Here is a 72,089-nt window from a genome sequence, read left to right as displayed (position 1 = left end):
GGGGTACACGCTGAACTGGTTGCCAGCCAATCGCAGGGCACATACAAACAAACAACCATTCGCACGCACATTCACACCTACGTGCAATTTAGAGTCTCCAATTCGTGCATGTTTTTGGGATGTGGGAGGAAACCGGAGTGCCCGGAGAAAACCCACGCAGGCACGGGGAGAACATACAAACTCCACACAGGCTGGGCCGGGAATTGAACCCCGGTCCTCAGAACTGTGAGGCTGATGCTCTAACCAGTCGACCACCATGCCGCCACATGTTTAATTATTGTGCTGTATTCTATTGTGCACTAATAGATTACTTGCCCTTATATTTTGTTTCGTTCGTTAATTCTTTTTAAACTTACTTTCACAATATGATCCATCCATACATTTTCTGAGCCGCTTATCCTCACTAGGGTCGTGGGAGTGCTGGAGACTATCCCAACCATCTTCGGGGAGGAGGCGGGGTACACCCTGAACTGGTTGCCAGCCAATCGCAGGGCACACATAAACAAACAACCATTCACACTCACATTCACACTTACGGGGAATTTAGAGTCTTCAATCAACCTACCACACATTTCTTGGGATGTGGGAGGAAACCGGAGAGCCTGGAGAAATCCCACGCAGGCACGGGGAGAACATGCAAACTCCACATAGGCGGGGCCGGGGATTGAACCCCGGTCCTCAGAACTGTGAGGCTGACGCTCTAACCAGTCGCCCACCGTGCCGCCACATGTTTAATTATTGTGCTGTATTCTATTGTGCACTAATAGATTACTTGCCCTTATATTTTGTTTCGTTTGTTAATTCTTTTTAAACTTACTTTCACAATATGATCCATCCATACATTTTCTGAGCCGCTTATCCTCACTAGGGTCGTGGGAGTGCTGGAGATTATCCCAACCATCTTCGGGGAGGAGGCGGGGTATACCCTGAACTGGTTGCCAGCCAATCGCAGGGCACACATAAACAAACAACCATTCACACTCACATTCACACTTACGGGCAATTTAGAGTCTTCAATCAACCTACCACACATGTTTTTGGGATGTGGGAGGAAACCGGAGAGCCCGGAGAAATCCCACGCAGGCACGGGGAGAACATGCAAACTCCACATTGGCGGGGCCGGGGATTGAACCCCGGTCCTCAGAATTGTGAGGTAGACACTCTAACCAGTCGTCCACGTACTTGGAAGCATTTTAATGAAATATAAAAACATAATTCTAGCAGTCAAGGCATATTTTGCTCGACCATTATTGGACATCACTAAGATTTTATTTGTTAAGATTTTGTTTATTCATTGTAATTGACATTTGTTGGTAAAGTAAATATTAATTTAATATTCAACACATCTTTATTTAACAATTTTATATACATATTTGTGTCATTAATTTGTAGACCAAAATGTAACAGTCTATATGAATATAAATATATGTTTAAAAAAAAAAACATTTGATTTGTACACAGCCAACAGAAAGACATGTTGTGCAGGAGCAGGTATGGAATATGCATGTGTCCCATCCACATTAAATTTGGAAGCTAAAATGACATCCAATCAGACTGCAGTGGGTGAACAAACGTTTTGTACTCTAGAGTTACATTGGATGGACAGATGGCATTTGTAGATGAGCTAAAAGAAGTAGTTAAAGTGGCACGAGTTTTGTTTTTAAATGCATTAAATATGTGCTGAAAACATATGCAAATACTATATCATGCTGAATTGTTTAGATATACATCGCTTAAGCATCTTTTTCAGTGTTTGAATTTTCCTGATTTTGTGGGCGGGGTTTAAACACAGCCCTGTGATGTCACGGGGCTGTGTTTAAACCCCCCACGCATTTTACAAGGGATTGGCTATGCTGCTCAGTTGTGGGTTAGCTGTGCTTAGCTTCCATAACAAGGCCCATTTACCACTACAGCGTGCAGCAAGCTAACGATGGCTACACTTCGAAAATGCGTCTTCGCTGGATGCCTCAATTTACAGAACAGCTCGGTGACGTTTTTTCAAGCTCTCAAAAAATGAGGAAATAAATAAAGCAATGGATTGACTTTTTAAAAACACACACAGATGGCGAGCTAGACATCAACACCACCAGCCGACTCTGCAATCCGCATTTTACAAGGGATTTTTGGGAAACTTTCACCAGAGACAACATGGCTTCGTGGGTAACTTGATACTAGTGAATGGGGCAGTGCCGACTGTCTAACTACCTTGGCTTGTTCCTACCATCCTGTGTTCAGGCGCCGTGTTCGGCTGTGACATTATGTCACCAACAACCAGGGTAAATTGACTTGTGTGCGTATTTTTATGATTATAATCCACAATAACCATTCCATTTTGAAGTGGAACCTCCCAGCGTGATTTCACATCGTATAAGCTATCACCCCCTCAGTATGTTTGATTCCCTTTGGCGCGTCCATTTGACACGCCCAAAGTCCGATTTTGCATACATAAATGAATAAGTAAATAAAAATGAATAGAAATGTAAAATAGTTTATTTTAAGTGCTAAAATAATTCATTATCATTTAAAAATGTAGTTATTTAGAATTAAACTAAGGAGTTATTTAATAGCATAAACAAAGCATTGTTAAATTTCCATGTATTTCATTTGATTAAAATTCAATCAATCATCCAATTATAAGACAAATGATTACAAAATAGGTACCAAAAAAAACATTTTATTGACCCATTTTAGAAAATTAGCTAAATTAATGCAAAATATATTTGTGACTGTTGATGTAAATACTCACCAGATTGAATAACGGAGGGTGCCACTGTACTTAGTCCACCTGTGAATTAGACTGGTCCCAGACTGAGCTGCAGCATGTCTATCTATCTTAATTTTGTAAATAAAATCTTAGTTTAGTAAATGATTTCTACATCAATAATTTACAATGCTGTGGAATTTGTTTTTCTTACAGCACTACAGTAAACAGACGTTTAACTGCGAGGGAGACTTTTCTCACCAGCGGACATACAATTGCTTTTCTGCATTATGCTCTGAATCGACACAAAACTCCCATTAGCAATATATGAATAAATAAGTAAAAAATGTTGTACCAATGTCAATGCAAGTCGGGTGAGATTAGATATAAAGTATATGGCCGGAGAATATTAGAAGATACTGTACATGACTGAGTTTGTTGAAAAGCAATACTACTCGATCATAAATTAGACTGGGAATTCCAGCATATTATTTAAGGTTTAGTTGTGCCTCAATGTCATTGGGATTGCAGGGAAACAGGCAAGCCGTGTTTGCTTCAGGTGGGGGGAGACTGGTAGAAAGTCAGGATTCAGACCTAACCTTCCCCTCTTACAATAGCACCCAGAACCTCGCCCCCAGGAGTCTGTAAAGAGAAAGCAAAACAGAGCAGGACAACAACAAAACAGAAACGTTATGCACTGAAAAGGAAGTGGCATTAGAAGGCAAAATCAAACAAGGGCAAAAGCCATTAGAATTCCATCACTTCACAGGGAAATTAAACTCGACAACTGAAACAGTAAAAATAAAAAAATAAAAAAATCACTAATATCAAATGCCTCATTCATATAAGAATGAACAAACTCAACGATGAACCATGGAAGTCATTATACTTATTCAGTTAAAGAAGTAATACAGTATAGTCATTGAATATCTTTACTGAAAACCAAAACAATTGAACATGTATAGAAGCCAATGAATGTTGAAAGTTATGATATCCTTTAATGACCACGAATGTCAAAACAGGTTTTATTACCATTGAATTCACATGAAAGGTCAGCTTTCTAAATAGAACTTGTGTGTGTGTGTGTGTGTGTGTGTGTGTGTGTGCGCGCGCAGTACACACGTTAAGTTGTGTGAGGTGAAAGTCACATGTGAGGAGATACTTGGAGTTATTTGGATGGTTTGGTCAATGAATATTTCATCAGAGCCGGATGCCTCGGTAAACAGAACAGCAGCTACAGTTGATGATGTGAAGAATAATTCCCAGAACCCCTTGATCTAACGCAGTAAATGCGTAAGCATATGTAATCAGACATTTGAATGGCACAGGCGGATTTACGCTAAGACAGCCATTGCAACTCTGAAATCATGTTTCATGATACTACTCCATCTTCTACTATTTGCTTTATCCTTATTTTGTATTTTTTCCAGGGCAGATGCTGAGGCCGATGGATCCAAATACAGACGAGGCAAGCCAGAAGGGCATGTACGAATCTTTTAAAAAAAAAAGGCTTTATTAAAGAACTAAAGATAAAATAAAAATACAGAGAGCCAGGATGTCAACAAATGTCATTTCAAGTATAATGAAAATCCATCATATCATTTCTAGTTTGCTTGTAGTTATTATCGAGATTTTTTTTTCTAAACTAAAAAGTTTTTGTATATGCACTGCATATATATATATATATATATATATATATATATACACACACACATATATATATCCATCCATCCATTTTCTGAGCCGCTTGTCCTCACTAGGGTCGCGGGCGTGCTGGAGCCTATCCCAGCTGTCATCAGGCAGGAGGCGGGGTACACCCTGAACTGGTTGCCAGCCAATCGCAGGGTACATAGAAACAAACAACCATTCGCACTCACAGTCATGCCTACGGGCAATTTAGAGTCTCCAATGTTTTTGGGATGTGGGAGGAAACCGGAGTGCCCGGAGAAAACCCACGCAGGCACGGGGAGAACATGCAAACTCCACACAGGCGGGGCCGGGGATTGAACCCGGGTCCTCAGAACTGTGAGGCTGACGCTCTATAAACGTGATATATATATATATATATATATATATATATATATATATATATATATATATATATATATATATATATATATATATATATATATATATATATATATATATATACACACACACTCACACAAACACACACAAAATGTGCATAAGAACAGGATTCAGGATTTAAGCTTGTGGACTCCTGCTGTATTTTTGCTCCAATGAGAGTGTTTAATCACATGAAAGTCAATTAGAATACATGACGTATGGAATAATTATAATCTGAAATTACTTGCTAAATTTCTTAATAATTTCGGGTCTTTCAGTTTCTGTCTAAAAACAACTCTTCTTTTTTTTCATTCACAGAGACAATAAAGCAAGACTTTTATTGTCTATAAAATTTACATAAAATGTGAGTTGTGGAGTCTTGGGTACATAAAGATCAATTACAGTTATTGTGATAAACATTCATTTATCCTCTAAAGTTTATTTATGTGTGCACCTACGTAAAAATAAATTATGCTACAAATCAGCTCACGCCGCAATGAGTCTTGAATTGTCGTTTTATTGCAATATCAAGAATGAAAACCAAACACATATTTTTCGCAAAATATCTTGTTATTGCTGTTTGCTAACGAGTCAGGTACAAACCAAGAGGTCAAAGGGATAACAGCTCTGTATAACTTGTATGTATAGCAATGTTAAAAATTAGATGCTGATGAAGAGTAAACCTGCCGCACGTCATTCTTTTAAAATCCATTCATATATTGTCTTAATGTTTTCTAAGTGTTGTTTGAACGCATTCTAGCGTGAAGAGGTTCTTCAATAAATGGATTTCATTTCAAAGACCTCTTATGATGATGACAAACTATGGACTCAGTTTTCCCTTGCCCGGACGCGGGTCATCGGGGCCCTCCTCTGGGGCCAGGCCTAGAGCTGGGGCTCGAAGGCGAGCGCCTGGTGGCCGGGCCTGGTTGGGCACAGCCTTAAAGGGTAACATGCGTCCCCCTTCCCATGGGCTCACAACCTGTGGGAGGGGTCATAGGGGTCGGGTGCAGTGCGAGAAGGCAGGGACCTTGGCTATCCGATCACCGGCTACAGAAGCTGGCTCTAGGGACGTGGAATGTCACCTCTCTGGCAGGGAAGGAGCCCGAGCTGGTGTGTGAGGTTGAGAAGTTCTGACTAGATATGGTCGGACTCGCCTCCACACACAGCTTGGGCTCTGGTACCAGTCCTCAGCCTCCCTGGTGAAGTCTATTCAGGAGTGCTGGAGAGGAGGGTCCGTCGGGAAGTTGAATCTCAGATTCAGGAGGAGCAGTGTGGTTTTCGTCCTGGCCGTGGAACAGTGGACCAGCTCTACACCCTCGGCAGGGTCCTCGAAGGTGCATGGGAGTTCGCCCAACCAGTCTACATGTGTTTTGTGGACTTGGAGAAGGCGTTCGATCGTGTCCCTCGGAGAGTCCTGTGGGGGGGTGCTTCGGGAGTATGGGGTACCGAACCTCCTGATACGGGCTATTCGGTCCCTGTACGACCGGCGTCAGAGTTTTTTTCCCGCATATGCGGCAGTAAGTTGGACTCGTTCCCGGTGAGGGTTGACTCCGCCAAGGCTGTCCTTTGTCACCGATTCTGTTCATAACTTTTATGGAAAGAATTTCAAGGCGCAGCCGAGGCCTAGAGGGGGTCCGGTTTGGTGGCCTCGGTATTGCATCGCTGCTTTTTGCAGATGATGTGGTTCTGTTGGCTTCATCAAGTCGTGATCTCCAACTCTCACAGACAACCCAGGACACGCTGGAGAGACTACATCTTTCGGCTGGCCTGGGAACGCCTCTGGATCCTCCCCGGAATAACTGGATGAAGTGGCTGGGTAGAGGGAAGTCTGGGCGTCCCCGCTAAAGCTACTGCCCCCACGACCCGACCTCGGAGAACCGGTAGAAAATGGATGGATGGATGGAGGGATTTCATTTGTTGTAAGATCACGAAAGGGTCCGACAGCAGTACCTCTCGTGACCACTACTCAGACAAAGTGAATCTAAGTGTTGATATTACCTAGTATACAAACTTAAAAGGGGCATCATGTTACTTTGTTTGTTAGGAACAGGTCCTAGCAACAACAAAACTTCTAATATTTGATTCAAGAAACACAAAGAGCAAAGTACACGTATTTTGTCAGGTTTAATTTCCACTACAAGTACAATACAGTAAAATACAATTATAGAGAAAAGGGGAGGAAAATCTATATTCTACTTCAAGAAAGGTGAGGCAAATAGCGAGGGATGACACAGGCTGACCTGCCTTAGGTGAACAGCTACTTAGTACTTTCATGGGCCAAGAGTGGGATTTGTGAGACTTTCCCTTTCGTAATATCAATCCCAATATGTGATGCACCAATTTGTACTTAATTTGGTAAATAGCAAAGTTTGACTCACGGTTTGAAGCAGCGGCCAAGGATGCTGCGTGCCATGATGAGGAGGTTTGCCCTGAGCGCCGACTTGAAGGAAGAAGGAAGTTCAGCTTTGCCAAAAATCGATTTTCTTGGACCAATTGTGCCAAGGTCTGGCTGGCTAGGCGGGGCACCGCCATGGCTCTGTTTGGGAGCAGGCGGCTGCTTTGCTGAAACATCTCGTCATGTGGGTAGCTTGTGCTTTGGCCTTAAGGCCAAACCACACCCCACCCTAGTTTATGATGGGCATGAAAGTTTATTTGTGTGCTAATTTTCTTGAAAAAGAATTTGGGGTGGCTAAACCTTCTCTCGTATTTTTACCTGCACTTGATGTACGTAAAATAACTTTTTTGAATCTAAACATGACTTATTGTGTCATTTAAAATTTATCAGCTTCATCGCCACCCTAATACTATTCTTTCCTGTATAGGTTCATAAAAGAGGAAAGGAATGCCAGGGAACAAGTAGCACAGTTGAACACACATTAGTAATAAAATTACATTTTGTCATCCGCAATATAGGAAAAAACAAAACAAAACACGGGCTTAAACTCCTCATCAACAGTTTGTACGTCCCAAGATTCTCGTCTTTTAGGTACTGTTGCTTCATTGTTCACCAACTCTTTGTCGTCACAGGGGTCCTCTTGTTGTAGACAACAGAACCTTCAAAAGGAACAAATTCTCTTTGATCGACCAGTTTGTGGCTTTGCAGATCCGACTTATCAAGCTATTGCTAATTAAGTTAGTCCAGACCTTCTGTCTTTTGATCGTTGTACCTTGTGGGGGGTCTTGCATTACCTCTCTTTGTTTTTAGAATGAAGGATGAGGTCTGGTTTGGGCGGTCTCTTGTACTTTGGTTTGGAGTTCTGTCTTTTTTGAGTCGTCGATATTTGTTATAGCATTCTTGAATAAATCAGATTATATAGACAGAACACTCCAGGGGTCTTACGACCCAGTTCTGTTGCAATGACACTAATGTAACCCAATTTTGTCAGAAGTTGGAATGTACATAGGGCCCTACTTTTGTGACCTGCATAACTCCAACCCACTGGGTGCCGCAAGTGTGTGCCAGGGGCGGTTTGTGTTGGTAATTTCATTGACCAGTGAAACCCGGCGGATTCGATAATGGGCAGGCTGCACTACTGTGTGTGTGTTTACAACCGACTTCATTGTCCGCCAATCAAAGCGGTCTCTCTCATTCCATTCCCCATGTGGTGCAATGACAGCCTCGACTTAGTTGAAGCAATGATTGCACACTTGAATAGATAATATATATGTTATGATTTTGACTGGTTAGCACATCTGCCTCACAGTTATGAGGACCCGGGATCAAATCCAGCCTCGCCTGTGTGGTGTTTGCATGTTCTTCCCGTGCCTGTGTGGGTTTTCTCCAGGTCCTCCCACATCCCAAAAAAACATGCATGGTAGGTTAATTGAAGACTCTAAATTGCCCGTAGGTGTGAATGTAAATGGTTGTTTGTTTATCTGTGCCCTGCGATTGGCTGGCGACCAGTTCAGGGTGTACCCCGCCTCTCGCCCGAAGATAGCTGGGGTAGGCTCCAGCACCCCCACGACCCTAGTGAGGATAAGTGGTATGGAAAATGTATGAATGAATTAACATGAAAGTATGATATGAAAGTACATATGGTAAAAGAAAGATCTGAAAAAAAGTAATTCTGATCCACCTGACCATTTTTCTTTTAAACCATTTCTTCTCCGCAAAGTAAATGGAGTAAGAGAAGATGAATGGATGGAGATAATGCGGAAAGAGATGGGACAAAAAAAAACAGAGCGCAGAAAAAAAATACTGAAGGAAAATTTGAAGGACAGATTATGAAGATACAGTATGCAAAGGAGGAATGAACACAGGGGGAGGAAAAGAACAGAAAGAGAATGAAGGTTATACTAATGAGTGGTTAGACAGCAAGGAGAGAAGAAAGCAGAGGAGAAAACGTGTGTGTGTGTGCGTGTGTGTGAGAGAGAGAGAGCATATGTGTGTTGGAGGGTTTGAGACCTTGAGCAGTGTAGTTCCATGCCTTTGTACTGTGTGTTTCAGACACACACTTTGAGAAAAGATGATCTAAGAGATGATCTTAACTGCAGTAAATTGTCTACAAGACACATTTGTGGAGTTGTTCAGAACACCAATTAGTTGTGTGCATTTCAACACTGCTTTTCATGGAGAGTGTTTCAATGCACATTTGGTTTAACTGTGTGTTTGCATGCATGTGTGTAACATGTTTGTGTGACTTTATTATGTACAGTATGACTACCAGTGGCGATGTCTGATATGGGCTATATGAGTAGCCGCCCAGGGCGGCATTCTGTGGGGGCAATCCGTTCCCCACCTCGCCTTGATGGGCATTGCCTATAGCAAATAGATTATGAGCATTATTTCCCCCCCTTTCCCAGATTGCAAGGGGGGCAATTGTTGGTCGTCGCACAGGGTGCCATATAGTCCAGGACCACCTCTACTCTCTCTCCTCTGACTACTGTATAGCCTTATCACCCCAGCTGTGACCTAACCTTTCCTCTAATTGACTTTAATCAATTGAGCTCTGTCATCTCTATTATAGCCTCTAAAGAGAGATTATCAGTCATAGCATGTCTCAATTAGACTGTCATCTTCATCAAAAATACACGCTGTTCTTCAAAACATGAATGCTGAATGCAGCATGTTTACCACACAGTGTATAATGTATAATTCCACCCGAAAATGCATTTAGATGCAAGGAAAACGTAATAATAGTTGATGAAGAGAACAATATAATCAGGCTGTTCTCTTATTAGCATTAAAGTTGTGTTATTCATCCATACATTGTCAACACCGCTTATCCTGGTTAGGGTCACGGGGCGCCAGAGCCTATCCCAGCTGACTTCGGGCAAAGGGCGGACGATACCCTGAACTGGTCGCCAGTCAGTCGCAGGGCACATATAGACACAGACAACCATTTGCACTCACATTCACACAGTCACTGAGTGGGAACTGATCCCACGCTGCCCACACCAAAGTCAGGCGAGTGTACCACTACACCATCTTGTGTAGTGGTAACAATTTCACTGTTTTGCACAACTCTTCTATATCTCCATTTCTTCTTTTTCGGGTTATGTTAAAGGTTCCATGCCACACCAATTTTTTTTATTTATATAATCTTTGATGTATTTTTATCGGGTTTGCAAGATAATTTAGAAATGCCCAGGATGCCCTTTTTCAAGCTAGTCTAGTTGGTGTTAAATGCCTAGCAGATTAGACAGCTGGATATTTCATGAATATTTGCTATGTTAATGAGCTTTGCTGCTGTTGCTTGCTGTTCTCCTTAATATGAATATGGAAAACAGCTTTGCTCTGATTGGTTGTTGGCAATATCTTGGTATCTTGTGGTGGCCAAATGTTCATAGCAACGTCGCGTTTTTATCCTTCAAAGTTGGGTCTTACAATCACTGTGAAGCAGTATTCACCAAATGTTGGATTGTTCACACACTAATAAACGTGAACTGAAAAGACAGTTGGCGATTCACACCTGCACAATAAGATGCACATACAGTATATTGTACTTTATCACTTTTCTAAACCATACAAGGATAGAGTAACAAACGAGGAAGAAGCAGATTGCTACAGAGAAAGGACCTGGGCAAAAATCAAAAGAGAGTGGCGATATATTGAAAGGTTCAGCTCTCTCCTATTCACTTGAATGTAACTGGCGCGGTATGTACATTGCTCGTCTACATTTTGGCAATAATGACTGCAAGCTTTGCTATTTCATCCACAGGTACATAGTTATACATATACTTAAATATTGTTGTAAAACACAATATGTGTATACTTTATATCCTGTATTTGTATTGCTTGGCGACGGCTCATAGCAGATGACTGTGTGTACAAAAATGTATTATTAGTGTGCGTGAAAGTCATCCCCCACGAAATGTGGTTGAACACAGCACAATTCTGGTTCTGAAATGGTCATCATTCAAGGAAAGAGGTAAGCCAAGAAGAAATGGGATACTGAGAGGACTGAGGAGAGGAGAAAGGAATAAATTTAGATGCGACGTAGGGCAAAGGTAGAGGTGGCAAAGGGCAAACAAGAGCCATGTGATGACATGTATGCGAGGTTGGACACTAAAGAAGGAGAAAAAGATCCATACAAGTTGGCCAGACAGAGGGATAGAGATGGGAAGGATGTGCAGCAGGTTAGGGTGATTAAGGATAGAATGTTGACTGGTGCCAGTAGTGTACTGGATAGATGGAAAGAATACTTCGAGGAGTTGATGAATGAGGAAAATGAGAGAGAAGGGAGAGTAGAAGAGGCAATGTGGTGAATTAGGAAGTGGCAATGATTACTATGGGGGAAGTTAGTCCTGATGACATACCTCTGGAGGTATGGAAGCATCTAGGAGAGGCGGCTGTGGAGAGGAATCAGCGTTTTACAGAGCATTTGGTTCCGTTCATTACTCTTTTTCATGCCGTCTCCTTTTATTTCCTTTTCACCAGTGTCGTGTGATGTTACCTTTCATGCCAAAATGCTGAGTTCCAGTGCGTACCCCTCAAAATAAAATGGTACATGCTTGAAACAGGAAGTCAAGTTAAAACTGGTACATATAAACCATTTGATGTGATAAAACAGCCAATCATTTTAACAATGCTGTATTTAACTTTTAGCTGAAACATTAATTAATGTAGTCACTGATGGTGTAGTGGTACACTCGCCTGACTTTGGTGCAGGCAGCGTGGGTTCAGTTCCCACTCAGTGACGGTGTGAATGTGAGTGCGAATGGTTGTCCGTGTCTATATGTGCCCTGCGACTGACTGACGACCAGTTCAGGGTGTAGTCCGCCTTTTGCCCGAAGTCAGCTGGGATAGGCTCCAGCGTCCCGTGACCCTAACCAGGATAAGCGGTGTTGAAAATGGATGGATGGATTAATTAATGTATATTAAGTCAATTGGGTTAGTTCCGCACACATTGCCTTTAGTTCGTAGGTTTGATATTGACACTGGTTATGAAGAACCCTGACTGTTGTTCATTTTAGTCTGCTGCGGCCTGCTAAGAAAATGGATGTTCATAATTTGGACACCCCTGATTTTAAATCATGCAAAGTTTTTTGACCCAGCCCCCTAAAAGAATCGTAATTGAGAATGGTTTAGAACCGGAATCCAAATGATGAACTGGAAACAGGACCGGAATCGCTCAAAGTCAAACGATGCCCAACCCTCATTGCGTTCCATGTTTAATTGTTCAAATTCATTCATCTGATGCTTCTCATTCATTGCAAAATATAGACTCCAAAGATAAGCCTTTTAGACCTGTCTCAAGGTTGCTCAGAATAGCAAGGGTTGTTTAGATGAAGAAAATATTGAACTGCGTTTTTTAAATGTACACAGAGACAAAAAAAAAAAGACACAGATATGCAAAAATGACACTACACTCTAAGTAACTAATGAGACTCGGCTGGACAAGTAGCGACACAACAGAAACGCTACTATCCCTCGATTACTGTTTTGATTGTGACGTAGTAATGAATGGTTGTATTGTATGTTGTTTAGTTCTCAGCCCCGGTAAATGTACAACTTTTTTGCAATGTATTATTTACCAACATCACCTTCTAGCAATCGTAAAAGAGCAATCTAAATATTCATTGCAATTATTTTAATCACTGCGATTGGCTGGAGTGGCGACCAGTTCGGGGTGTACTCCGCCTCTCACCCGCAGTTAATTTTGTAGACAAGGATAGCTCAGTGGATTCAATAGTTGCACCACTGTGGTTGTGTTTACAGCCAACTTCAATCACCGTTAATCAAAGCGGCTCCTTTAATTCCCTTTTAACGTGGCTCATCTGACTTTCTCGACATCTCTGTGTGGAAGAGGACGATGCGTATATAAGTGAAGCATTGTCAGAATGAGCTAGTGATAACCGCTGGCAACTTAAATATGTCCACGGAGTTCAGTATATGTCTGTGCACCAAAACCACATTGAACCAGCGGTCTAGCTTGCATGCGTACATTTAGACCAACTTGTCACTCCGCCAGGTGCATATCCAAGGACACACCCTCGCTGCTTGGTTTAACAAAGCTAAACTCAACCACGAACTCCCTAAATACAAGCAGCACATCGACTGTCCTACCAGGTAAAATAACATTTTAGACCACTGCTATACTACGCTAAATAACGCATACCGTGCTATACCTCGTGCAGCCTTGGGCTCGTCTGATCACTGTTTAATTCACTTAATACCGACGTACAGGCAATAACTTAAATGCGCGAAGCCTACAGTGAAAACATTGAAAAAGTGGACCAATGAAGCAAAGATACAACTTCAAAGCTGTTTAGACTGCACAGACTGGAGAGTCTTTGAAAATTCAGCTGGCAGCCAGGATGAATATACTGACATTGTCACATCCTATATCAGTTTCTGTGAAGATGTGTGTGTACCAACAAAGTCATTTCGCACATTCAACAACAACAAGCCGTGGTTCACTGCCAAACTTAAGCAGCTTCGCCAAGCTAAGGAGGACGCATATCAGAGCGGGAACAGGGCCGTGTATAATCGCGCTAGAACCCTGCTGACTAAAGAAATTAACATTGCAAAGAGGAACTATGTAGCAAAGTTGGAAAAACAGTTTAGTGCTAACGACTCTAAATCAGTCTGGCATGCATTCCAATCGCTGACCAATTACAAGCAACGATCCCCCCAAGCTGAGAACAATAGCATATTAGCCAACGACTTGAATACCTTCTATTGCAGATTTGAAAAGGACACTTTCACACACTTTGAACATCTCGTGCTGGACCACCTCAAAAGTGTCACAGGTCCCCTGCTGTACCCCCTGCAGTTTTCCTACCAAGCGAACAGGTCTGCGGATGATGCAGTCAACATAGGACTGCACTTCATCCTAGAACACCTCGACAGTGCAGGGACCTAAGCGAGGATCCTGTTCATGGACTTCAGCTCAGCGTTCAATACCATCATCCCTGAACTCCTTTCATCCAAGCTTCTCCAGCTCAGCGTCTCACCTGCCATCTGCCAGTGGATTTACAGCTTCCTGACGGGCAGGACACAGCAGGTGAGGCTGGGGGAGGCCACCTCATCCACACGCAGCATCAGCACTGGGGCGCCCCAAGGTTGTGTCCTCTCTCCGCTGCTCTTCTCTCTGTACACGAACGACTGCACCTCAGCGCACCCGGCTGTCAAACAAGTTTGCAGATGACACCACTGTCATCGGCCTCATTAAGGACGGTGACAAGTCCGCATATCAACAGGAAGTGGAGCGGCTGGAGCTGTGGTGCGGCCGACACAACCTGCAGCTGAACACGCTCAAGACTGTAGAGATGATCGTGGACTTCAGGAGGCATCCTTCGCCACAACTGCCCCTCACGTTGTCCAGCTGCCTTGTGTCAACCGTCGAGACCTTCAAGTTCCTGGGAATTACAGTCTCTCAGGACCTGAAGTGGGCGACCAACATCAACGCCGTCCTCAAAAAGGCCCAGCAGAGGATGTACTTCCTGCGGCTTCTGAGAAACCACAGGAGGTGCTGAGGCAGTTCTACACAGCGGTCATCGAATCAGTCCTGTGTTCTTCCATCACAGTCTGGTTTGGTGCTGCTACAAAAAAGGACAAACTCCGACTGCAACAGACAATCAAAACTGCTGAAAGGATTGTCGGTACCCCCCTACCCACCCTTGAGGACTTGCACGCTACCAGAACTAAGACAAGAGCGTGCAAAATCCTCTCGGACCCTCCACATCCCGGTCACCAGCTCTTCCAGCTCCTTCCCTCAGGTAGGCGCTACCGATCAATGCAAACTAGAACTAGCTAGCTAGATTCCAACAGCTTCTGCCCTCTTGCAATCAACTTCTTAAACACCTAACCTACAATTCCATTACAACATGCTGGCAATTTTTTGACTTGAGTTTGTTGTCACATTTCTGTGGGGCCAATTATACATTACTCGTGCACTCACTGTAGTAGTCTCGCCACGCTGCACTATTTGCATATCTGTTGTTGACCAATACTGGCCACTCATGCCAGAGTAGCATCTGCTCCATTTGCACACTGATTGAGGAGTATCTGCAACATTTGCACCATCAACATTGTCCCAGATTATCGCACGACTCGCTTGAAGTCTCGACGCCCTTTGCACAATGTACAAAAATGTACCGGCATTACCAAATAACTAGCAACCCTTTATTGATCAGTGACTGTTTTTTTGTCAATGTCTTTATGTCTCAAAAGTGTTCTCTGTCAATTGACTGTCTGTTGTCGTACTAGAGCAGCTCCAACTACCGGAGACAAATTCCTTGTGTGTTTTTTGGACATACTTGGCAAATAAAGATGATTCTGATTCTGATTCTGATTGTTGCAGACCAGTCTGGCAAATTGGCAAACGCGCATAGTGAGCCTTGCGCTTGCACAAGAATCTGAATCCGCCGGCATTTGCGCCCCTCCACAGATGCGCTGTCTATGAAAATAGAGCCCTTAAAAACAGAACCTTGATTTCCCCAAATTGGAATTAGGGATAGTTTAAAAGTAGACTTATGTTGCTTGATGTAGTAACAGCTGGCCATTAAACCTTACTACAAGTAATAATTGCATTTTGACTTTAATACGATTGATGATTGTGTTATGACCTTGGTGGCTATCAATTCTTACTCTCTAATCATCATTGTAAAAGCTGACAAACAATTTATAATATAGTAATTAGTAATTATAGTATAGTAATTCTCAAGTGAACCTAAAAGTGTGTCGCTGAATCGTTTTGTGTGGGTCGCGGACATCTAGTAAAAAAAAATTCCCTTATCTTATTTAGATTTTTCTGGTACAGTACAGAGGCACACCATATTCCCACATGGAACATATTAGGTATAAGCGACAGGAAGCGCTTTAGCCACTAGTTTATTCCATAAACAAATACAGGGCAGCTCAGCCTCTGGCTAGTATATGTCATGGCGAGCAATATGCTCTTGGCAGTACATTAAAATAATTTAAAACGGTGTATGAAAATGAACTAAGCATTTGTTTTATTGTTGTTGACTTCTATAAAAGTGGGTCACAACTTTGCAACAATAGGAAACGTGGGTCCCAGGGTGACAACAGTTGAGAACCACTGCTATACCCTAAGCATCATATACCATATTAGTCTGACATACAGTATCCTGCTATAAAAATTACCACGATAAGAAAAATTAAGGAAAATCACACATCTCTGTACTTTATTTTTGTATGTTATTAAAGCGATTTTAACATTTCAGGCTGTCATTAACCAAATTCTAAACTTTCTATCATTTTTTTTCTTATTGCATGTAATTGCTGCCCTGTAATTGGATGCCGACCAGTTCCGGGTGTACTCCGCCCCTCGCCCAGTTAGCTGCGATAGGCGCCAGCACACCCGCGGACCTAGTGAGGATAAGCGGTACAGAATGGATGGGTGGAGGTAATTGCAAGTATCTCACTTCATCATCAACTACTTGTGTTTTTTTTTTTTGTTTCAGCATTACATCTTTAAAAAGTTGAGGACTATGAATGTGACTTAATCTCAGCAGACACGTTGGACACGCACAGGCGTGCACCTTAAACTAGTGCGTCCCAGCTCTCCTCTAGTGCACTCAGGAAACCACTAAATTACTATTCAATACTCTCCCTAGTTACACACACACACACACACACACACACACACACACACACAGAAAAGCACACCACACAAACAGCAGTGCAGTCCAGTCACTGCAGCTAATGTTTGTGTTAATTCTTGGTCAAGTATAAAACAATACAAACTGTGTGTAAGACAGTGGAGCTTTCGGAAAAATATAGTACTGTATGCGTGTGTGTGTGTGTGTGTGCCTTTTGGGTTAGAATAAGGTGACTGTGAATAATTTCCCTCTGCAGCCCTGGCTCTAATTCCCGGAAGGGGTGGGAATGGTCCCTGAAAGCGTCCCTGTGGAAATCACAGGAGGCAGGAAGGCAGCAGCTATGAGAAACACTGATGAATTATCTATAGCTGGCGATCGAGAGGCATGGAATGGTAGAAAGAGAGAGACGGGGCTGTAAATAGTGGAGTTGATAGAAAAGAAGGAGGAATATTAGCAAAAAAGATTAAGGAATGGAGGGTGATCCATAAGATAAGAAATCAGAGAAAGAAGAAAGAGAATTGAGAGGAGGTAAAAGCCACATCACCTCTGTTGCTTTACACATTTTCTTATTTCATCAGTTTTACTGTAGTTTACATTTGCCGAAAACAACAACAACAATATTGTTAATTCAGGCAAAACAGTAATTGTGTGTGTGTTCTGGTTGTTGTCTTCCCCCTGTCTGCACCTGCTCCTGAGAGCATCTTCCCCACCTGTGCCTAGTTTACTCTAACTACCACATGCATTTAACCTCATGTCTCATTCCTTCTGGTCGCCAGTTCGTTGTACATTGTTGTCATGTTCCAGCATTCCTTGTTTCCACGTCACCGACTCATAGTAAGACTAGACCCTGTTCTGATTATTGACCTTGCCTCTTTGCCTCACGTTTTTGGATACTGTTGCCTTTTTGGATTGCCTGCTTGTGGACCGACCTCTGCTCGTTTATTAAACCTCTCTTTTTTGAAACTCTCAATTTGTATTGGAATTGTGCATTTTTGGGTCCTGTCCTCTGTTCCATTCATGACAGTATCAACGCCTCTCGAAGCAGGATGAGCAGCTTGGTGCCATCCACCTTCATCTAAAGGGACTGTCAGAGCATCAGGCTATGTCTGCCCATAGCTCTCTCGACCGGAGAGGTTCTCCAGAGATTCTGGGAATATTAAGCCGTTCATCACTCAGTGCGAACTCCACTTTGAGCTGCAGGCAGCTGCCTTCCCCACCGAGCGGGCAAATATCGATTTTGTCATTTCCCACCTGACTGGTCGTGCGGAGGCGTGGGCTACTGCTGAATGGATCCGCAATTCCGCGGCGTGGCATTCTTGGGCTTCTTTCGTAAAGACTATGGAGCAAGTTTTTCAGTATTCCACACCAGATCGTGAAGCAGCTTGCTCCCTTGTCACCTTACAACAAGGCAAGCGCAGGGTGTCAGATTACACGATTGAGTTTTGCATGCTAGCAGCTGAGAGTCATTGGAACAACAGGGCACTGCTCGATGCATTTTTTCAAGGACTATCCCCTGCCGTCAAGGATCGTTTGGTCCCGCTAGACCGGCCGACCGACTTGGACACTCTCATCGCTCTCGCCGTGAAGATCGACAAAAGGCTTTTGGATCACGAGCTGAACGAAGATAGGCGGAAGGATGCGTCACCGCCCACTTGGAGGACGAGCCTCGGTGACCAGCCAAACCACAGCAGATTCCCTATTGCCAGTCTCAATCCACTGGCTAGTGTCACCACGGATGAACCCATGCAACTGGGCAGAGATCATTGTGTGTTTTTCAAATGCACAAATACATCCGCGATTTACACGTGTTTTTCAAATCCACAAATATATCCGCGATTTACACGTGTTTTTCAAATCCACTAATTTTTTTACACGTTTTTCAAATTCACAAAAATATCTCCAATTTACTGTACACATGTTTTTTTAATGTTGTGTGTGCATTTCTCATGACTTATAATTTGTAAATTTTAAATTTTGCTTGTGAATTGTTGGAGGTGCGTTTGTGGATCAGCGGGCACGTGCATTTATTTTTGAGAAAAACAAAACGCAGTTTCGAGTTAAAAAAAAAAACACGTGTGGGGAGGTCCTCCTTCCATCCGCTAGGCGACAGTGTTGCTGTCTCCTTTGAGAGTATATATATATATATATATATATATATATATATATATATATATATATATATATATATATATATATATATATATATATATAATGTTTATCCCGCGACCCTTGTGAGGATAAGCGGCTCAGAAAATGGATTGAAGGATATAATGTTTAGAGCGAGCCAGTTATTTAAACACTGTAATAATAAGCTGTTTTTTTTTTGTATCTTGCTGACAGATGAGGAAGGTGATTTCTTTATATTTTACTTACGAATGACTGAGCTGTTGGTTGTCCACCTTGTTCAGCCATTGTCAATTTATTGAGGATTTCAGCAGGGTCGGACCATAGACTGTTAGATTCCTATAAAAATGACTTGCAGTCAAGTCATCAATGGAGACAACAACACTGCCGCCTAGCAGATGGAGGGAGGGCCTTCCTACATGTGTAAATGTTAAAACTGTGTTATGTTTGTCTCAAAAATAAATGGACGTGCCCGCTGAGCCATAAAAACACTTTCAACAATTCACAAGCAAAGTTTAATATTTACAAATAAGTCATGATAAATGCACACGCAACATTAAAAAACATGTGTAAATGGCAGATATAGTTGTGAATTTGAAAAACACGTGTAAATTGCAGATATATTTGTGGATTTGAAAAACACATGCAAATCGCGGATATATTTGTGGATTTGAAAAATACGTGCAAATAATTTGTGGATTTGAAAAACACGTTTAAATTGCAGATATATTTGTGGATTTAAAAAACACGTGTCAATCGCAGATATATTTGTGGATTTAAAAAATGCATGCAAATAATTTGTGGATTTGAAAAACGTGTAAATCGCAGATATATTTGTGGATTTGAAAAACACGTGCAAATAATTTTGAGACATACAGTATCTCTCACCGTATTGAACAGCAATGACTCGTGACTTCACTTGGACTTGAACCGATTGAATTGAAAAGAAAGAAAGAAGAAAGAAACCAAAACTACAGCTTTATGTGTTACTTATTGTTATACTACAAGAAAATATGAAAAGTGACAACATAATGCTGCCAATCTTACTGATTATTTGTTAGGTCAAAGTGTACCACACTATCATTGCTATAGTTAGTTCTTATTATCTTTACACAGTTAACGCCCTAATGGGCAAGCTCTTGTAAAGGAATTGACCAAGAGGTTATTCTTTCCCACACTACCGAAAGTAATGATTTCATGAAAAAAAAAAAATAAAATAAGTACAACATAACTTGGCACAGTTAAATATAGTTAGATTCCAAGAACCACTGTTAACATGCACAGAAATGACAACGGCAATTAACGTAACAATAAGGATGTTAATTATTGAAAAAGAAACAAAAATCCACATTACATTGTGGGAATCACGCAGCTTGATGTCATGTTTCGTTAGCATTAGCAGCTAGCTTTGTGAGTGATCGCGCAAATAGTTACACGGCGAGCTGGCTGTGTGCTGCATTAATGCCTCATGTTTTTGATACTCACAAGAAATGCCAAGTTTAAACTGATATCTATTCATATTTGTGTTTGAAATTGCCCCACTAGAAATGTTTGTAGACAAGAAAATGCAGTTTCCTGCTATATGTACAATGTGAATTTAAGAAAAATACTGTTGATTATCTAAAAGAGGAAACCCATTGGTCGTTCATTCTGAAGTGCAATGTCTCATTTCCACTTGTGTATTCATAATTGCTCTTTACCCTAGCAAAATTATATTTTATCCATACACTTGATTATTCTGACAGAATTGTCAGTGGAATACTCTGACTAATTGCAGCACTACTGGATGCAAATTTTTATTTGTGACAGGTCTGTTTAATGTAACCAGAAATAAAGTGAGAAAAAGTAAGTCATAGCGTAACATTTTCATAGAACACTGGTTTTTAACTTGAACTCCTCCACTTGGGGCAGGATTTCATCCCCGACCTGGAGAGGGCATGCCACCCTTTTCCGACTGAAGACCATGGTCTCAGATTTGGAGGTGCTGATTCTCATCCCAGCCGCTTCACACTCGGCTGCGAACTGTTCCAGTGAGAGTTGGAGGTCACAGCTTGATGAAGCCAACAGAACCACATCATCTGCAAAAAGCGGAAATGCAATACTGAGGCCAACAAACCGGACCCCCTCTACGCCTCGGATGCGCCTTGAAATTCTCTCCATAAAAGTTATGAACCGAATCGGTGACAAAGGGCAGTCCGACTTACTGCCGGATATGCAGACCAAACTCTGACTCGTACAGGGAGCGAACAGCCTGTATCAGGGGTTTCGGCACCCCATACTCCCGAAGCACCCCCCACATGACCCCCCGAGAGACACGGTCGAACGCCTTCTCCAAGTCCACAAAACACATGTAGACTGGTTGGGCGAACTCCCATGCACCCTCGAGTACCGTGCCAAGGGTGTAGAGCTGGTCCACTGTTCCACGGCCAGGACGAAAACCACACTGCTCCTCCTGAATCTGAGATTCAACTTCCCGACAGACTCTCCTCTTCAGCACCCCTGAATGGACCTTACCAGGGAGGCTGAGGAGTGTGATCCCCTTGTAGTTGGAACACTTCTTAAAAAGGGGGACCACCACCCCAGTCGGCCAATCCAGAGGCACTGTCCCCGATGTCCATGCGATGTTGCAGAGGCGTGACAACCAGGACAGCCCTACAACATCCAGAGCCTTGAGGAACTCCGGGCGAATCTCATCCACCCACGGGGCCTTGCCACCGAGGAGCTTTTTAACCACCTCGGTGACCTCAACCCCAGAGATAGGAGAGCCCGCCTCAGAGAACCCAGACTCTGCTCCCTCATGGGAAGGCATGTCGGTGGAATTGAGGAGGTCCCCATCCCCACTATACACAGTGTTGATGGTGCACTGTTTCCCTCTCCTGAGATGCCGGATGGTGGACAAGAATTTCCTCGAAGCCGTCCGGAAGTCTTTCTCCATGGCCTCACCAAACTCCTCACATGCCCGAGTTTTTGCTTCAGCGACCACCAAAGCTGCATTCTGCTTGGTACCCATCAGCTGCCTCAGGAGTCCTAAAAAGGCCCAATAGGACTCCTTCTTCAGCTTGACGGCATCCCTCACCGTTAGTCTCCACCAACGGGTTCGGGGATTGCCGCCATGACAGGCACCAACCACGTTACGGCCACAGCTCCGGTCGGCCACCTCAGCAATGGAGGCGCGGAACATGGTCCACTCGGACTCGATGTCCCCCGCCTCCCCCGGAAAATGAGCAAAGTTCTGTCGGAGGTGGGAGTTGAAACTCCATCTGACAGGGGATTCCACCAGACGTTCCCAGCAGACCCTCACAATACGTTTGGGCCTGCCAGGTCGGAACGGCATCTTTCCCCACCATCGGAGCCAACTCACCACCAGGTGGTGATCAGTTGACAGCTCCGCCCCTCTCTTTACCCGAGTGTCAAAGACATGCGGCCGCAAGTCCGATGACACGACCACAAAGTCGATCATCGAACTGCGACCTAGGGTGTCCTGGTGCCAATTGCACGTGTGGACACCCTTATGCTTGAACATGGTGTTCGTTATGGACAATCCATGATGAGCACAGAAGTCCAATAACAAAACACCACTCGGGTTCTGATCGGGGGGGCCGTTCCTCCCAATCACGCCCTTCCAGGTCTCACTGTCATTGCCCACGAGAGCATTGAAGTCCCCCAGCAGAACGATGGAGTCCCCAGCGGGAGGGCTCTCCAGCACCCCCTCCAAGGACTCCAAAAAGGGTGGATACTCTGAACTGCTGTTTGCTGCATAGGCACAAAAAACAGTCAGGACCCATCCCCCCACCCGAAGGCGGAGGGAGGCTACCCTCTCGTCCACTGGGGTGAACCCCAATGTACAGGCGCCGAGCCGGGGAGCAATAAGTATACCCACACCTGATTGGCGCCTCTCACCGTGGGCAACTCCAGAATGGAAGAGAGTCGAACACCTCTCGAGAGGACTGGTACCCGAGCCCAAGCTGTGCGTGGAGGTGAGTCAGACTATATCTCGTCCGAACTTCTCGACCTCACACACCAGCTCGGGCTCCTTCCCTGCCATAGAGGTGACATTCCACGTCCCTAGAGCCAGCTTCTGTAGCCGAGGATCGGATCGCCAATGTCCCCGCCATCGGCCACCGCCCAGCTCGCACTGCACCCGACCCATATGGCCCCTCCCACAGTTGGTGAGCCCATGGGAACGGGGACCCACGTTACCCTTTCGGGCTGTGCCCAGCCGGGCCCCATGGGTGCAGGCCCGGCCACCAGGCGCTCGCCTTCGAGCCCCACCTCCAGGCCTGGCTCAAGAGGGGGGGCCCCGGTGACCCGCGTCCGGGCAAGGGAAACCTGAATCCATTAATTGTATTCGTCATAGGGGTTTTTGGAGCCGTGCTTTGTCTGGTCCCTCACCTAGGACCTGTTTGCCATGGGTGACCCTGCCAGGGGCATAAAGCCCCAGACAACTTAGCTCCTAGGATCATTGGGACACACAAACCCCTCCACCACAATGAGGTGACGGCTCAAGCAGGATCAATGCACTTGTTTATCAAATTTGTTTTGATAAATAAATATGGATTTTAAAATATATTAAATATATAAATGCAGTATATAATATCCATCCATATTGTGGGAGGAAACTGGAGTGCCTGGAGAAAACCCACGCAGGCACAGGGAGAACATGCAAACTCCACACAGGCGGGGCCGGGGATTGAACCCAGGTCCTCAGAACTGTGAGGCTGACGCTCTAACCAGTCGGCTACTGTGCCGCCAGATTATCCATCCATCCATTTTCTGAGCCGCTTCTCCTCACTAGGGTCGCGGGTGTGCTGGAGCCTATCCCAGCTGTCATCGGGCAGGAGGCGGGGTACACCCTGAACTGGTTGCCAGCCAATCGCAGGGTACATAGAAACAAACAACCATTCGCACTCACAGTCATGCCTAGGGGCAATTTAGAGTCTCCAATTAATGCATGTTTTTGGGATGTGGGAGGAAACCGGAGTGCCCGGAGAAAACCCACGCAGGCACGGGGAGAACATGCAAACTCCACACAGGCGGGGCCGGGGATTGAACCCGGGTCCTCAGAACTGTGAGGCTGACGCTCTAACCAGTCGTCCACCGTGCCACCCCATCTATTTTATTTACCACTTAATAAATTTTATTTGTAATCGTCTTTCGAGAACCTCAAGGACACTGAAAAAAAAAAAAAAAAAAAGAAACTTGTTTCTCATTCGAACGAGAAAGTTTCTCGTTCGAATGAGAAACGTCTACCTGTGAGTGCTAGCTTATTTACATGCTAGCTTCCTGCGTTTGGGGAGTTGTACAGTAGCTTATTTACAACTTGCTTCCAGCGCTTGTCAGCCGAGAGAATGGCAACAGGAGAGGACTTGCTGTCTTTCCTCAAAACAAGGAATATACCTGATAGTGTCATCGACCAACTAAAAGAGGATAAGGTGAGTATAAATGTAAACTTTCATCACACGAATATAGCAGCATAGGCTATAGAATAGCTGAGCCATATTTGCTAGTGTGCGTGTGTTCATGCGTGTGTGTGCGTGTGTGTGTGTGTGTGTGTGTGTGTGTGTGTGTGTAAATAAGCTACCACTCACAGGTAGACAGACAGGTAGACGTTTCTCATTCTAACGAGAAACTTTCTCATTAGAATGAGAAACTTTCTCGTTAGAATGAGAAACACGTTTCATTTTTTATTTTTTTTTCACGTCCCTTTAGGGGCTCCGTACACTGCACATCCAATACGCTTATCCTATTTAGAGTCACAGAAACCTGGAATTTATCCCATCTGATCTACGGGGAGAGGTAAGGTCCAGCCTAAGTCACCTGTCAATTACAGTAGGATTGTGAATGGGTTATTGAGTTGTAATGTATTCCATGCCAGGTGGGAGGTGGGACCAAGTCATTGCTTTGCAAGTCACAAGTAAGTCTCAAGTCTTTACCCTTAAGTCACGAGTCAAGTCCCAAGTCAAGACGAGCACGTGCCAAGTCAAGTGGCAAGTCCCTCACTTGGAGTTCCAAGTCCTTTCGAGTCATTTTAACAACAAAGTAATAATACATTTAAATATATATAATATTTATTTTATTAATATATTATATACTTATATATTTAATATATATATTTATATTTATAAAAATTTAAAATCCATATTCATTTATTAAAACAAATTTGATAAGTGCATTGAACCAGGTGTGAATGTGAGTGCGAGTGGTTGTTCGTTTATATGTGCCCTGCCGTTGGCTGGCGACCAGTTCAGGGTGTACCCCGCTTCTCGCCCAAAGATAGCTGGGATAGGCTCCAGTAGGCCCGTGACATGCATGAGGATAAAGCGGTACAGAAAATGGATGGATGGATGGATGGATGGATGGATGGATGGATAGTGTTGCAATTATAGTTATCGAGTATCCTCCTGACAATTCTATTGAATAATCAATCAAGTAATCGGATAAAATGTATTTTTGTTTGGTTTAAGAGCAATAATGAATACACAAGTGGAAATGACACTAACTGGTTTCCTCTTTTGGCTAATCAACAGTATTTTTCTTAAATTCACATTGTGCATATACAGGTAGCAGGCAACTGCATTTTCATGTCTACAAATGTTTCTCGTGAGGCAATTTCAAACACAAACACAAATAAATACAACACAAATACAAATAGATTTTAGTTTAATTATGACATTTGTAGCGAGTATCAAAAACAGAAGGGATTAATAAAAAGAAGAAAGGAAAAAAGTTTGGCATCTTGTCATTAAGGTACAACCTTAATTACGTCAAAAAGAGGCAAAAGGACACGAAGAAGAATGTAGCTTCATGTCGAATAGATGCTCGCGGTGTGCTGATCGGTAAATAAAGTGAATAAAAAAAGAAATACAAGACTGAATTTTGAGAACACTTCATTGACTAAATCAGACTGTAATGAAAAGGAAGCCCAGACAGCACATGGCCGGCCCGCCGTGCGACTGATTGCCTGATCACTCACAAAGCTAGCTCCTAATGCTAACGAAAACAAGCATACGTGACATAAAGCCGCACGATTCCCGCAATGCAATGTGGATTTTTTTTTTGCAATAATTAACGTACTTAAGTTAACGTGTTACGTTAATTGTCATTGTCGTTTCTGTGTTATGTTACCAGTACTTCGTGGAACGTAACTTATGTAACTGCCACATTTATTGTTAATTTAGGTTGCACTTTGTTTCTTTTTTAATAAAAAAAACATTACTTTAGATTGTGTCTGAAAGATTGACTTGCTGGTCAATTCCTCTTCTTGAACGTGCCCAACAGGGCGTTCACTGTCAACAGAAATAAGCTCTAATTATGTTTCAGCATGGTGGGACACTTCCACCTGAGTGATATTTGTTGAGAACATCAACTTTATTGTTGCATCAATCTGAAATTCTGGTAATAAAAATAAACACTGGCATGTCGAACTATTGAGAGGGAGCTGTAGAGTGTTCGTTTTTCAATACTTTGGTGAAAGTGGAAAGCCTTTTCATGTCAATGAGCTCGAGTCCGTGTCGAGTCATTGCTGTTCAAGTCCAAGTCGAGTTGCAAGTCTTATGATATTTTGTAAAGTCGAGTCTAAAGTCCTGCGATTGGCTGGCAACAAGTTCAGGGTGTATCCCGCCTCCTGCCCGATGATAGCTGGGATGGGCTCCAGCACTCCCGCGGCCCTTGTGAGGATAAAAATCTCAGAAAATGGATGGATGGATGGATGGATGGATGGAGTCTAAAGTCATCAAATTCATGACTTGAGTCTGACTCAACTCTAAGTTACGTGACTCGACTCCACACCTCTGAAAATCAGAGATTTTAGATCCAGTCCAATCCGATACTCATTTATTTGCTGACACCGGACCAATTTCCGATCTCAAAAATCAGATCGGGACTGTTCTGTATATGAATAATGACACCACAAACAGCGATGTGACTCATCAATCCTGTAGCAAAATCAACCTAATGAACCCATTTGCAAGCAACATTCCCTTAGCAACTTCAGAAATTACATGAACATATCTCTTCACATTTAAATATGTCCCAAGGTGCATTGTATATATATTCACATGTAAAACAAACATTCAACCTGTCTTCATAATCATGAGATTGGTGTTCTCTAGAATATGTACAGTATGCATGAAGTAGAGATTACTTGAAGTGAATGTATAGCATGTTTGTTTGGTGGGTGTAATGTGAGAAGCATTTGCGTAATGAAGTCATTTAACAGTCATTAACATATCCCTGACCTGCAGTGTATCAATTCAACAGTACCCCAATTGTGTAGCTTACTGTATGGTGTGTGCTGGCTGGTCTTTGGGTACTTTTGTATGACCTTAACACCTTGAGTATTTACTGGTTGTCATGTATTACTAATGCCACATTTGTTTACACATTATGTCTTCTGGTTGCATTACTCACACAGTTCCTCAGAAGGTCTTTAATCACCAGAGGTTTTAGACATTAGGAAAATTGTTCAGATGATTGGAATATTGTGATATCATGTGTAATTAACACATAAGATTGTTTTAAATATTTAAAGGAAAATGGGCATAGGCTTCTTGAAATACAGAACACAAGAATACGCCCTTATATTAGAATTTGAGAGGGGTAACAGCTTTACTTTTTTTCTTCTTCTTTCAATTAGCCTAGAAGTCTGGTGAGTATAGGTATGTCCATGGTTCATATCTGGGCCTCCTTCTTCCGCACAAGACTATACCCCTGACACCTACTTAGTTTGGACAGTATCTGCTTCAGAGGATGCCTTCATAGCTGTCATACTTACATACCACAAATCCTGTGCTCCCTTGGTAATGTCAATAGGAATATGGTCCTAAGGCAATATCATCCAAATTGGATTTATCTTGGTTTTCTATCCCTCTTGTCAGTCTCAGCTGCTAGTGCGCTGAGCATAAGCATTCGTGCCACGTATGTCTCCCCAAGCTATGATGAGCCATACAATGTAAACAGTCCTTGGAGAATTGCACATAGATTCCAGTTCAAATGTTAAATTGAGGCTGATTTCTCTGCTGGTAATACACTGGCCTATATAGTTTTTGAAGTAATCCTGGTTGTTCAAATTGTCTCAACTGGGATGAACCATGTATTTTTGATGGAAATTAACAAGGTCGCTGTTGTAAAGCTAATTTTTTCTGTTATTGAAGTGATAGCCTGCAATTTCTGTTGAACGTTTTATTTCCGAATGGTTATTTGGATCATCCATACCATTTTATGAACAACTTCAATCCCAGTTGTTGTATAAGGAAGCAAAAATCCATCTTTCCATTCATTTTCTATACTGCTGATCCAGTTCAGTGTTGCTGGAGCCTACCCTTGCTGACAGATAACCTTTCACATTCACATTTACGCTATCACCTAGGGGGAACTGAACCCATGCTGCCTGCACAGGGCAAAGTCAGACACTTGAACCACTTTACCATCAGTGACAGTAATAAAAGTAAAACAGCAGCAATTGTTTTACACAGCAAGTTGGTGATTATCATAAACATTGTGACATTTAGACTCACTGCAATGTTCTATGGCTATGGCATGAAATACAAATCTGTCAGCATGAGTTGAAAAGTCAAACCCCCATTCGAAATTCTCAGACAGCATTAGGTAACTTGCACATCTGTCAAAGCACCATTAATGTAAGATACACATGATTATGTAAAAATGATGACTTTGCAAGGAGACTTTATCTTTATCAAGGACATTCCAGATCATTTCAACAAGACGATGGCTGAACATGTTACTTCAGTCAACTAAACTTTTCTGTGTGCAGTAGTCTGAAGCCAACCATGAAATCCCCGGAGTACAGACCCCGGTAAACATTCCCTTCCTTACTGACATTTGCATTGTGTCTGTGTATAAAAAGACAGATGCACATTGCGACAAACCAATGGAATATCTTATAGAAAAATTATGAATACCGCCATGCAACTATGAGAGGTATTGTTTTTAAGATGTTTGTTTTTTTAATTTAAAAAGGAAGATTAGGGGCGGCACGGTGGCCGACTGGTTAGAGCGTCAGCCTCACAGTTCTGAGGTGCGGGGTTCAATCCCCGTCCCCGCCTGTGTGGAGTTTGCATGTTCTCCCCGTGCCTGCGTGGGTTTTCTCCGGGCACTCCGGTTTCCTCCCACATCCCAAAAACATGCATTAATTGGAGACTCTAAATTGCCCGTAGGCATGACTGTGAGTGCGAATGGTTGTTTGTTTCTATGTGTCCTGCGATTGGCTGGCAACCAGTTCAGGGTGTACCCCGCCCCTTGCCCGATGACAGCTGGGATAGGCTCCAGCACGCCCGCGACCCTAGTGAGGAGAAGCGGCTCAGAAAATGGATGGATGGATGGAAGGAAGATTAGTATTATTCAAAAAAATCATTACCTGATTTCCACAAAACTTTGCTTGACCCACCTACCGGGTACAACCGGGTACAACTGGGTACAACTGCGCATGCGAAACTAGATATTGTCAGTCACATCAATATTTTCAAAAAATGAGACATGACAAGTTTATGATTATTCTGCATTGGCAGAAGTCTTTGCTGTACTGTTCTTAGTGTCATTCGAATTTAAGCTAAACGTAATGTACCATATTCTCTGAATAACTGTATTCTCGTGGTAAATATATGTAATTAACATTGTTTGGTTCATCGCAGAGATAATCTTAACTTCATTCATCAAAAATTTAATTGGTTTTACTCAACACCAAAATGTAAAGCTATTTATCGTACTCCAAATATTTGTAAGGTGGCAAACAATGTTAAAAAAAAAAAAAAAAAGAAAGCATTGGTTCACTAGTGAAAACAAAATAATTTCATCCATTTAACTCATGTCAGGAAATTCCAAGAATAATACTGGGACTGTTTTCTCAATAAATTGGTAAGGATTTACTTAAATTAGTTTTAAAAATAAAGAAAATGAATGAAAATAAAATAAGAAAAGAAATACGTGGGATTGCTTAAGATTTATTAAACTTAAAAAGAGTAATTCAACAATTTATATATAATGGTATTTAATTGACTCATTTATCCATTTTCTAGGCGGCACGGTGACCGACTGGTTAGAGCGTCAGCCTCACAGTTCTGAAGACCCCGGGTTCAATCCCCGGCCCCGCCTGTGTGGAGTTTGCATGTTCTCCCCGTGCCTGCGTGGGTTTTCTCCGGGCACTCCGGTTTCCTCCCACATCCCAAAAACATGCATTAATTGGAGACTCTAAAATTGCCCGTAGGTGTGACTGTGAGTGCGAATGGTTGTTTGTTTGTATGTGTCCTGCGATTGGCTGGCAACCAGTTCAGGGTGTACCCCGCCTCCTGCCCGATGACAGCTGGGATTGGCTCCAGCACGCCCTCGAACCTAGTGAGGAGAAGCGGCTCAGAAAATGGATGGATGGATGGATCCATTTTCTACACCACTTGTCCTAATTAGGCTGATGGCTAAGCTGGAGCCGATCCGAGCTGACTGTTGTTTGCAACCAATTGCAGCGCACAAAAATAAAAACAATCATTGACACTTACAGTGACAGCTATGGAAAATTTAGAGCAGGGGTGTCAAACAAATTTTTGTCACGGGCCACATCGTAGTTATGACTTCCCTCGGAGGGCTGCTACAACTGTGAACCCATATAAATGAAAGATTACCTCCTATACTGTAATTACATACAATATACACAACACATTGATGAATAGCCAGTTTTGAAATCAGAAGCCTATAAAAACATGTTTTTCAACTCTTACATTTCTTTTCAAAGGGGGATTGGTTCTGGTATTACACCAGAACACAATGAGCAATTTTGATTTGCTTTCGCGGGCCACATAAAAGGATGTGGTGGGCCGGATCTGACCCCCAGGCCACCATTTGCTCTTATGAACGGTGTGTAAATGCAGTCCATTGTGTCGACATTATTATTAAAAATTTCATACACGTTTCTACATCAAATGTGACTGATTAAAAGAGAGTTCATGGATGAGCTTGAACATAGTTAAACTTGGGTGAGAGGCAGGATATCACCTGAACTAGTTGCCAGCGAATCGCAAGGATAAAAAGATTATTATTATTATTTAAGAATTTACTTCTTTGGTCACTCTGATGAAACACGACTGTTCCTTTCTGAGATGATTATTCAAAGGTACACTATCTGCGGTGCACCAAGGCAATTTCATTCTCAGAGATTCAAGATACATATGATACAAGATTGTGCTCTGGGAGTTTCCTTTCCTCAGTTGTCTATATATACATCTCCAGTGCTACACGGCTATCACTCATACTATGCGATAGATTTAAAATTATTTTTTTTTGCGGTGTTCTCACTATACATGGTTCCTCGTCATTTCTGTTCATTGGTCTACTTCTTCATTAATTCCTTCTATACATGCCTCCATCAATGTCCCCAGCGGCCATAACTAGTCATTGGCTCCTCAGGTGTCCAGTAAAATCAAGAATCAATGACAAGATTGGGCAGATTACTTACACGACATTACATGACCTCGCCCCTTGCCATGACAGACCACTGTGTTTCCCTGCTCAGATAAACTGTCTCCTGCACATGCTCGAAAAACAAAGATGAATTCTGTTCAACACTATCTTTCCTCTTCTTTAGGATTATAATTCAGTTTTGTCTCTTAGATTAATTTTAATCTCATTTATCTGCTTTTGTGTTTGTTTGCAAAGCACTTTCCCTTCTTCTCCAACCTGTCTAAGGCTCACTAGTCTATATTAGATTTCACTTTGTTCCCTAATCCTTTTCCTGTTCTTACATTTGTTTTAATTGTGCTTGTTTATCTGTCTGTGGAGTGATTTGCAAGTTTAAAAAGTACAACAAGTAAAGCTTTTGTGCACTTACTTGCTGATACCTGAAAGTAACATTGTTCAGGCACAGTGATGGACGTGATCTCAGCAATTATAAAGGTTCTACTGTAGATACCATGTGGTGTTTTAATAACAGGAGTACAACACAGGACAAAAATCCACATTTTGAAGAATGCACAGCGCTCAATCCCAGCACCCTTTGATTGTTGGAGTTTGTTAAGCAAATAGTGAAGCTTCTCCTACAAATAAAAAAAAAACAATCTCAAAAGTTTATAAATTAATCTCATATACGATATCAATGCACTTACCATCACTAAATGGGAAGAAGACCTTTCTATGTCTGCTGACCGTACTTACTGGATACAGATATGTAACAATACGTTTAGGTTGACATAAAAAAAAAGAATACTAATTTAAAGTTTATACAATATAAAGTGTTCCATACAACACACTTTACTCAATACAGTATGCATAACATGTGCTTCTCTTCATCTAATATATGCACGCAATGCACTGAAAATACCCCAGACACCTATTGTAGTGTTACATGGGAATGCATATTAATTCAATGCTTTTGGACTTCGGTTATGCAGAAGGTCTCGAATATTTTGAACTCCAGGATTCCACTTTTCCAAAGATTGTGCATACTCGATGACTTAAGCATAATCGACCTCTCAAACAAATATTCACATTCAATACTCGTTACGTTAGTTATCGCTAAGAAAATAATTTTACTAAACTGGAAAAATAAACAATATAAATATTAATCACTGGTTAAGTCTCATCATCGAATATTTGCATAGAAAAAATATCTGTGGAATGAAAAAATGTATTACATAATTAGACAGCTCGCTGGTCACCCTTCTTCAACATGCTGAACCTACATCTTTGATTCCTCTGCCTCGGTAGAGTGCCATCTGACAATAACAATATTATATTGTAAATGTAAAAGTAAAATTTTGCCTTCTGTATTATTTGTTGTTGTTAATGCAGCCCTATGGTGGGCACAAGCCAGTGCAAACTGTAGGCCGGTCCCAAGCCCGGATAAATGCAGAGGGTTGCGTCAGGAAGGGCATCCGTCTTAAAACTTTGCCAAACAAATATGAGCGTTCATCCAGAGAATTCCATAACGAATCGGTCGTGGCCCGGGTTAACAACGTCCGCCACCGGCGCCGTCAACCTGCAGGGCGCCGTTGGAAATTCAGCTACTGTGGGTCAAAGAAGAAGGAGGTGGAAAGCGGGTTCTTTGGCAGAAAGAGAAGAGGAAAACACAAAGCCTAGAACTGAATGTGGGGAAGGTTGATGGACGTCGTGAGGGAATACAGGAGGGCAGTTGGTGTTCAAGAGGAGGAAGCAAGAGAGAGGCTTACATGGAAAAGGATGACGCGCTAAAATTTACAAAGCCACTCCCACCATGTACAGCCGGGTCCACGACCTCTGTCCTACATGCTGTCCTTGTCCTGTCCTATATTGTCCTGTCCTTCCTTCACATGGTGTAGCACTACTGCCGCATACAACACTGAAATTTAATGTGTCATCGAACTAGGCATATAATGATTTACTTTCCTCATCAGCGAGTGTCCTGTCTTTTGTTGTCTTCTCTTCCTATATTATTAAGTTATCTTTTCACTGTCTCTTGCTTTCATGTTTTTCTGTCACTCTCCTTTAAAACTTTGTTCTGACCGACAGAAATTTTCAAAAAATATCCATTGGAATACAAAGAACCTCAGTGGCAGCTTAAAAACTCCACTGTGGAACAGTGAAACTGTTCCGGCAAATTTGTTCTATTTGCTAAGCTGTAATGACCATAACTCATGTAACATGGATGAGTTAGGGGAATGGCGACCACGACCCACTGGACCAGTGGTTCTCAAAGTTTTACACCAAGTACCACCTCAAAAATACTCCTCTCGCCAAGCACCCCCATCATGACCAACATTAAAATACAATAGCATAGCTGACCTGTATTAATAAAAAGGCAGAGGTTTTATTCCTAAAAGCACATATCCATCCATCCATCCATTTTCTCCCGCTTATCCGAGGTCGGGTCGCGGGGGCAGTAGCTTTAGCAGGGATGCCCAGACTTCCCTCTCCCCACCCACTTCCTCCAGTTCTTCCGGGGGGATCCTGAGGCGTTCCCAGGCCAGTCGAAGGATGTAGTCTCTCCAGCGTGTCCTGGGTCGTCCCCGGGGTCTCCTCCCGGGGACATATATATAGTATTATTGTAAGCCACTGTAACATTATGCATAGTTTGAATGTTAAAGACTGCGCTTAAAAATAGGGGAAAAAAATGTACTTAAATAATCCATCCATCCATTTTCTGAGCCGCTTCTCCTCACTAGGGTCGTGGGCGTGCTGGAGCATATTCCAGCTAACATCGGGCAGGAGGCAGGGTACACCCTTAACTGGTTGTACTTAAATAATTATTACATTAAAATCAATTGCACATAAGTTAAATAAAAATTGTGCCAAAATAAATGTTTCAAAGAGTTCTAAAAGATGAAATGCAAATGTAAGTAAATGAAAAGTTAAATAAAACTGAACCATTCTTAACAAATGTACTGTACTGTACTATGTTTAAAAAAAAGGTTTAATCCACTGTACCAATATGCACAGTTTGAACATTAAATTCAGACACAAACATTGCGCATGGGACGACGAAAATGCAAAAACAATTTCGGAGTTACATTTTTATGCTGATTAAAACTAAAATTGGCATGCTGATTCCAAAATTGCAGTCAGGTTTTTTCTAGCACGTCGAGTTTTTTTCTCCACAGCTTCCCCTCCGGATAAGGACAATTCCACTGATTAGCTGGAGTAGGACTTGCCAGCTGATTACGATTGGACTCATCTACAGCTATGTGGCAAATTGTTTGTGCAGTCACAATTGAAACAGTGCGGTGAGAGGTGTGTGCAGCTCCCAATAAGTCAGTACTATCAATATCTGCAAACAGAAAGCTAGCATAGTAGGAATTAAGAAGATTTGTGCCATATCCTTTGTAAAACATCCATCCATTTTCTGTACCGCTTATTCTCACTAGGGTCGCGCGTGTGCTGGAGCCTATCCCAGCTATCTTCGGGCGAGAGGCGGGGTACACCCTGAACTGGTCGCCAGCCAATCCCAGGGCACATACAAGATAACAACCATTGGCACTCACATTCACACCTATGGGAAATTTAGACTCACAGAGGACAATTAACCTACCACGCATGTTTTTGGGATGTGGGAGTACCCAGAGAAAACCCACGCAGACACGGGGAGAACATGCAAACTCCACACCGGGATTTGAACCCCGGTCCTCAGAACTGCGAGGCAGATGTGCTAACCGGCCGCACACCGTGCTGCCTTTGTAAAACATCCATCCATCCATCTATTTTCTGAGCCGCTTCTCCTCACTAGGGTCGCGGGCGTGCTGGAGCCTATACCAGCTATCATCGGGCAGGAGGCGGGGTACACCCTGAACTGGTTGCCAGCCAATCGCAGGGCACATACAAACAAACAACCACTCGCACTCACATACACACCTACGGGCAATTTAGAGTCGTCAATTAACCTACCACACATGTTTTTGGGATGTGTTAGGAAACCGGAGTGCCTGGAGAAAACCCACGCAGACACGGGGAGAACATGCAAACTCCACACAGGCGGGGCCGGGGATTGAACCCCGGTCCTCAGAACTGTGAGGCAGACGCTCTAACCAGTCGGCCAATAAACATTGCAGTCATGCCTGTTTCTCATATTTCATTGTATGTCGATATTTGAAAAGTTTTATAAAACAAGCACATACAGTATCTGTTAAGTACAGCATTTTTCACATTTTTTAAGAAAACATGGCTCTATAGTGTGAGTGCGAATGGTTGTCCGTGTCTATATGTGCCCTGCGACTGACTGGCGACCATTTCAGGGTGTAGTCCGCCTTTTGCCCAAAGTCAGCTGGGATAGGCTTCAGCACCGCGCGACCCTAACCAGGATAAGCGGTGTTGAAAATGAATGAATGAATGGCTCTGTAGGTCAAAAAACTTGACGTGATAGTGAAAAACTGAGATCAGTTTTGGATTCCGCACCCTAAAATTAGTTAAAAACAGCTGTCAGACCTAACTCAACAAAAATTGTGTTCTCGAATGATTCATCATACAACACACAGTCCTGGTTTCACAAAGGAAAAACACCCATGAAACTATTGTTACAATGTGGGCAGAAACAAATTGATGAAAAAAAGCAACCTTTAGCTAATAACTATAGTTGCAGCTAAAGGTTACTTTTTTTACATTTGTAAATATATTTACAAATTGGCACCGCAAATCTAAAAAAATTTGAAATGTTAAAATTACACTTTGGGAGGAAAAATCACCTCCCAAAGATTTAACCCTGAAATTTTAACCCTCCAAGTTTTGCTGTGGCGGCACGGTGGACGACTGGTTAGAGCGTCAGCCTCACAGTTCTGAGGACTGGGGTTCAAACCCCGGCCCCGCCTGTGTGGTGTTTGCATGTTCTCCCCGTGACTGCGTGGGCTTTCTCCGGGCACTCTGGTTTCCTCCCACATCCCAAAAACATGCATGGTAGGTTAATTGAAAACTCTAAATTGCCCGTAGGTGTGAATGTGAGTGCGAATGGTTGTTCGTTTGTATGTGCCCTGCGATTGGCTGGCAACCAGTTCAGGGTGTGCCCCACCTCCTGCCCGATGATAGGTGGGATAGGCTCGAGCACGCCCGTGACCCTAGTGAGGAGAAGCGGCTCAGAAAATGGATGGATGGAAGTTTTACTGTGTGACTTTTTCTGTGAAACAAGCATGGTGTCTCTAATAGGTTTTTGGGGAAGTCAGTTGTGACCCTAAATTGTATATGTCCTACGATTTACAATTTTATCTGTGTCAAAATGACTGCTGTGAAAAGTTATACCAAACTTTTTTTTTTTTTTTTGCACAGCACTGTAAAAAGGTAAAAGCCGAATGTGGAATGTGAGCCCTTGCTGTGTTGAGGTCAATTGAAAGTCAGACAGAGAGATAGAGTCCCAGACCAATTTTAATATATAGGATCGGGAGACACTGCACCTGCTGACATAAATGGAAAAATCTCTCTAATGAGCAAACAATACTCCCATGTCTATGATATGAAAGCCTTGCCTGAGCTTGTATTTGTTACCATCAGCATACTGTATTTTATGAAATTTTTATCTCCTGTGGTGTCTGAGTAGTAGTCACACAATAGTCCCCTTAGGAAAGACGTGCCAGTAGTAATCAATAGTGTGTCTTCTGTTTCTGTTTGGAAAGACACTGAGAAGTAGTGGAGTAGAGTCTGAGTGGCTTTGTGATGCTCCTCAAGGAGACTTTGTTATATTTTATTTCTTTTTTAAATGACAGAGAGAGAGAGAGAGAGAGAAAGAGACAGAGAGAGAGAGAGAGAGACACGTGGCACACCTTTGTTCCCAAAACTTTAGAGTTGTGTGATTACACTTTAAAAGAGTAAAGTGTTCGTAGCAATTTCAATTTTATAACAAGATATGACAAGATTATAATTTAAGACGTGATAAAAGAATGTTTTCCCAGCCAGCCCCTGCTCCCCCTCCCTATATCTCTGTCTGATGCTCACCATCTGTCATCATCACTCCCCACCCCCTGTCCACCCCACATTTTCACTGCCTCAATCCAATCCAACGAGGTTTATTGGCATTAAAATGTGATTTTACCCACTCTCTGGCTCTCCTTCTGGTAAAATTGTCCTGTTAATAATTCTCAGCCGTCAGTGCTTCTCCATGGAAGCCTGAGCGTCCTACTGTAGGGGGCTGCACAAGCCACGGTCAGCCTTAATTAAGTAAGGCCAGTGCACTTTCTCACATCAATATTCAGTTCATGGCCATGTATTCTTTATTACCTTTTCATTGCTCACGAACAAGCAGGGTGGGCTGAACGCTAAGTGAAAGCAGGTTGTTACAATCATAGTGGAATGTGAAGGCCTACACTATCTGATAAATAAAACTGACCAAAAAGTCAGCCATGGAATCGACTTTTAACTGTCTAGTGACATCATGTGGACAAAACCTGTGACTTATTCGTGACTAATAGCCTACTCTGCATGGGTTTTCTCCAGGTACTTCCTCCCACACTCCAAAAACATGCATGGTAGGTTAATTGAAAATTTAATTTGCCCACATTTTATTTTGGATGTATTTAATAAAGATTAGTTTCACCAACTCAATTATATAATATTACACGGAAGTATGAACTTTGAGTTGGCACTGCATAAATAAAATGGATGGAAAACCTGTTCAAAATGTATTTGTGTTCCTGCATGAGTCATTTGAGTGAATCATAGAATAGAATAGAATAGAATAAATAGAATAGAATAGAAAAAGGGATTTACAGTCTTCCACTGTTGGTTTGCTAGTCAGCAGTGATTATGCAAGAACTACACAACTTTGTGGCGGCACGGTGGCCGACTGGTTAGAGCGTCAGCCTCACAGTTCTGAGGTGCGGGGTTCAATCCCCGTCCCCGCCTGTGTGGAGTTTGCATGTTCTCCCCGTGCCTGCGTGGGTTTTCTCCGGGCACTCCGGTTTCCTCCCACATCCCAAAAACATGCATTAATTGGAGACTCTAAATTGCCCGTAGGCATGACTGTGAGTGCGAATGGTTGTTAGTTTCTATGTGCCCTGCGATTGGCTGGCAACCAGTTCAGGGTGTACCCCGCCTCCTGCCCGATGACAGCTGGGATAGGCTCCAGCACGCCCGCGACCCTAGTGAGGAGAAGCGGCTCAGAAAATGGATGGATGGATGGACACAACTTTGTGCAAGGGCTGACACGTTCCAAACAAAACCGACAAATATGTATCTTATGTTTTCACATTTACAGTTCACTTGGTTTGGGGCCAAGTGGGACAGTGACCAACCAGATCCAGTATGGCACTGCACCGACACTCATCTACAGTAGTCATGATCATAAACAAATGTTTTGCCGGAAACTACTGACATAACAAAACCAGGCCTTTTCATCATTTTTGGGGAAGTTAATCTTTGTTTTCATTGGTCCATATTTATTTATTTATTTATTTTATCTAGCCTCTGAGGTTTTTGGGGATATCCCAGTCTGACCTTCCTATTCTTGTTGCTGCTTTCCCTTTTCTTGTATAGCCTCTTTACTTTTATGTCTTCCGCAAATAGTTGATTATGATGCAGTCACTACTGCCCTCTCAAGGTTGTTCATGTCACTAAGAGTTCTTTAATGGTCTTTCTTTACGGCTTAAATTTTCGGTCATCAACTGCTGCTGTTTTCCTTGATCTACCCATTCGACATCTAACTAGATACACCTGTGGTTTCTTTGTGCAATGGCTCTGATTGATTTTTCACCTTCTCTCATTTTCACAATTACTTGTTTTTCATCCATAGACAGTTTTTTTTATATAGGTTACACCACTGTTACATTTTCAGTCACCCGTACCTGTATCTTTTTGCTCACATGAAAAAATTAACTCATACAAAAAGTGATGTCTTCTGTTGTGTATTAGATGCAGATTCAAATACTATAATAATATAGAATCAAAACTAACTATTTGTCTCATATTCATTGATCCATCTATACTGCACATCTTCACTAGGGTCACGGACAGTGTGCTGGAGTCTATTCCAGCTGACTGCGCGAGAGCCAGGGTACATATGGTATAGACAAACAAACATTCACACTTTCAGACAATTTAGAGTCTTCAATTAACCTACCATGGATGATTTTGGAATGTGGAAGGAAACCAGAGTACCTGGCGAAAACCAATACAGGCAAAAGAACATTCAAACTCCACACAGGAAGGCCGGAGCCCAGCTTTGAACCCACGTCTTTGAAGCTTGGAGGAGAGTATAATGTACTGTACATCAAGATGAAAGCAAATGTAGGCTACGTCTCCCTGTTCTGACAGGCCCCTTTTATAGTGTTGTAACACGAGACAAGACCAAGACCTTCAAAATGTGGTCTCGAGGTCTTGTCTCGGACTCGACTCCCAAAAGTCTTGGTCTTGTCTTGTATTTGGACCACACAATTTTCCCTTGAGAGTGATCGAGACTAGCACTGATATGCTATTCTTCAACTTCATTAGTGTGATAATTTACACACTGATTGAGTGTGTCTGTAACATTTGCACAACCAACATTGTCCCAGATTATCGCACTATTCGTCACTTTAAACCGCATACACTCCTTGAAGTGTATGCGGTTTGCACAATGGTCATTGCACCGGACTATTGCAATATTAGTCATTCGAACTGCTCTAAGTGCTAGAGGACTCTGCATCTTTTTGCACAATTGTTTTTTGTCAATGTCTTTATGTCTCCAAAGTGTTCTGTAAATTGACTGTCTGTTGTACTAGAGCGGCTCCAACTACCGGAGACAAATTCCTTGTGTGTTTTGGACATACTTGGCAAATAAAGATGATTCTGATTCTGATAAGGAGAAGTGCTTAGCAAAAACTATAAATACATTGAAATAGAATGAATGTGATAATAATCCACCCCGTCATGTCTACACCATTCATGGTGTAGTGACTGACGTGAAAAGGAACTGCTTTTTATCCGGTTCTTCAAAATAAAACATCACAGCCACCGAACCAGAAGTGTTGACTTGAGTCACAACTTGGACTCGAGTCAGACTCAAGTCATGTATTTGATGACTTCAGACTCGACTTGACAATATGTGAAAAGACTTGCAACTCGACTTGGACTTGCATAGCAACGACTGGTGACTTTATTTGGATTTGAATCTATTGACTTGAAAAGACTTGCTACTTTGACCAAAACACTGAGAAACCAACACGTTGTAGCTTCCTCTTTCAATAGCTATAAGTGACACTTACTAATTTACTACAGAAAAAAGATAAGTGATCACATAATGCTGAAGGTACGAACTATTGTTTATTAGGTCAAAATGTCTGGTACCATTATTGCTAACGTGTAGTTAGGACCAAAAGGTCCTTTCCCACACTACCTAAAGTAATGGTTTCATTTGAAAAAAACAAAACAAAACAAAAAACAAAAACAAAACGGAAAAAAAACTGTAAAACATAAATCAACAATAAATGTGACAGCTAAAGTGTCATAAGGTATATATATATATATATATTCCAAGACCCACTTTTAACATACACAGAAACGACATTTAACGTAACAATAAGGACGTTAATTATTGCAAAAAAATATATATAAATAATAATAATCCACATTGCATTGTGGGAATCGCACGGCTTGACGTCACGTATGCTTGTTTTCGTTAGCATTAAGCAAAGCAAAGCTAAACAAATTTATTTATATAGCGCATTTCATACGCAAGGTAACTCAATGTGCTTTACATGATTAAAAGCATTAAAAAAACAGCTTATAAACATTTAAAACAGAGAGAAAGGAAATACAATTAAAACAGCGTACAGTGCAAGAAATACCATTTAAAAGTGGAAATGCTCTAAAAAGCATGGGAAAAAAGTAGAGTTTTTAACCTGAACTTAAAAACATGCACACTTGGGGCTGACGTCACTTCTGTTGGCAACTTATTCCATTTGTGTGCAGCATAATAGCTAAATGGTGCTTCACCATGTTTGCTTTGGACTCTGTGCTCCACGATTTGACCTGAGTCTGCCGATCTCAGAGCCCTACTGGGTTTATATTTTATGAGCATTTCATTCATGTATTCAGGATCTAAACCGTTTAGTGATTTATAGACCAGTAGCAGAACTTTAAAATATATTCTAAAGTTGACTGGAAGCCAGTGTAAAGACTTTAGAATTGGAGTAATATGCTCTAACCTCTTGGTTCTGTTCAGAAGGCGACCATCCATCCACCATCCATCCATTTTCTTTACTGCTTATCCTCAGTAGGGTCGCGGGCAGCTTTGTGAGCGATCACGCAAATAGTTACATGGCAGGCCAGCCGTGCGCTGTTTGGGCTTCCTGAACATTACAGTCTGGTTTAGTCAGTATAGTGTTCTCAAGAATCAGTCTTGTACCGTATTTCTTTTTTTATTCACTTTATTTACCGATCGATCAGCACACAGCTGGCATCTATTCGACATGAAACTACATTCTTATTCGTGTCTTTTCTTCGCCTCTTTTTGACGAAATATTTTTACATAGTGCCTCCTTATGTTCCGACTTAGATACCACAGTTGGATAAAATTGTACGATTAGAGCAAGATCACCAACTTGTGTTTGTCTTTTTTTAAATTAATGCCTTATGTTTTTGATACTCACAAGAAATGCCAAGTTTAAACTGGTCTATTTTTATTTGTGCTTGAAATTGCCTCACTAGAAATGCTTGCAGAAAAGAAAATGCAGTTTCCTGCTATATGCACAATGTGAATTTAAGAAAATTACTGTTGATTATGTAAAAGAGGAAACCAATTAGGCGTTCATTATTAACCAAAATGTCTAATTTTCACATGTATTCCTAATTGCTCTTTACCTAAGCAAACATATATATTTTCCTTATACTTGATTATTCTGAAAGAATTGTCATTAGAATACTCGATTACTAATTGCAGCACCACTGGATGCAAATTTTTATTTGTAACAGGTCTGTTTAATATCACTTCAGAAATAAAGTGAGAAAAGCAAGTCATAGGATAGGATTTTCATAGAATAACGGAAAACCTATTACCAATCGGCTTTGAAGGGGCAATAAAGAAGCCCCCTTTGTTGATTGGCTTTGAAATTTTGAGTCGCCCCCTAAGTTTTCTTGTAAAGGTTCAAAGCACTTCCATCCATCCATCCATTTTCTGAGCCGCTTCTCCTCACTAGGGTCGCGGGCGTGCTGGAGCCTATCCCAGCTGTCATCGGGCAGGAGGCGGGGTACACCCTGAACTGGTTGCCAGCCAATCGGAGGGCACATAGAAACAAACAACCATTCGCACTCACAGTCATGCCTACGGGCAATTTAGAGTCTCCAATTAATGCATGTTTTTGGGATGTGGGAGGAAACCGGAGTGCCGGAGAAAACCCACGCAGGCACGGGGAGAACATGCAAACTCCACACAGGCGGGGCCGGGGAATGAACCCGGGTCCTCAGAACTGTGAGGCTGACGCTCTAACCAGTCGGCCACCGTGCCGCGGTTCAAAGGACTTCTTTATCAAATTTTGTTTTGATAAATAAACATGGATTTTAAAACATTAAATATATAAAGGCAGTATATAATATACACATATTAATTAAATATAAATATTATCCATCCATCCATTTATTTTCTACACCGCTTATCCTCACTATGGTCGCAGGTATGCTGGTGCTTATCCCAGCTTCATAACTGTATTCTTTGCATTTTTGGTGTGTTTGGGTGGTGATTTAATGTGGTTTCGCACAACGTAAATGAATAAAGAGGAAGATTTAAAGAGCGACCTCTTCATTTGAATGAAAAGTTGTTTTCTTGTTTTATTTAGTATGAAAGGCCAATAAAATTTTGTAAAACATGTTTGTGTGTTCATTTCCGGTTGTGACAGTGTAAGATATCTAATATGAATGTCCTGTGTGAATAAAAAATTTGGTTTAAACTTGAATTCCAATCCCTCCATCCATCCATTTTCTGAGCTGCTTCTCCTCACTAGGGTCGCGGGCGTGCTGGAACCTATCCCAGCTGTCATCGGGCAGGAGGCGGGGTACACTCTGAACTGGTTGCCAGCCAATCGCAGGGCACATAGAAACAAGCAACCATTCGCACTCACAATCATGCCTACGGGCAATTTAGAGTCTCCAATTAATGCATGTTTTTGGGATGTGGGATGAAACCGGAGTGCCCGGAGAAAACCCACGCAGGCACGGGGGAAAACCCACGCATGCGAACTCCACACAGGTGGGGCCGGGGATTGAACCCGGGTCCTCAGAACTGTGAGGCTGACGCTCTAACCAGTCGTGCACCGTGCCGCCTCAATCCCTCCGTGTTTTTTTTTTTTTTTTCCAGCAACCATCCATCCATGGAGCCTATCCCATCTCTGGGCAAGAGGGCGGAGTACACCCTAAACTGGTTGCCAGACAATCGCAGGGCACATAGAAACAAACAACCATGCGCCCTCAAATTCATACCTACGGACAATTTAGAGTTCAATTAACCTACCGTGCATGTTTTTGGCAAGTGGAAGGTAACTGGAGTACTCAGAGAAAACCCACGCAGGCACGGTGAGAACATACAAACTCCACACAGCCGAGACCGGATTTGAATCCGGGTCCTCAGAACTGTCAGGCGGACGTGCTAACCAGTCAGGCACGTGCCGCCTATATTATATATATTAAAATATATTTTTATTTTGTTGTTAAAATGACTCGAAAGGACTCGAAACTCAAAGTGTAGGACCTGTGACTTGAGTCGGGATTTGCATGTCTCGACTTGACACTTGAGACCACCGTGCATGTTTAGGTGCCTAAATGTCTCTTCTCCAAGCTCTTCTTCATATTTATTTATTCTTCAGATTTATTTATTTTTTGCAAGAATTAAGCATATATTTGAGATTTTGCATGTAATGGCACAATGGACGACTGGTTAGCATGTCTGCCTCACAGTTCTGAGGACCCGGGTTCAAGTGTTCTCCCTGTCCCTGCATGGGCTTTCTCTGTGTACTCCGGTTTCCACCCACACCCCATAAACATGTATGGTAGGTTAAATGAAGACTCTAAATTGCCCATAGGTGTGAATCTGAGTGTGAATTGTTGTTTGTTTGTATGTGGCCTGCGATTGGCTGGCGACCAGTTCAGGGTTTACCGCGCCTCTCGCCCAGAGTTAGCTGGGATAGGCTCCAGCACGCCATGCATGTTGTGCTTTGAATGAATTGAAGACACCTGTGTTTTTGGCTGTCAAATGTATTAAGAAGAAAATAATACCAATGCACTTTAACTGTTCAACCTTATCATGGTTTTTAAAATTGATTTTTATGGTTTTGGTCTTGTCACCGTCTTGGCTTGTCTCGGTCTCGGTCTTGGTCTTGACTCGGTTTCGGTAGGCTCTGGTCTCAGACAAGTCTTGGTCTCGGATAGTGTGGTCTCGAGCACAACACTACCCTTTAAATACAGTAATATTAAATTTAAATGTGTTAAATACACAGTATATTATATTAAAACTGCCACATAAGGGGCTTTTTCACCAACCAGCCCAGGAACTTAGAATTCCTCGTAGCAAAAGGTGGTTCATGTGGTTTGTGTTTCCATCGCACCTATTAGTTCAGGGTAGGGTGATGAGGCTGATGTTGCTCATTACTGACACCTACTGGATCTAAAAAAAAATGCTGGTAATTCAAGCTTTCAATGTTTTATTTTATATCTTATTCTAAATTTAAAATATTTTTGATAGCTTTAAAACCTAAGCCTTTATCCAGGCTGGTAGTTCTCGGAAGACCCTATCCGCCAGGAGGAACAAAATAAACCAGGGGGAACCTTCCGTACCCTGGTAAGTTTTTTTTCCGGTGAGGACACAAGGGGAACTCGATCTACCAGGGCAGCTAGGGAAGTTCCTGCAAAGGTTCCTGCGGTTGGAAAGCCCCTGTATTCCCTTTTCACACATTGTAAGACCTACAGTCAGGATTACAGCAAGGTCTTTGTGACGGGGTTTGTGCTAAATTAAAATGTGAAACATGACTACGAAAAAGTGAACCTCCTCATGTATGTACTGAATTAAGGTGGTTGGTTGAGCGCGTACCGGGGGTGGTACAATGGAGCTCATTGGGACCCCCACCACATAAGGGAATAATAAAAATTGTTGTTATTAGTTCCATATCGTTCAGATTTGACTCAGATGCTGAGGAGATCTGGGAATGAACTGCAACATCATCAATAGATTATGTTAGTTGGTGTTAATTGAGGCTGGCTCTTATCAGACATGGGTCACATAAAAGTCAATCTGCACCAACTTGGAACTTTGATGTGAGGAGGATGACTTGCCTCTCGGATTTCTAGTACTTTTCCAAGCCAGAAGTCAGCACTTTTGGCAAACTTCCCCCTGTATCCAGGAAGTGACGGAGATGACTTAGCGGGGTCGAGACAGCCCGAGGGAGGTCGTCACGTCTCTACAAAAGAAGTTAGGAGGAAGAGGATCCCCGTCAGGCTAGCGATGATAGTCAACACGGAAATTGAGTGATTTGCCTTCAAAGTCAAAGTGAGCACGGTGAGCAGCTTTTCTTGTGCCACCAGGTTGCTAACATGAAATGAGTGTATGCATATAGACCAGTGATTTCCAACCTTTATGGAGCCAAGGCACATATTTTACAATCGAAAACTCTCACGGCACACCAACAAACAAAAACGTCACAAAAAGTGGATACAATAATTACTGTATGTTCTTCCTGCCATCTAATAGAAGACAATTCATTTGTTCTGACTGTCACTATGCCTCACTGGCACAAATAGATGAGCAAACATACATTATTTCTTGTAAATAAATAATTTTCTGAGCAATTATGTAAAATTGGATAATTTCCAACGGCACACCTGAAGCGCGATCACGGCACACTATTGTGCCCCGGCACACTGGTTGAGAATCACTGATATAGACTAAACAGTTGTATGGAGACCTGTCTTGTATAGGTGTGTGAGTCTGTCTTGTCCTGACTTATACACAGGGGCGGAGCCAGAACGTTTTTGTGGGATGGCCGAAACAAATTTTCACCGGGGGAGGGGGGATGCCGATCGAAGATTTTCGCCGAGAAAAACACTAAATTGGGTGCATCTGCGGTGTGGCTGCGCCCACCGACGGGGTGGCCACGGAATTGTCAGGCAGATGTGCTAACCACTACCGCAATGTGCTGCCCTCCATGCAAATGCTGCTTATTGAAAATTCTCATGACTCTGCCAGTCACGGGCCCTTACAATTGTCATCACTCCTCCCACCCCACCGATGTTGTTATTTAGTTATTAGTTATTTGCATTTTATGCTATTTAATCTCATTAGTACCTCTCTTCTGGCCTAATTTTGTTAAGATTTTGTAAAGATTAAAGAGAGATTAAGTGGATGCAACACATCCAACGACAAGGGTCAGTCACATTTCATACAGAATGAAAGATTTACAGTTCATCTCTTTAAAGCAAGCTGGAGTCAGGAAGAGGTGATGGTCGACTGGACAGGCTCAAGTGTACAAGTATACATGTTTAGATTTACAACAGAATGAGAGGACAGGAACAAATAAAGCATAGTGCTGCGGTGAACCATAAAAGGGAGACATTCAGGAGGAGCAGGAAATGAAAGCTTCAAAGTGGGTTGATGGCTTCAAAGGGAGTGGTTGGATGTTTGACGTGAAAACACTCAGTTTGTATGGGGAGAGCAAAGTGACATCACTGGTTCTCGTCTCCCTGTCTTATTTACCGCATCTCCACAGTACTGTATTATTAAAACTACAATGAGACTATTTTAATAAGTCAAGTGATAGTAGACGTTTGTGTTTATTGTTTCTAAATGTGCAAATATTACAATTACTTTGTTTTACTCTCTACATTCGAAAACAGAAATGTGTCATTTCTGTTCCTTACTTCTTCAAATAGACTTGTTACTTTTATCAGCCTCCGCAGATGATGACACGATATAAAAGAATGCACAAATACAGAGTGGTAAAGTCAATTGCGGTTGAGATTTTGATTGATGAATTGTTGAGATCTTGGGGATTTATGGGGCAGAAAAAACAGGGATGGCAGGAACATAGAAGAATGGAACCATCTAGGATAAAAAACAATGATGGCAAAAGATTTGGAGAAGCAAGATATTCCCCAACATTGGCCTTATGTAAGAGAATTTTTGATGCTTTCAGCTACCAGAATAATTTGTGGAGAATGTGTTGCCAGATTAAACAAACACTAATTTCTGGCATTTAAAAATTCTCCAGCAAACAAATGAAAAAAAAAAACAACATAAATTTAAGGTTAGGTTAGGGTTTTATTTTGAAAATATAAAGCGGAAAAAAATGAGTGAGCGCGTTTGTGTGTATTCTGGCTAAGGGAAGGTGGTCCTGCTCGACATTGACAAACACCGACCAGAAAAACATCCGACGAGGAAAGTTTGCAAGGTCTAATGACAACTTTAAACTTGACACCGTATACGAAGGACACCGTCAGATGCGGATTTGAGTCTAACCGTCGTTCTTACTGGGTCGAGGGCTTTTGACGCCTTTATCTTGAAGATAGAATTTGAAAAGTTAGCGAGTTGAAAATGGAGAGGCCAGCTGAGTGATAGTGGGGTGAGGAGGCTGGATTTGGCAAACTTGGGAGTCCTGCCCTGCTGCTAGCTTGCTAGTTAGCATGCTCAGCTTCGCCATCGCTATTTGGCACGAATAAGGTGACAATGAAACTTTGCTTTGTTATGCGACTTCAACGTTGTGTGCGGGCGCCTGTACGGGATACTCAGTACTGACCAATTCTATCAAAATACTCAGTTTCTGTCTTTGTTTGCGGAAAAGTTGAGCATCAGAAGGGCCTGGTTGCCCGGCTTAAACAAAACTTTTGGACTAATTCTCACAAAGGTACACATGACAATATAGTCTTCACCTATGGAATAGAATTCACACCTACAACAATTGCATAAAATTGCTTTGAAAATATTGTCGTTTCTTTACATTACAAGTAATCCGAGTTTTAGAACTGTATATAACCTACTGTTTGTTGCTAAATGTCACAGAACTGATACACTTATGTTTTGCAGTGGTGTTAACGACAGTTTTATGTTCTACGTTCCAGAGTGTGCATCTTCACTTCAACAGCTTTGCCTATGAAGATATTGATGCTGACCTTGCGCCCAACACATACTTTCAGTGGAAACACTTATTGAAGTTTGCACTTGTCCTAAAGGCAAACAAGCTCATGTTTAATGTTGGATCCTGCAGGGCTTTCCTCCCTTCTATTGTCAGTGGGTTTTCCACCCAAGCCTCCCTGCTTACCCATGCAATTTGATCTCAAGTGGTCAAAATATTAAGTTGTCTGACATGAGCGTCAGATCTGATCTTCAGGCAAAGCAACAGATGGTGACATGGAGTAATAACATATTTGCTGGAGGGAGGAGACATCCAACATGTTTGTGATATCGAGGTAATGAAAATGAAACGTTTTGCATTAGTCGATGGATCTGATACATTCAAGATCAGTGACTGCTGATGCCCCCCTGTCTGAGTCGGGCCGCAGCCTGGACGACGTTGAGTCGGCTGTTGCGGTGATGAGGCAGGGCTCCTGGTGGCCTGCGTGGCTGGCTGGGCTGAGTCCCCGAGTTATGTGATGGGGTGCAGGAACAGTAAGGTCCTCCCTGAGCCTCCAGGGGATGTTCAGTTGGACCTGGTTAAAAAGGTCAGTAAAGGATATTGTTTAAACTGCATTCATTAGGTACAGCTACTCAATCTACAAAAAAACTGATGCAAGTTTTGATTGATGCTGTCAGAATCATAATTATAATATACATTGCTGTATTTAGTACAGTAATCCCCCCCCAGCGCCGGGGTTACGTTCCATACCACCCCCCAATAAGTGAAATACGTGATATAAAAATACCCTTGTTAAGTACACCCGAGGCATGTTTTTATAGCTTTCACAGACAGCACTTATGTTTTTTTAAAGGGTTTTAAACAGACTTAAAACATTTAAGTATTTTGAGAGACCACAAGAGCAATGGATAACACAAAAATATTGTACAGTGTAAAAAAATAAATAATTGAGTACCAACGGTAATAACGCCAAAAATACGCAATCTAGTGGGACTGCGAAGCGGAAACCACAATATAGCGGGGGTTGACTCTAGTTTTATTCTGAGCTGGTGTAGAACTGCAGTGCATTTTCTGAGAAGTACTTATATTTTACTTATACTGATGACATGATTAAAAATGGCCATGGTAAATAACAATAAAAAGAAGCCTGGATTATTATTAAGATGGGCTTTTGGCTAAATTTCATTAACTGTGGGGTAAATTCTTTATTTTTAATTTGATGGGAGAATCTGTATCAGAATATTCTGAACTTCTGTTTGCTAGTAGGTGGAATAATGCTATGTGGAGATCGCCATGAATAGCTTTCCGTAGCAAATATCATGTTTGCCATCTTTAGACCGTTCACTCACCCTCATTGACTCATTTGTTTAAAAAAAAAAAAAAAAAAAAAAACTTTCACAGGATGGGCATTTTCAATAAATTGTGACAGGTTGTAATCTTTGCCGTGTTGAACTATTTAAATTATTGTTTTGTTGGTTGCAAATTACTGTCAGTTTGGAAACTGCAAATATATAGTATATTCTAGAGAATTTATAAATAGTAATTGAATGGACAACGCCTTTGCTGAATTGCAGCCAAGTTGTCGCCTCAATTGCTTCAAGAGGATTACTGTAATAAGCAATTAGCTACACAAAATGGGCTATACGAATCAATAAATCTTTGTAACGGCAGAATATTTTATTGTTGGAGTTCGTTACATAGTGCCGTACATAAAGTTTTCCAAAGTTCACTTGTAATTGTTACCATATTGGCCATTCTACAGCAACAGTGGTGCTATTATAACAAAGTTCATTATCGACAATGCTGAAATTCAATTGTGAGCAGTGAGGACAGATAAAAAATATTATTGACTTAATTGCAAATGTAAGAGCCAAAAGTGCCTATGACAGTGTGATGATATTTAAACTGACATAAATGGAGCCGTTCAGACTTGTACAAATTATTAAATAGTTATCCAATACAGCTTTAATATAACACAATCTTGTAAAACACTAAAAATATGTTTATTATGGGTTTATTACTCATATCACATGGAACAATGACAGATGAGGGTGAAATAAAAGTATTACGTTGGCACCATCTTGGAACTATGTTAAAGTGAGTTGAGGAGCTACATTTAGGCAAAAGTAGTGCTTGGCTGCTATCTTGTGGCATCTTGGTGCCAAGTTACTGTTAGGAGTTGAGTAGTATGATTTTTGACAAAAGTAGTGCTTTGCTGCCATCTTGACAAGTGTAAACCATGTTAGGAGGATGTCAATTATACTTGAAGGTTTTTGCTATTTACGACAGGGCTCGGTCCCTATTCCCCAAGAATCGGTGTTCCTTTGTGAATAAGGTCTGAACCCTGCTGCACACAGCGAAAATCTGCAAGTGATGCCCCCAATAAGGGTTTATAATTGATTATAGGTGAAGCTCCTTAACTCATTAGACGTAGTTACTTGGCACCAAGATGCCACATGATAGCGGCAAAGCACTACATAAAGTTCCTCAACTCACTTCAACATTGTTCCTTGGCACCAAGAGGCCACAAGATGGTGCCAAAGCAATACTGTTATAATACTGTTAATATGAGACAGGGCGTTGGCCTGAGCACAAAACAGTCAATAGGTGAGTTGTTTAGTGACTAACAGAGGATAAATTCCCCCCCCCCCCCCCCAAAAAAAAAAATATCAGTGAACAGGCGAATATTTCACAGTTCACTGCAGCAGGGGAATACTGTATTCTTAACAGTAGCATGTATGTCTAAATTACATCGAATTTTAGCTATTTGTTCAAGTAGATGGGCACAGGAAAACCCAGATACATTTTAATTATGTTGAAGTGATCACTCAGTGATGCCATGTTAATGCAATTTACTAATAAGGGTCCGTACCTAAATCCACTCTTGAGGTCATTTTATATTTTTTCTCCTCTTCCTTACTGTGCTGTTATGTATGATTCATCTGGGACCGACTCATATATTTTCTTTCAGGTGGATCCACCCCCTCAAACAGACATATACAAGCACTTCATTCGAGGAGATGGTAGAGCTAGCAAGGTCGGTGAGGCCGATGGAGTGGGAAGCGACAAGGCGGGCTCCACCTCCCCATCTCTTACTCAGGCACAAGCTGCCACTACTGTCGCCTCTACCCAACACCCTAAAAACCCATCTGAGGTGTCAGACCCTCAACGGAAAAAGGTGGCCAAATATCGAGCCAAGTTTGACCCACGAGTCACGGCCAAGTACGACATCAAAGCTCTGATAGGTCGAGGGAGTTTTAGCAGGGTTGTCCGCGTGGAGCACAAGAGCACTCGGCAGCCGTATGCCATAAAGATGATCGAGACTCGGTACAGGGAGGGCAGGGAGGTTTGTGAGTCCGAGCTGTGCGTTCTTCGACGGGTTCGCCACACCAACATAATCCAGCTCATGGAGGTCTTTGAGACGGCTGAGCGCGTTTACATGGTAATGGAGCTGGCCACCGGAGGAGAGCTGTTTGACCGCATCATTGCTCGCGGCTCCTTCACGGAGCGAGATGCCACCCGGGTGCTGCAGATGGTGCTGGATGGCGTCAAGTATCTCCACACTTTGGGGATCACGCACCGAGACTTGAAGCCCGAAAACCTGCTGTATTATCACCCCGGCGCCGACTCTAAGATCATCATCACTGACTTCGGATTGGCCAACAGCAGAAAGAAGGGAGACGAGTGTCTGATGAAGACCACCTGCGGCACGCCTGAGTACATTGCCCCTGAGATCCTGGTGAGGAAACCCTACACGAATGCTGTCGACATGTGGGCATTGGGGGTGATCTCATACATCCTGCTGTGTGGAACCATGCCCTTTGAGGATGACAACCGTATGAGGCTCTACCGGCAGATCCTCAAGGGGAAGTACAGCTTCTCTGGAGAGGTGAGGAGTTGACAAACAACACGCATTTACACAGTGTTTTCATATTTAGAGGAAAATTCCACAGGTTGATTGTGTTTTTGCTGTATTATATATACATCCATGCACAGGTTGATTGTGTTTTTGCTGTATTATATATACATCCATGCAAATCAGTCGCCTTTTGGTGAAATTCGCCGTTTTGAACTCAAAATAGGCCATTTACATGAATCGTATAGATCCCATGAATTATTCCTTGGGGGTCGCCGCTGTCGTCATAGGCTGTTTCGTACTCCCTGAACGCTGGCAGCTAGCGGTAACGGTACTTTTACTCTGTTACAATGATCGAAATGTCACTTGCTACTTTTATTTATCAATTATTGCTAATTTATCAACTATTTCGCGAGACAATGACTTTGACTTCCGCATTGGGCACTGTTTCCGCCAATCTAATTTAAGCACCAGTGACGTTAAAGTGTAGTTCATCAATCAAACAACACAAGAAAGTCACATGACCTCAAACAACGTGTTCTATTGGGCTTCCCGGGCACTCTAGATAAGCCAGCCCGGCTGATCATTGTGCCTGAGTGGCCACCATTTTGGGAAGGTCGTCGTTACCATGAAGGCAACGGCGCGCTACTCTTGTTTACATTTAGACAAACAAAAAACAACAGCTTTCATGTATTGTAGTATTTTTCTGGCACTGTCTGCCCAAATGTGGATATTTCAGCTCACTTATAACTTGAGAAAACACCGTGCAGCAAATTGAAATTTATTTATTTATTTAAATGTTTTGTGCCATTTACTCAGTACTTGAGTAATTATTTCACTGTGTACGTTTTACTCTTTCTCAAGTATTTTTTGGAGGACTAGTTTTTACTTGAGTCACATTATTGTCAAGTAAAAGTACTCCCCACCTCTGGAGCAGACATCCTCTATTGGTACTCTTATGTTTAAGCAATACTTTTGCTCATCAGATCAGCCAGTGTCGTATTTGTTGCACTGGTCTTTTGTATTTTTGCGTTGAGGTGCTGCGGGTCGTGGCCGTGGTTGTGGTTCAAGCGGAACCGTGAAGCACACGTAACATCGGCGACGAGCTGATCCGCTAGTACATCTTGTATTAGTTAGGAAACGTGCTTACAATTATCTTATTAGTTTACGGATATTAATGTTAAATGTATTGAGCGACAGAGCGATGTTAAGGATTATGTCACAACACAGAATGAACTAACTTCAAATTGAGAAGTGACCAATAAAAACGTCATAATATTACAAGATAACATTTTTAATTTTCACACAAATGTCAACATTTGAAACAATCCAGGACCAGCCACTGCTCTCTTATTTTGCCTTTGCTTAAATGCCATCTATTATTTAGCTTTTAGAATTACACAAAAAATAAATAAATAAATAAAACTTCTAGTTAATAATTGAAGGAAACGCAACAAAATATACAAATTCAGCCCGTGTGGTCTTGGCTACAGACACAAATGTTTGCAAAATTACATTTGACTGCTCATTCCCTTGATTGTGTGATGTGGTAAACATGGGGTACTGTACGCTTGTTTGTGAAACTAAAGGGCAACTTAACAGGAGTTTTCATGTAACATTAAAAATTTATTTTAGTAACATTTCTCCTTTTTTTTCCCCTTGTAATATTATGACTTTATTCTTTATAGTATTTTTTTTCTCAATGTGGCCCTAAGACTCTTGTATGAGGTAGGTCTTAGTAGAGTAGAAGCAAATTGTGTATATGCATGCTATGCATTTTTATTCAGTATTTGGTAGAAGAGCTGATTATACTGTTTTAGAGTGTGTCAGTAAGCTTTACAAAGGCAGACTCTGAAGTTAATCTTTGCCCCACATACAGCCTTTCCAGCACAAATAATAGGCCAGAAGTTTTGCAATAGTTGATGAGAACCACAGTGTGAACTGTGTTCAGATGAGTGCAGATTGAAGCGCTCTCAGTGTCAAACACGCAAGACAAAGTCTACAACATTTTAATCATTAAAACCACTGAAAGGAAAGCACAGAGCCTGGATGTTAGCCATGCCTCAATGTATGAATACAGTGCCATGAAAAAAGTTTTCCCCCCTCTCAAATTATTTTTTGCATAGTTTCCCCACTTTAAGATCATCAAACAAATGTAAATATCAGACATAGTAAACATAAAATGCAGTTTTTCCAATGGTGATTTTATTTATTAAGGAAAATAAATTAGGCTATTCAAAGCTGCTACGCCTGTGTGAAAATGTAATTGACAGAGGAGTTTAAGGTGGAGGTGGAACTGCATCACGGATCAGCCTTGAGCCCTTTCCTGTTTGTAGTGGTGATGGATAGGCTGACATATGAGGTTAGACTGGAATCCCCATGGACCATGATGTTTGCAGATGACATTGAGGGAGCAGGTGGAGGAACAATTAGAAAGATGGAGGCATGCACTGGAAAGGAGAGGAATGAAGATTAACCGAAGTAAGAGAATATATGTGCATGAATGAGAGGGGTGGAGGGGGAAGAGTGTGGCTACAGGGAGAGGAGATAGCAAGGGTGGAAAACTTTAAATACTTGGTCAACAGTCCAAAGCAATGGTGAGTGTGGTAAAGAAGTGAAGAAACGGGTCCAAGCAGGTTGGAACGGGTGGAGGAAGGTGTCAGGTGTGTTATGTGACAGAAGTTTCTGCTAGGATGAAGGGCAAAGTTGATAAAACAGTGGTGAGGCCAGCCATGACGTACGGATTAGAGACAGTGGCACTAAAGAGACAACAGGAAGCAGAGCTGGAGGTGGCGGAAATGAAGATGCTGAGGTTTGCTCCAGGTTGGATAAAATTAGAAATGAGCTTATCAGAGGGACAGCCAAGGTTAGCTGTTTTGGAGACAAAGTTAGAGAGAGCAGACTTCGATGGTTTGGACACGTCCACAGGAGAGAGAGAGTGAATATATTTCATACACAAGGTAAATCAATGTGCTTTACATGATTAAAAGCATTTAAAAACAAAGAAAAAAACAGCTTCTAAACATTTAAAACAAAGACACAATAAAACAATCACAACAGTGTACAGTGCAAGAAATATTTAAAAGTGGAAATCCTCTAAAAAGCATGAGAAAAAAAGAAGTGTTTTTAACCTGGACTTAAAAACATTCACACTTGGGGCTGACGTCACTTCTGTTAGCAACTTAGCAACATTTGTGTGCAGCATAATAGCTAAATGCTGCTTCACCATATTTGCTTTGGACTCTGTGCTCCACGTTTTGACCTGGTTTATATTCCATGAGCATTTCTTTCATGTATTCAGGACCTAAACCATTTAGTGATTTATAGATCAGTAGCAGAACTTTAAAATATATTCTAAAGCTGACTGGAGCCAGTGTAAAGACTTTAGAATTGGAGTAATATGCTCTGACCTCTTTGTTCTGGTCAGAACTCTAGCTGCAGCATTCTGAATGAGCTGCAGCTGTTTAATGCTCTTTTTGGGGATTCCAGTCAGAAGACCATTACAATAGTCAAGTCTACTTGAAATAAAAGCTTGGATGAGCTTCTCCTGGTCTGCTTGGCACATGCAAGCCTTCACTCTGGATATGTTCTTCAGATGTAGAAGGTAGTTTTAGTAATTGATTTGATATGACTGTTGAAGGTCAGGTCGGAATCTATCAGTACACCAAGGTTTCGGACTTGGTCTTTGTTTTTTTAAAGAGAAAAGAGTAAAGCGTTCAGGGTGCTTTTAAAACACAGGAACTTACTTTTACATACACTGTGCCGTTTGGTACATAAATAGTTTTTTTTTTTTTAAATTGTTTTGTTTCAAATGTTTTTATGATCGTAAGAACAAAATTGAAATCATGATTACATTTTGATTAATCACCCATCCCTACTGTGACCCTCAAGTCCCTAACACTAGATATTTACAGACTGAGCTTACTTGCATCCAATTACATTTCATTTTAATTTGATGCTGCATGTAAAGATATGAACGTCATTGAAGTCATCATACTGTATCTTCAGTTAAACTAAGAAACATATTTTTGGAATAAGGGAGGAAACCAGAGTACCCTGGAGAAAACCCAACAAGCACTGGGAGGTTAGAGCATGGATTTGAACCCCCAACTTCAGAACTATGATGCGAATGTGCTACCCACGGCCGCCATGCTGACGCTTTTGTTTAATGCCACAAATTTTTCTTCAGTGTATATTTGTTGTTATTAGCTGATTTTTAGTTCAGTTGCAGTTAAGGTAATGTTTTCTTTCTTCTTTCCTCAGCCGTGGCCCAGTGTGTCCAACCTTGCCAAAGACTTTGTGGAGCGGATTCTAACAGTGGATCCTAGCTCGCGGCTGACTGCTGGCCAGGCGCTCAAGCACCCCTGGATCGTCAGCATGGCTGCTGCCTCCTCCATGAAAAACCTACAACGCTGTATATCTCAGAACCTGCTGAAGCGTGCGTCATCTCGCTGCCATAGCACCAAGTCGGCCCAGTCCACGCGCTCCAGTCGTTCAACCAAATCCAACAAAGCTCGTCGTGTTCGGGAAAAGGAGCTGCGCGAGTTAAACAGACGCTATCAGCAGCAGTATAATGGTTGAAGCATAACTTAGTGGGTGGACTGAAAAAGTCAAATAGGTATTGGTACCCCCAAAAAGACACTCAGAAAACAACCTAATGGGTCAAAAGCCTTGACAAAAAAACTTCGAGGAAGTACCTGTTGCCAGCAAAACTAGAATAAATCAAAATGATAATCCCTGAACTTTGAAGGGCCTACTTTGCATAGCATTTTTTTCGATGATGTTTTACCACATTAGCATCATCATCTCTCAGTCAATCTGTCCGTCCTTTAACAGGATGGAGCACTTCTTTCCTGTTATTCTGTTGTTACTGTTATGTGTCTTGACGTATTTATTTATTAATGTGGGCAGTCTTCATTCAGTTGGTCACTGGAATAATGACCTTCCACGAGGATCTGTTGAACAGAGGTCGGGCTAATGAAGTTACTTATGAGGAGAGTAAACATTCCCTCACACCCTCATGATTGATGACAATTGCTGTGAATTTATGTACTATTAGTCTTGAATAGTGGCCGCTGGAGATTTGCAGCAACATCAACGCAACCTTGAAAGGCAAAAATCGTCTAAGATTATCTCATCTTGCCATAATTGCTTTGTTTAGTACTTATATTTTTAACCTGCCAAAAGATTGTGAATGTGATTTTTCTGTTCTGTATAGTAAATCCACACAACCCCGCTCAAAGTGCCTTACATAGAAGTGTAGAGTCACAGTTGAAATTGCTGCTCCTTCATCTTGCAATGGCTTTTGATTCTTAAGGTTATGTGGCCATTTAACTTGGTGTCCTTTATTCGTCACAGTATTCATGAGAAAACCTGCAAGTTGCACCTGACGAATTTAAATTTAGACCACCTTGTTTCTGAATGGTGTTGGACTGAAGCCTTTATCTTACTAATTGTAAATGTGTAATGTTTGCATTTATTCCCAAATAACGAGTGAAGGTATTCCATTGATTTGCTTTTTTTTTTTTTTTTTTTATACCTTGGAATGCTACAATGACGTTCCTATTTGTAAGTCTGGGTGAATATTGGTACAGCTGCTCCTAAATCATGTTAAGTTTCATGCTGTCTCGTAGTTTCAAAGTTTGACCCATTAATACACTCTTCACTGATATCTAGAGCAAGAGAATCCACAAGTCCTGTGAGGTATACACCACTGAAGAATAAGCAACATTTGCAACTAAATGCCACTTCAACTTTAAATTACAATGCTAGCACATGCAACTATGCAGCCTTCTGTGTGAGGTTAATTGAAGGTGGAAATAGTACATTTCCTCTTATTTGCACTTGTACTGAAAAGCCTTATGTAAAGCAAAATGTTCCAACCAAATCCAGAATATAATTCGAATCCTATCCAATATATTATTTGTACCTAGTCAAAACCGAGCTAATCGGAACGTATTCATTAAAAAGAGGTTAGAATGGTCGAGGCACTCCGTTAGATACTGTAAATGTAAAAAGCCTTCATTTATAGGGCTAAAAACACTTTTTTAAAAATTTTTAATGTTTTGAGCCCTATTAAAAGATTTTTACATTTACAGTATCCAACTGAGTGCCTGATGTGACCTGAAATTCTTTCCAATCTTTGTTTTGATGCATATTCAACCCTTGCAAGAGGACCAGGGGGTACAGGGATAGCAGCAGCACTCCAGCTGCCCTTCATTTAAAAAAACAGATTTTGTGCAAAATTGATATTCTATAATTAAAACTTGTTACAAGTTTGTTTGAAAATTGAAAGGGTGCATGTTTGTAAAAAATAATGTTAGACCTGGAAAACAGTTTCATTCGACAGAAATTATTGGACACTTCATTTTTAACTGTTCAACTTTCACATCTGAATATTTCAAGTGTCGTCCAACAGTTTCCCAAATAAGGAGTTTTATGGTGTTATTGTGTGTTTTAAGTTCCTGAAGCACTTAATGGAGAAAATTAACTGATTCTCCTACAAGCACAGTATTATTCAATTGACGTATATATTTTTTTAATATGCTACAATTTCTTCAATGAAAATGTTGCTGTGATTTACAAAGAATTAGAAAGGCTGTTGTGAACTTTTTCAACAAATACTGGAAACAGCTGCATGAGCCATTTTAGCTGACCTCAGTGTTTCGATAAGTCTTTGCTTCCCTTAATTTTCTAGCACTCTCATTCTGTTGCATAAATGTGTTATCCTCATACACACCAGGTTGTGCTATCCTGTGAAATGTGTTTTGAGTCTTGCTTTTTTTGTCTTTCCACAAAACAGTAATTGAGGCTATCATAGGAACTGATATCAATACACTTGTCGACTCAGGCAGCTGTTTGATGCCTCATTTAGTTGCGGAAACTGCTTCTCATTGTTGTCATAGAGGATTTCCCTTATAAAATGTCTTTAAAGTCTTACAAGATTGATTCCTCAAAGAATATAATGTTTTAAAACTATAAATCATTTGAAGTGCTTGAATTAGCTTGCTGCGCCAAGTACCTGAGAACACGTGCTGTTTTAATAACTAAAGTCCTTAGTTTTGCAGAATGTCAGCACAACAATACTTTGTCTTTCCATGTACATGTAATTGTGTGATTTGATATAAATGACAATGCCCTAAATGAAGTTGACAGCAGTTACCCAAAAGCATTCATTTTTGATAGTATATATAAATAACTTGTTGATTCTTCATTATCATTTTGTTGTTTGTCTGAAACAATGAAGTGCCAATAAAATAAATAAATAAATAAAACATTGAGTTGTTGCGCCCAAATTTTATTTTTACTATTACCGTTACTACTGTATTTTCACAATTCTTTGATGTGTACACACTTTGTGACTACTACAGTGGGGTAAAAAAGTATCGAGTTAGATCAGATCAGAATCATCTTTATTTGCCAAGTATGTCCTAAAAACACACAAGGAATTTGTCTCCGGTAGTTGGAGCCGCTCTAGTACAACAGACAGTCAATTGACTGAGCAGTAAAGGGTTGCTAGTTATCTGGTAATGCCGGTACATTTTTTACATTTTTTTTTTTTTTTTGACAATTGTGCAAAAAGATGCAGTCCTCTAGCACTTAGAGCAGTTCGAATGACTAATATTGCAATAGTCCGGTGCAATGACCATTGTGCAAAGGTTGCCGAGACTTCAAGGAGTGTATGCAGTTTAAAGTGACGAGTAGTGTGATAATCTGGGACAATGTTGGTTGAGCAAATGTTGCAGATACTTCTCAATCAGTGTGCAAATGGCGCAGATGCTACTCTGGCATGAGTGGCCACCAATTGTGCACGTTCTCCCACTTAAAAAGATGAGCGAGGTCTGTAATTTTCATCATAGGTCTACCTCACCTATGAGAGACAAAATGAGAAAAAGAAAATCACATAGATTTTTAAAGAATTTATTAGCAAATTATGGTGGGAAATTAAGTATTTGGTCACCTACACACAAGCAAGATTTCTGGCTCTCACAGACCTGTAACTTCTTCTTTAAGAGGCTCCTCTGTCCTCCACTCGTTACCTGTATTAAAGGCACCTGTTTGAACTCATCAGTATAAAAGACACCTTTCCACAACCTCAAACAGTCAAACACCACTATGGCCAAGACCAAAGAACTGTCAAAGGATACCAGAAACAAAATTGTAGACTTGCACCAAGCTGCGAAGACTGAATAAGCAATAGGTAAGCAGCTTGGTGTGACGAAATCAACTGTGGGAGCAATCATTAGAAAATGGACATACAAGACCACTGATAATCTCCCTCGATCTGGGGCTCCACACAAGATCTCACCCTGTGGGGTCAAAATGATCACAAGAAGAGCAAAAATACCAGACCCACACGTGGGGACCTAGTGAATTACCTGCAGAGAGCTGGGACCAAAGTAACAAAGGCTACCATCAGTAACACGCTACGCTGCCAGGGACTCAAATCCTGGAGTTCCAGATGTGTCCCCTTACTTAAGCCAGTACATGTCCAGGCCAGTCTGAAGTTTGCTAGAGAGCATTTGGATGATCCAGAAGAGGATTGGGAGAATGTCATATGGTCAGATGAAACCAATATAGAACTTTTTGGTAAAAACTCAACTTGTCGAGTTTGGAGGAGAAAGAATGCTGAGTTGCATACAAAGAACACCATACCTACTGTGAAGCATGGGGGTGGAAACATCATACTTTGGAGCTGTTTTTTTTTTTTTCCAAAGGGACCAGGACGACTGATCCATGTAAAGGAAATAATGAATGGGGCCATGTATTGTGAGATTTTGAGTGAAAACCTCCTTCCATAAGCAAGGGCATTGAAGATGAAACATGGCTGGGTCTTTCAGCATGACAATGATCCCAAACACACTGCCCAGGCAACAAAGGAGTGGCTTCGTAAGAAGCATTTCAAGGTCCTGGAGTGGCCTAGCCAGTCTCAAGATCTCAACCCCATAGAAATTATTTGCAGGGAGTTGAAAGTCTGTGTTGCCCAGCGACAGCCCCAAAACACCAATGCTCTTGAGGAGATCTGCATGGAGGAATGGGCCAAAATACCCACAACAGTGTGTGAAAATCTTGTGAAGACTTACAGAAAATGTTTGACCTCTGTCATTGCCAACAAAGGATATATAACAAAAGAGATGAGATTAACTTTTGTTGTTGACCAAATACTTATTTTATTTGCAAATAAATTCCTTAAAAATCAGACAACTTGATTTTCTGGATAATTTTTTTCTCTCATTTTGTCTCTCATAGGCGAGGTATACCTCCCATTCATTTTCAACACCACTTATCCTGGTGAGAGTTGCGGGTGAGGTATACCTATGATGAAAATTTACAGGCCTCTCTCATGTTAAGTGGGAGAACATCCACAATTGGTGCCTGACGAAATATTGTTTTGCCCCACTGTCAAAAAATAACAGGAGTTTAACTGGCTATTAAGTGCATTTGTTGCTAAATATGAAACTGAATCGGTCTTTTAAAACACTTTTATAAGGAACTAGCAATAACTTCATGTGATCTTTAGAGGAAATAAATATTCTGTCTAACAGCATGATTACTAAATTACATTATTTTGCATGTTCTCTACGTGCCTGTGTGGGCTTTCTCCGGGTACTCCGGTTTCCTCCCCCATCCCAAAAACATGCATGGTAGGTTAATTGAAGACTCTAAATTGCCCGTAGGCGTGAATGTAAGTGTGAATGGTTGTTTGTTTCTCTGTGCCCTGCGATTGGCTGGAGTCAGCTGGGATAGGCTCCAGCACCCCGCGACCCTAACCAGGATAAGAGGTGTTGAGAATGGAGGGATGGATGGCTAGTTTATTCTGTGAAACAGCGCCCATTGATGGAAGCATATGAAATGACAGTCTCTTGGGTTGCCAGTTCTGATTCAAATAGGATACGGTCCTAATGTACAAACCAACACACCCTGAAGAGAATAACCTCAAGATGATGATGTGAACCGTAAATCTGCAGACAACATATTTGTTTATCCCGTCCTCACCTGAACATTTGGGCAGAGGCGACCAAGTTGTGAGCGAGTAATCAGGTAGATCTGGCATCCAGTCATGACGAGACGTCAGTGTTTGCTGCTGCTGCTGCAGCTGCTAGCTTTTGTCCCAGGAAAGCACAACACGGAACCGAGAAGGTAACCGTGCGTCACTACAAGGAAGGTAAATAATAAAACACCGAAGACAGACGGGAACTGCGATACGGAGTTATATGGGTGAGTAACATCGTAATGGTGTCATGAAAAACAAGGTTTCCTGAAAAAACATTACTACGCTAGCTAGCATATGCTACACGTGATAGTATGCTGGCTCAAAATACCTTTTAACACGCTTCTGCATTCATATAACAATGTTTATGACATCCTCAGATATTGCCTTGGCTATGTGACATCCTAACAGTGTTATTTAGTCTTGATGACGATCGATTAGTTCAAGTAGTATTTTAAGCGTCCAGCTCATCTGCAGATTGTTGCAATGTTTACACAGATAAAGCTGATTTGGTATTTCCTTTTTTTATTTTTTATTTTTATTTTTTATAAATCACCTTTGTTTTGCTAGTTTCCCTATCAACCGAATAGATAAGTCTATTTGTCAGGCTTACTTTAAATATAAAACTGCTCTTATATTGTTGAAATAAATATAACTCATGTAAAGCACATTGTACCCAATTTTGTTTTGCTTAGAAGAAAACGAACTTTAGTCACTTAAACATGAAATCACTGGAAGTCATGCTTTCCTACAATTCCAACCACTATACTGTACCTTCATGACCTATATGAGCTGTTTGTATAAATTTTGTACCGATGTGTTTTGTACACTTATTTATTGACGTCCTGTACCAATAAATGTCATGCCTATAGTCGCCTACTGCTGAGCTTTATCCACTGATGGGGGTGGGGCTCATTCTTGCTGATGCTAATTACTAGTTAGGTTGAGGTTTGATGCCATCTTTGTGGCTCGGTTGTTGACACAAGTGAGTTAGGGTTAGTTAACTAACTAACTTTCACAGACCTGTCTGAAATTGCTGACATTTTTTTTACAACCCTGGAATATTGTTATATAGGTTGGGGGGATAAAGGCAATCTGCCAATTTTTGGGCTTTGGCTGTAGCAGATGTGGTACAGCAGCTGTGTCAAAAGGAAAGGCAGAACGCCGGAACGGCATGGGAATGAAAACCCAATACCAGCCGTGTTGTGTTAAAAGCAATTGTGGGTGACAAGTATTTTATTATCATGCATGTAGTTATCTGAATGTGCAATTCTGTTTAGACTTTAAAGTACAGACACAGCAAAGATAGATAGACAGACAGAGAGCTAGGCGGACGGATGGTGACAGACTTGGAAGGGCCTAATGATCTGAGGCTAAGCGTTATTATTTTTGTGAATGCAGAATTTTTGATACAGCCCTTGAATTGGATCTCGTATGCCAGAGCCAGATGGTGGAAACAGTTAAGGCCACAAAGTGAGGGTACGGGAGGGTCTTCGGTTTAAGACCCACTGTGGCCACAGAATATGGAACTTCAAATAAGTTGCTGGAGAGACGCCAGATACCAAACGCTGGTGATGTGCCCATGAGCAATAGCAGAATCAGAATCGTATTTATGTATAGTTATTTTAACTGTTTTAACTATTTTATTTTGTTTCACTCACCCAGTTGACTGAGAGTTGACTTCACTGACCGCTATATAGTGCTATATAGCTGCCCCTGTATTCTGTTTCATCACGTCAAATGGTTTATATGTGCAAGTTTTAACTTGACTGCTTGTTTTAAGCTTGTAGCCTTTTATTTTGAAGGGTACGCACCGGAACGCAGCATTTTGGTAACTTCACACGGCACCGGTGATTGTTTTTGATTATTTTATTTATTTATTTTTTTAATTGATGGAACCAAATGCTATAAAACGCTGATTCCTTTCCCTACCCACCGATGAAACACAAGGTTAGTGTTTGTGATACTGTGAGACAATGTTTATGTGAATTTTGACCCAATTAATTTTTTTTCAAGTTGCTACGGTGAAGTTTTAGACCAATGTTAAGCTTTTTTGTTTTGTTTGAAGACTAAAAAAAACGCTAAAAACCATCAGTGCAAAAGTGGAAGCAACCGTTTACCTTGTTTACCTTCTCAATGTTGGCATAGATGTATTTTATTGTTTCACTCACCCAGTAGACTGAGAGTTGACTTCACTGAAGCTCCGCGCGGTGTAGTCTGAGGCTCTGAGCGCGTCAGACGCTACACATCGGGAAAAACTCCTTTGCACAATATAATCTTATTCCAAGTGTTGCACTGAGGCGACTGGTCATTCATTTTAACAAAGTTAAGACACACTTTTGTTTGCCGCTCTAACCAGTCTCCACCGTGCCGCCAGAAACTGGGAACCGAAATTTTGAAATTTGTACGGTTCCGGGAGAACGGGAACGTTAGTCCCGGTTCCAATCGGTTCTCCATTCTCAATGCCCAACCCTAGTCTTGTCTTAGTACTGGGAGCGTGCAAGTCCTCAAGTGTAGATAGGGGGGTACCAACAATTTTTTTCAGCAGTTTTGACTGTCCGTTGCAGTCGGAGTTTGTCCTTTTTTGTGGCAGCACCAAACCAGACTGTGATGGATGAACACAGGACTGATTCAATGACTGTTGTGTAAAACTGCCTGAACAGGTCCTGTGGTAGGCCGTGCTTCCTCAGAAGCCGCAGGAAGTACATCCTTTGCTGGGCTTTTTTGAGGATGGAGTTAATGTTGTTCTCCCACTTCAGGTCCTTACCGACAGTAATTCCTAGGAATTTGAAGGTCTTGATGGTTGACACAGGGCAGTTGGACAGTGTGAGGGTCAGCTGTGGCGAAGGGTGCTTCCTGAAGTCCACGATTATCTCTACAGTTTTGAGCGTGTTCAACTCAAGGTTGTGCCGGCCGCACCACAGCTCCATCCGCTCCACTCCCTGTCGATACGCAGACTCTGTCTTTGATGAGGCCGATGACTGTGGTGTCGTCTGCAAACTTCAGGAGTTTGACAGCTGGGTGCGTTGAGGTGCAGTCGTTCATTAGACAGAGAAGATCAGCAGAGAGAGGACACAGGATCCTCGAGTAGGTCCCTGTGCCTTCAAGGTGTTCTAGGATGAAGTGCAGTCCCGTGTTGACGGCGTCATCCAGAGACCTGTTTGCTCGGTAGGCAAACTGCAGGGGGTTCAGCAGGGGACCTGTAACGCTCTTGAAGGTGGTCCAGCACGAGACGTTCAAAGGACTTCATGACCACAGATGTCAAGACAACAGGCCTGTAGTCATTCAGACCTGAGATTGTAGGTTTCTTGTGGACTGGAATGATGGTGGAGCTTTTGAAACAGGATGGTACATCGCACAGTTCCAGAGATCTATTGAAGATCTGTGTGAAGACTGGAGCAAGCTGATCCGCGCAGACTTTGAGGCAGGATGGGGACACATGGTCTGGGCCTGCCACTTTGTTAATCTTTTGTTGTTTGAAGATGCGTCTCACATCCTGTTCGTGGATGGTTAACGCAGAAGTCAGAGGTGTGATTGTGGTCCGTGGTGCGGCCGGGTGGGTGTGGGGTGTGAAAGTGTCCTTTTCAAATCTCCAGTAGAAGTTATTCAAGTCGTTGGCTATTGTTCTCAGCTTGGGGGGATCGTCGCTTGTAATTTGTTAGCGATTGGAATGCATGCCAGACTGATTTAGAGTCGTTAGCGCTAAACTGTTTTCCCAACTTTGCTGCATAGTTCCTCTTTGCAATGTTAATTTCTTTAGTCAGCTGGTTTCTCGCTCCATTATACAGGGCCCTGTCCTCCTTAGCTTGGCGAAGTTGCTTGAGTTTGGCAGTGAACCACAGCTTGTTGTTGTTGAAAGTGCGAAATGACTTTTTCAATGACTTTGCTCTTCACAGAAACTGATATAGGATGTGACAGTGTCAGTATATTCATCCAGGCTGCCAGCTGAATTTTCAAAGACACTCCAGTCTGTGCAGTCTAAACAGCTTTGACGTTCCATCTTTGCTTCATTGGTCCACTTTTTCACTGTTTTCACTGTAGGCTTTGCACATTTAAGTTCTTGCCTGTATGTCGATATTAAGTGAATTAAGCAGTGATCAGCCGAGCCCAGTGCTGCACGACGTTTGGCACGGTATTTGTTGTTTAGCGTAGTATAGCAGTGGTCCAAATTTGTTATTTTCCCTTGTAGGACAATCGATGTGCTGCTTGTATTTAGGGAGTTCGTGGTTGAGTTTAGCTTTGTTAAAGTCCCCAAGAATAATGAGGTGTGAGTCCGGGTGTTTTTTTTTTTCAATTTCGCTGACTTGTTCAGCGAGCATTAACGGTGCGGCGTTTGTGTTAGCTTGAGGCGGAATGTATACACCAGCGAGAATGAATGATGCAAACTCATGAGGCGAGTAGAATGGCTTAAAGTTCAAAAACAGCGACTCCAAATGCGGGCTGCAGTGTGTGCTGAGCTCCGTGACGTCTGTACACCAGTTTTTGTTGATATAGAAGCATATCCCGCCGTCTTTTGTTTTTCCCGATAATTCCATGTCGCGGTCTGCCCTGTGAAGATGGAAGCCGGGAAGCATGACGGCGCCATCGGGTACATGAACTTTAATATGTTCCAAACATGATCCTGTTAACTTTATTATTATTTTCTCATTTCTTTCCAGGTTTAAATAAAGAAGGGACAGCGTTGATTGATGCCAACCTTTCCTTCATCACTTCTCCCGCCATCCTCCTATTCTTCCTACTTTCCGGAGTGATTTCCACCTCCTATCTCACCATGGCAGCAGTGTTCCTACTCTGGCGGTGTCACTGAACTCCACCTTTGCTTACCACCATGGAGAGAAAACGCAGAAAGAAATTATTCTAGCTCCTTCGAACATTTTCATTATGGACTCACTTTTGGAGCTCTGGGCCTGATATGCTGGTCTGTTCTCCTGGCCCTGATACAGGTTTTAACTGCTCAAAACTGAAAACTGAAACGCAAAACAAATGATTTGTACAGTTTCACAACGCAAAATGCACCTACTACCACTGTGGGTCTCCATGTTTATGGGCCTGCTTGTAGGCTTCCTGCCTGTGGTGGGGATGGAGCCATCTGGCCCTGGTCAAAGCCATAACTTGGAGTCTCCCAACTCTAACTGCTCTCACCTCACTCTCAAATTAGAGTTCTCCTCCAATGTGGTGGAACATGGTAAGAAATTATTGTCATACTCAAACATGTTTTTATTTCAGCTAAGCCACGGACATGTGGGGGCAAGTCCTGATGAAAGTTGTAATGTGTAATTTCCTGTTTATCCATTTTATGTGTTTTTAGGATATTAGAGCATATTGTATTTAAGGCAGGGTTAACATGGAAATAATTCAATTTGTAATGAAGCAGTTGAAGTTTTGTGTGTTTTCAAGCACATTGTGCTTGAAAAATACACTTCCTTTAAATGTAAATTTAAGGATGATGACCATCACACTGGATATTTTCCTATATCGCTGCCCTAAACCTATCTCTTCACACTTTGCATCCAGAGTACATTGTGGCATTCACGGGGTATTTCTCGGCCAAAGCACGCAGCCTATACATAACCAGCGCCCTACGAAACAAAAAGGCTGGAGCCATTCAGTGGCACATTGTTCCCAGAGAGAACCCAGCTTCTGACTTCCCCAGTGACTTTGAGCTGGTCCACATCCGACAAGCTACACCCAGCAGTCTGCTGACCTTAGAAGACCATCCCTACATCAAGAGGGTCACTCCACAACGCAAAGTGTTCCGTTCGCTCAAATACATCCCTTGTAAGTCTGACTATAGTGTGCTGCTGGGTAGGAAAATATCACCTGCTAGTGGAAAAACAGTTTTTATAAAAGTAGTACGAATAGTGGATATCTGAAAGGTGTTAAAATAGGACCAAACACATGCCTAGCCTGGCTGTGTTGAATTTGAATGGTGAATATGTGTGTCTAAATATATTTGTGTGTTGGGGGATGGGAGATGGGACAGAGAACGTCTGTGTTTGCTCACTCATAGAGTGAAAAGGTGAGTTAGTGTTGGTGGGGCTTGCCTGAACAGCGGGGTACACCCTGTGCCTGGCACTGGACAAAATATGCCAGTGTGGGGTGCCGCACCATTTCCATAAGACTAATATTTCTATTATTGGTTCAATGTTTTATATATTTATTTATTTTTAGTGAAATGTGGCTAAGTAAATCTTGTTGTATAGTATAACTATACAACTATAATATAGTTGTATTATACAGTGGTTAATACTTGGACACAGTAATAAATGAATTGCTCATTCTGGAAATTGTGTGGATTTGGTTATTCATTGTTTTTAATTATTCACATTTAATGTAACAACTAAACACTATTAAGACTAAAAACAATAGTTGGAAAAACAAAAAAAAAATCAATAAAGACCTTTTTCTTTCTGTTTTTACTTAATCTCATGAAAATCGTTATTCTTTTTGTTTTATTGGAGAGGGGATTACTCAAGAAAAAAATACTGATAAGCCCTTTATTAAGAGGAATGATTGAGACCCACCCAGGCATGATGAATCCCTGTGGAGCTGTGCTACTGTTTGCTAGATAAACTTGTGACGATCTAATTATGATGAGTTCAGCTCCACGCCACTGTGAGATAGAGAAAATAAAAGAGATGACTTGCATAAGTCCACAACTCATCTGTAATGATAAGTGAATATTTGGTTAAAGATTATACCTCCTGAGAATTAAAACAATTAAAATGAATCAAATATATTAATCTCTGGACTAAACTATTCACCAATTGTTGCCTTTTCTCTCCCAAGCACCAGAAACCGCTGCATCCTTTAACAGCACCCGCAGGATGCAAAAATGGCAGTCATGGCAATCGTCCCGGCCTTTTCGAAGGACCAGTCTGTCACTCGCCTCAGGTTTTTGGCATTCAACTGGGCGCCACTCCAGTCGACGCCTGCTGCGAGCCATCCCCCGCCATGTAGCCCAGATCCTGCAGGCAGATGTACTCTGGCAGATGGGACACACTGGTAAGCCTGAACAGCTTTGAAGTAGGAGAGGGGTGACTAAAACATGAAGCATCCAAATTAAAGGTGCTGAAATTATCAATGTCTCTCTGTGTGTATATTTGCAGGTTCTGGTGTGAAGGTGGCAGTTTTTGATACAGGTCTGAGCGAGAAACACCCACATTTTAAGAATGTGAAGGAAAGGACCAACTGGACCAATGAGAAGACACTGGATGATGGTGAGCAGTACAAAATATGACACTAATGTTAATGATGAAGATATGCGAATGTGTTTTATTCTGACTGTCAATGAAATTTCATCAGTGCCTTAGAAGTATATACTGTAATGAGGTGGAAGAAAAAAAGTTGAGTCTGTCTTTGAATTTTTTTCAGGCTTGGGTCATGGCACATTTGTAGCTGGAGTGATAGCCAGTATGAGAGAGTGTCAGGGCTTTGCTCCTGACTCAGAGCTACACATATTCAGAGTGTTCACAAACAACCAGGTATAGACCTTAAATTACTGTATTATACGATGATAATGTGCTGCAGCAATGTTAAACTTAATCACCTCTTTTTGACATGTACATGTGCATCTTATTGTAATGATAATTAACAATGTAGCAAATACAGTAAGCTTCTTCCATGTCCAAATCGACCTCAAAGCCAGTAATTGTGATTTTTATTTTAAATTTTTCAAATTTTATGTATTTTTGGGGTGTTTGTTGTATCGTTTTACCATACAGGTGTCATATACATCATGGTTCTTGGATGCCTTCAACTATGCCATCTTAAAAAAGATTGATGTTCTCAACCTCAGCATTGGGGGCCCCGACTTCATGGATCACCCTTTTGTTGACAAGGTCAGAAACTCTTGGAGTCTCGTAAAGTTGTAAAGAGTTGGAAAAAACAGGTAATGTATCGGTGTAAATGTTCAAGTCGGGCAGACACACACTTCTTTTGTCCTTAATGACAGGCATTAAACACACATTGGAATCATTTGAAAAAAAATAAAGAAGATTTATACACATAACAAATTTTAAATGTACAACCCCAATTCCAATGAAGTTGGGACGTTGTGTTAAACATAAAAAAAAACAGAATACAATGATTTGCAAATCATGTACAACCTATATTTAATTGAATACACTACAAAGACAAGATATTTAATGTTCAAACTGATAAACTTTATTGTTTTTAGCAAATAATCATTAACTTAGAATTTTATGGCTGCAACACGTTCCAAAAAAGCTGGGACAGGTGGAAAAAAGACTGAGAAAGTTGAGGAACGCTCATCAAACACCTGCTTGGAACAACCCACAGGTGAACAGGCTAATTGGGAACGGGTGGGTGCCATGATTGGGTATAAAAGGAGCTTCCCTGAATTGCTCAGTCATTCACAAGCAAAGATGGGGCGATGTTCAGCTCTTTGTGAACAAGTGCGTGAGAAAATAGTCAAACAGTTTAAGGACAATGTTCCGCAACGTACAATTGCAAGGAATTTAGGGATTTCATCATCTACGGACCATAATATATCAAAAGGTTCAGAGAATCTGAAGAAATCACTGTATGTAAGCGGCAAGGCCAAAAACCAACATTGAATGCCCGTGACCTTCGATCCCTCAGGCGGCACTGCATTAAAAACCGACATCGATGTGTAAAGTATATCACCACATGGGCTCAGGAACACTTCAGAAAACCCATCCACCCATCCATTTTCTACCCCTTATCCGAGGTCGGGTCGTGGGGGCAGTAGCTTTAGCAGGGACGCACAGGCTTCCCTCTCCCCAGCCTCTTCATCCAGCTCTTCCGGGGGGATCCCGAGGCGTTCCCAGGCCAGCCGAAATACGTCGTCCCTCCAGCGTGTCCTGGGTCGTCCCCGGGGTCTCCTCCAGGTGGGACTTACCCGTAACACCTCACCAGGTAGGCGTCCGGGAGGCATCCAAATCAGATACCCCAGCCACCTCATCTGGCTCCTCTCGATGTGGATGAGCAGCGGCTCTACTCTGAGATCCTCCCGGATGACCGAGCTTCTCACCTTATCTCTAAGGGAGAGCCCGGACACCCTGCGGAGGAAACTCATTTAGGCCGCTTGTATCCGGGATCTTGTTCTTTCGGTCACGACCTGCAGCTCGTGACCATAGGTGAGGGTAGGAATGTAGATCGACCGGTAAATCGAGAGCTTTGTTCACTCGTGAACAAGACCCCAAGATACATGAACTCCTCCACTTGGGGCAGGATCTCATCCCCAACCTGGAGAGGGCACGCCACCCTTTTCCGACTGAGGACCATGGTCTCAGATTTGGAGGTGCTGATTCTCACTCCAGCTGCTTCACACTCTGCTGCGAACTGCTCTAGCGAGAGTTGGAGATCACGGCTTGATGAAGCCAACAGAACCACATCATCTGCAAAAAGCAGATATGCAATTCTGAGGCCACCAAACCGGACCCCCTCTACACCTCGGCTGCGCCTTGAAATTCTGTCCATAAAAGTTATGAACAGAATCGGTGACAGAGGGCAGCCTTGGCGGAGTCCAACCCTCACCGGAAACGAGTCCGACTTCCTGCCGGATATGCAGACCAAACTCTGACTCCGGTCGTACAGCCCGTATCAGGGGGTTCGGTACCCCATACTCCCGAAGCACCCCCACAGGACCCCCCGAGGGACACAGTCTAACGCCTTCTCCAAGTCCACAAAACACATGTAGACTGGATGGGCGAACTCCCATGCACCGTCGACTTCCCGACAGACCCTCCTCTCCAGCACCACTGAATAGACCTTAAGGGAGGCTGAGGTGTGTGATCCCCCTGTAGTTGGAACACACCCTCCGATCCCCCTTCTTAACAAATGGGACCACCACCCGAGTCTGCCAAAACAGAGGCACTG

At 42.0% G+C, this 72,089-nt stretch overlaps 2 protein-coding genes across 6 annotated transcripts in view; both read left to right on the top strand.

Moving 5' to 3' along the window:
• Nucleotides 1–45,682: 45,682 nt before the first annotated feature.
• On the top strand, nt 45,683–59,514 carry pskh1 (protein serine kinase H1). Of its 4 annotated transcripts, none has more exons than XM_061772651.1 (4): nt 45,683–45,809; nt 48,365–48,964; nt 51,350–52,267; nt 56,498–59,514. In XM_061772651.1, exons 2-4 carry the CDS (start codon nt 48,896–48,898, stop codon nt 56,813–56,815), a joined length of 1,305 nt encoding a protein of 434 aa, XP_061628635.1. In that variant the 5' UTR covers nt 45,683–45,809; nt 48,365–48,895; the 3' UTR covers nt 56,816–59,514. The 4 variants fall into 4 exon arrangements, with proteins under 4 accessions (XP_061628635.1, XP_061628634.1, XP_061628632.1 ...); XM_061772650.1 differs by lacking the exon at nt 45,683–45,809 and adding an exon at nt 47,586–47,697; XM_061772648.1 differs by lacking the exon at nt 45,683–45,809 and adding an exon at nt 47,596–47,966.
• A 2,559-nt stretch (nt 59,515–62,073) lies between these two features.
• mbtps1 (membrane-bound transcription factor peptidase, site 1) overlaps nt 62,074–72,089 on the top strand; it is a 53,939-nt gene continuing 43,923 nt past the window's right edge. Inside the window, exons 1-7 of one of the 2 annotated variants that reach the window (XM_061772646.1) lie at nt 62,074–62,452; nt 66,884–67,410; nt 67,740–68,003; nt 69,015–69,230; nt 69,335–69,445; nt 69,600–69,709; nt 69,950–70,066. In XM_061772646.1, the coding sequence (XP_061628630.1) occupies nt 67,209–67,410; nt 67,740–68,003; nt 69,015–69,230; nt 69,335–69,445; nt 69,600–69,709; nt 69,950–70,066 (1,020 nt within the window). In that variant the 5' untranslated portion in view covers nt 62,074–62,452; nt 66,884–67,208. The remainder of the gene's footprint in view (nt 62,453–66,883; nt 67,411–67,739; nt 68,004–69,014; nt 69,231–69,334; nt 69,446–69,599; nt 69,710–69,949; nt 70,067–72,089) is intronic. The other variant, XM_061772647.1, reaches the window with a different exon arrangement.

This window comes from Phyllopteryx taeniolatus, chromosome 5, assembly GCF_024500385.1.
Source record: "Phyllopteryx taeniolatus isolate TA_2022b chromosome 5, UOR_Ptae_1.2, whole genome shotgun sequence".
Lineage (NCBI taxonomy): Eukaryota > Metazoa > Chordata > Actinopteri > Syngnathiformes > Syngnathidae > Phyllopteryx > Phyllopteryx taeniolatus.
The sequence above is the reverse complement of the archived record's forward strand: the minus strand, read 5'-3'. Positions and strand labels throughout refer to the sequence as shown.

Bases quoted from the DNA above. Each gene is read 5' to 3' on its own strand.
- pskh1 (XM_061772651.1), top strand. From the start codon at position 48,896: ATGGGGTGCAGGAACAGTAAGGTCCTCCCTGAGCCTCCAGGGGATGTT. The intron at 48,965-51,349 runs GTCAGTAAAGGA...ATTTTCTTTCAG, and splicing joins AGTTGGACCTGGTTAAAAAG to GTGGATCCACCCCCTCAAAC. The intron at 52,268-56,497 runs GTGAGGAGTTGA...TTCTTTCCTCAG, and splicing joins AGTACAGCTTCTCTGGAGAG to CCGTGGCCCAGTGTGTCCAA.